The sequence below is a fragment of the Pinus tabuliformis genome, chromosome Q (assembly GCF_031772625.1).
Source record: "Pinus tabuliformis cultivar Carrire ecotype Pingquan chromosome Q, CPIR1, whole genome shotgun sequence".
Classification (NCBI taxonomy): Eukaryota; Viridiplantae; Streptophyta; class Pinopsida; order Pinales; family Pinaceae; genus Pinus; species Pinus tabuliformis.
Genome location: NC_142296.1, coordinates 1,096,774,447 through 1,096,846,535, shown reverse-complemented (window position 1 = coordinate 1,096,846,535; position 72,089 = coordinate 1,096,774,447).

Here is a 72,089-nt window from a genome sequence, read left to right as displayed (position 1 = left end):
AAAGTGTTACGAGCTAGATATTTTTGGCCCTCCTTGTTTAAGGATGCCAAACTTTTGAAAAGTGTGCAACAAGAAATGCTAAAAATAGAAACTCCTAAAAATATCACTGCTATAAATAGCCCAGCTATAAATAGCAGTTCAATCATTGGTGATCTTAGCAACAATGGGTGAAAAGTGAAAGTGCTAAAAATAGCTTTTCTAAAAATAACATTTCGGGATCCCTTCTTATTTTAGTCAGTCCCTGGACTAAACATAGGAAGCGAAATTCGAATTTGATATCAACAGCAGTTTGGAAATTAATTAATTAATTAATCTTGAGTTAATTAGTTAAGGAAAATCAAACTTGAAGTCTATGTGAGGACATGCAACAGTTTCTCCTTTGATTGAGGAATTTAACCTTCAGTTAAAGAGATAAGAGTGATTTGCAATATTTGGGTTGTAATTAATTAACTTAGTTTAACTTAGTCAAGTCCAGTTAGATTAATTTAACAGTTTGTTAAATTAATGAGAGTTCAGTTAGTTAATTCTTGCATGCATGTAACTACTGTAATTCAGATAACTGAAGATTCACTCATGGATAACTCATGCATGTCAGTTCAGTCAGAGACCTAGTTGAGATTAGATGGAGGGACAGTGTACTATCAGTTGCTAGGATATTCCTTGGTGAATATTCCTTACATGCAGAAGGAATATTATTCCTTAAGGATTGCGTAGTTGGACCTGAGGTTATAGTGAGTGTGATGAGGCCAATTCACACATACGATATCATTAGACCCCAATCAAAACTGCGCAAGGAAATAGGAGGCTTGGAGGGCTTGAGGAAGATATATTCTATGTTTATTGAGTCCGTGAGCTGTATTGTTTGATTACAGAGAGAGCAGGATAGCTTGAGAGCTGATTTTTTTTGTAACTTAAACAAGATTTCCACTTGTATGATAATACAGAGTTGGGGTTTTAGGCTGGTTCTTTCCCCAGTGATATATCTTCTGCGTTATGGTTGATTACTTTTCATTCTCAATTATATCTATTCATGCTTGACGTTGCTCATGTTCGATTAAGCTTCCGCTAAATTGTTGGTAGAAGTAGATCGAGTGTTTTGCTTTAGTACATTGCATTACCAGGTGATCTAAAGTGGGAATTTCTACACAAACATTATGTCAAGCAATGTGATAGTTGTTAGCGAATTGGCCAACCTAATCAAACCAATGAAATGCCTTTATGTCCTCAGGTTATGATTGAGCCCTTTGAAAAATGGGCCATTGATTTTGTAGGACCCATAAATCCAACATCATTAAATAAAAAGCATATTTTGGTTTGTACAGATTTCATTACAAAATGGGTAGAAGCTAAAGATATTTCTTTTTCTACCGAAAAAGTTGTTGATTTTCTCTTTACTGAAATCTTTACTAGATTTTGTGTGCCTAGAGCACCGTATCAACCGAAAGCAAATGGTTAGGTGGAGTCCACAAACAAGGTGATTGAGTCCATCCTTACAAAGACAATAAATATCCATAGAAAGGATTGGGTTGACAAATTACCAGAAGCCTTGTGGGCATACCGAACCACTTGGAGGAACAACAAGGGACACACACCATATGATTTGGTGTACAGGAAACAAGTCCTCTTGCTGATAGAGTTTGAGATCAAGACTTTCAGGACTGTAGGCCAATTAGGGCTAGATCTCTCTGAAGCACAACAACAACGTCTTCTAGAGTTGAATGAGTTATATGAATTTAGAAGGGATTTTGTTTATCAAAACATATTGGTTCAACAGTAGCGCAAGAAGTGGCATGATAAGTCTATCCGAAAGAAGCAATTCCAACCAGGTGATTGGGTACTCCTTTATGATTCTAGATTTAAATATTTTAAAGGTAAATTCCATACATGTTGGATGGGACCTTATGAGGTGGTCAAAATGTTTTAGAATGGAGCAGTAGAAATCAAAACTATTGATGAACGAATTCCGTGTATTTTCAGCCCCTTACTAAAGGGGATTTTATGCAACAAGTCCAACAACAAACTGAAAATGAGATGGTAGGTGGCAACACCAACCTGTAGAAGATATGACTCTTCCTTTTCCTAATATAATAAAAAGAAAAGAGGAAAAAAAATGACAAAAATAAAAAATATAATTTTTTCCCCTATAATTATGAAAATCAGTTGACTAACATGATTGTAGAAGGATCAACCTGAAAACCAGCATGCTAGAAGGAAGATCAAAATTTAAATAAAAAGGGAATGTTACTTGGTTTTTAGATAGGCTGACTGTCACCAAGAAGAATCAGGTTCAAGGAACCAATCCCTTACGTAAGTTTGGGGCAACTAGCATGGAATTTTTTATCCAAGTAAACACTTAATTCTCGTTGCATTTACTTTTTCCGGCACCAGTGCAGGGAAATATTGAAGATAAAAATTCTACCTTTCTTCTATTTTCCTGTTTCGTAATTCCCTCTATTTTTCCTTTTTTAATCCCATCATGAATCACCCTCATTTTTCTTCTAAGAAAATTATCCCTATCCGATTTCGTAAAATCCCTCTTTTCCCCCTTGAATTTTCCACATCCCATTTTCGTTTATCCCCCATTATTCTTAGAATCCCTATCATGATATTCCTTCCCATTCTAAAAATTACCCCTTCCCACTTCTTTGTTCCCTCATGGATCGATTGCAGGATATGATGCAATCAAATCAGAAGGCATGCTCATGAAAAACCAAAGAATGGAGAATAAAACTTCTCTTGTATATTTAGGAAAAAAATTTAGTCCAGCCAAAGAACTGTGTTCTATCAGAATTTTTTTATCCCATCTTTCTTCAATGCTACAAAAATCCCTGGTGCAGGAATGTGCATGATCGGTGCAGGTAGGTTCAGTTCAAGCACATTGCAGTACAAGTAGGTTTAGCTCAAGCACGATTAGTGTAGGCACACGCCCGACTATGAAAACACAGTGCAAAAAATGTTTAACGCAATACCAAAGCGCTTGATGCATAACGCTTATTGGGAAATTTACTATTTATTTCTACAGATGAATGACTACCACAATGATAGATCATATCATTATATTATTTAAATTTTGGTTAAGACTTTTCTTTGTCATTTACTAATTTAGGGAGAAATCATTTAAAGTGCAAGATATTTTAGGTTATGAGGTCTAATCTTTTTAATGAGTACCGAATTACACCTTATGTGAATTATGAGGCAAACATGGATAGTATAGATCTACCCGAAACCCCACACTTACCTCCTTTTGAAAATATCCTCCATCACTTGTTCATGATAACCTTACCTCATAATCTGATCATCCATGACCGTTACACTGCCACCGTAAAAACTTCTGCCTCCTCCAATTATCATGGCCTGCCTGTAGTGGATTGATACATGTGTGCATCTATCCCGAAGGGATGATTTTAATGATTGAACGTGATTGGATGGAAGGGATCAATAAGGCAGTGGACGGACGGATCTCCGTCATAAAATTCTCGACAGCCCCTTTGCACTCCACAGTGTGAAATCTTCCTAAGGTTGTGACAGAGAATTGAGGTGGATTCAAACAAGATGGCATGCATGAGACATGAACCATCATCTGTGAAGGAGATAGAGTAGGCGGATGAATATCGAAATAGTCTTGCACTATTGCAAGAATCGGGATTTCTCTCATTTTTGCAGAAATTCGATGGGTTCGATATGGCCATGGCTTTGGAATTTGCAAAGACATTTGAGGGAGGCCGAGCTAAGGTAGGCTCACTGGAATTTGAGGTCACGGAAGAATCTATAGTGCGTGCTACAGGCTTGTCAACCGCAGGGGAACAATGGTTCAAAAAGGAGAGTATCAGAAAGAAAAGATGGCGCAGATTTGTGGTTGATTGGGAGCTCAAAGTCGACTGGATGAAAGGGCTTCCATAGAGCGCCATGCTTGGAAAATGGCGAGACCTCTTGTAAATATTACATAAGTATTTGACCTACGAGGGAAGTTACACATTACCATTTGTGTACCATATCCAGTTTTTGTTTCATTTTGAATAAGGGAAACTCATCAATTTCCCTTATTACTAGCTCTGAAGTTTAGAGAAAATGGTGAAAGGAGTGCAGAGGGAGGGTACAAGCTGGGTTGCATATAAATTGTACCATCACGGGCTCATTGCAATCATGGTTAAGAAAGAGTTGGAGGCTAAGGAAATAACTTCAGAAGCGTCCTTGAAATAATTTTAGGAAAGAAGTGTAGGGTAGTTAGCTGGAAAGAGTGTAAGCAAGAAGAGAAAAACCGAGACCCCGCACCCTGCCAAGACGAAAAACAAGAACAAACGAGTGCAAGCATGTTGGGTTGCATTATATTATTTCCACAACTAGCCTCCCTAGTTAACTGGTGGGTGAGAGGGGGGGTGGAGCACCCCCTTTGTTGCGCCGATTGCATAGTGGGGGGCTCATAGGGGGTTTGAGGGGGGCGGGTAGCCCCCCTCTACGAGGTCTGGGGCAGTGCCCCGGGGAAATTTGTTTTGGACCCTATATTAGGTTGGGCAGACCTACCTATGGTTTTTTGCATGGTTTTCACACGTGGTTTTAGACGCGATGGTTTTCGTTCCATGGTATTGGATGCTTCGACATGTATAAATATGTATTGTAACATTGAAAGGAACATAATGAAAAATCAAGCTAGTAGTCCCGGTTTTGGGATCCAAGGTAAAATCTCCGTGTATATGTGCTTTATGCATTATGCTCTTGCATTGTTTATTTTTTTTGTTTTAGAATTCGTATGCAAGTAATTTTTGTATGGGCTTAAAACCTACATTTGGTATCAGAGCTGTTTTCGCTTCAAGGGGATACCTATGTTGCTGAGGGGTTTCACTCGGGGCTGTGGTAGACCCTGTTCAGTGGGAGATCTTCGGGATTAATTCTGGTGGTGAAAGAAGATGGCGAGCAGTGGAAAGATAAAGATCAAGAAATTTAATGGTCAGAGTTTTGAGTTATGGAAACTCAAGATGGAGGATCTGTTGGTAGATAAAGATCAGTGGATCACGGTAGATCTGGGTACTAAACCAACCTGAGTGTTCGATGAAGAATGGAAGAAGTTAGATCAGAAGGCAAAGAGCACAATACGATTGTGTGTCTCAGATCCAGTATCAGGGGAAGCTATGACTAAGGATTTGTGCATCAAGTTAGGGACTTTGTACCAATCTAAGTCTCTGGTAAATAAACTGTTCCTACGGAAAAAGTTGTATAACCTAAAGATGAAAGATGGAGACTTGGTGACATAGCATCTGAATGCATTTAATACTATGGTAAGTCAGTTATTATCTATTGATATTAAAATTTTAGATGAAGATAAGTGCCTCAGTTTGTTGTGTTCTCTACCAGATTCGTGGGATAGTTTGGTTATTGCAATAGGTAGCAATGCAACTACCTTGAAGTTTGATGAAATAGTCTCATCCTTTCTAACGGAGGACATTAGATGGAAAACTATGGAGAGCCAAAATGGTAATGCCTTGTTTTTACGAGGATGGTCCTAGAATAGAAACACAAATAAGTCATCGAGTGGGAGATCTAAATCTAGAGGGAGATCTAAATCTCCAGGAAAACCTGTAAAGGTGTGCTGAAAATGCAGAAAGGAAGCGCACTACAAAAGGGACTGTAAATCTAAAGCTCCTGACAAAGGAAAGGGATATGATGATGCTCCATCTGCAAAGGTGAAAACCACCTCAGATGAAGGTGGGGATGTATACTTGGCTTCTTCAGGTACACATGTAGATCATGAGGCATGGTTGATTGACTTAGGTGCATCCTTTCACTTCAATCCCCATAGAGAGTGGTTCTACGAGTATGAGAAATATGATGGTGGTGATGTCTTCTTAGGGGATGATAGGAAGGCTAGAATCATTGGTTGTGGAAAAGTAAAGTTGAATTTGCAAGGAGGAAGGCTTAGAACACTTCCGGGTGTTCTACATATTCCTGCATTGGCCAGAAATCTGATTTCTGTAAGAAAGATGGATGGTGTAGGTGTAAAGACAGTGTTCGAGAAAGATACCTGCAAGATGGTTCAAGGAGCAATGGTATTGATGTGGGGAGTTTGGATTGGAACTCTGTACAAGCTGCAAGTTAGCACTATTATTGATGGGTGCAATAGTTCTGTGGTTCCTGAAAGTGGAGCAGAAAATCTAGTGGTATCTGGAGAAAAGATCATGCTATGGCATCAAAGGCTTGGACATATTGGAGAGAAGGGCCTTCGAATACTTCATGGTAAAGGTATGGTAGAAACTATGACTAATAGCTCTCTAGATTTTGATTTTTGTGAAAATTGTGTATGTGGGAAGAAGAATCGGGTGAGTTTCCCCTCTGGTGGTAAGAGGGAGAAACATATATTAAAGCTTGTGCACAGTGATGTGTTTGGACCTGTGAAGGTTCCAGCACTAGGTAAGTATTTATACTATGTATCATTTATAGATGACTTCTCAAGGAATACATGGATATATTTCCTCAAGAAGAAATCTTAGGTCTTTGAAAAGTTTAAATAATTTAAGGCTCTGGTGGAAAGCCAGACAGAGAAGAAGATAAAGGCGTTGAGGATAGATAACAGTGGAGAGTTTTGCAGCAATGAATTTGAAGAATTCTGTAAGAAGTTTGGTATAGCACGACATAAGACTACTCAATACACACCTGAGCAAAATGGATTTGCAAAAAGAATGAACAAGATGTTTATGGAAAGGGCAAGAAGCATGCTCAGTGGTGTCGGGTTAGGACATGAATTATGGGAAGAGGCAGTGGAGACAACATGTTACCTGGTGAACATTATCACCTTCATCAGCGTTGTAGGATAAGACTCCACAAGAGGTATGGATATGTAAGAAACCCTCTCTTTCACATCTGAGGGTATTTGGATGTGATGCATATGTACATGTTCGAAAGGAGAATAGAACAAAGTTGGATAGTAAATCTAAAAAGTGCATCTTTATTGGGTATAAGGATGGTTTAAAGGGTTATAAACTTTGGAACCTAGTAACAAGGAACATTGTGTACAACTGAGATGTGGTGTTCAGAGATGTGAAAGATGTTATTAAATATGAAGTGCCATCAAAGGAACCTGAGAAGATAGCGTTTGAGCTAAGGGAGGAAGAATCAAACTCTATAGCAGAAGAGGAATCAGAAGATGAAGAGCCACAAACTCTGGTTGTGAGAAGATTAGTTCGAGAAATAAGGCAGCCAGAAAGGTATAGTCCATCTACTTTCTGTTCAAATTTTTCTTTATCTATTATTGATGATGATCCCATAACTGTGAAGGAAGCAGTAGATTCAGAGGATCGAAAACTCTGGAAAGAGGCCATGGCTGATGAAATGGCATCTTTGCACAAAAATGAGGCATGGGATCTAGTGGAGTTACCGGCTAGATGAAAACCCATTGGCAACAAATGGGTGTTCAAGAAGAAGACGAATGCAAAAGGAAAGGTGGAGAAATACAAAGCTCAGTTGGTAGCAAAAGGTTATTCCCAGGTGTTGAGAATTGATTTTTTTGATATTTTTTCTCCTATTGCCAAGGTAGCTTCTATTAGATTACTTTTATCTCTTGTGCTACTTTTGATTTTGAGGTAGAACAGATAGATGTGAAGACAACATTTCCTCACTGGGATCTGGAAGATGAGATCTACATGAAGAAACTTGAAGGATTTACAGTGAAGGGTAAGAAAGAACTGGTATGCAAGTTAAATAAGTCTCTTGATGGGCTAAAATAGTCACCAAGGATGTGGTATCAAAAATTTGATAAATTTATATGGGGACTTGGCTTCACCATAAGCAAAGCAGATCACTGTGTATTTTAAATTAATTGGTGACTGTGATATTTATCTGGTCTTGTATGTGGATGATATGTTGCTTGTTGGAAATGACAAAGAAATTATTCATGATTTGAAGACCCAATTGTCCTCAAAATTGGAGATGAAAGATCTTGGTGCTGCAAACTATATTTTGGGCATGGAAATTAAAAGAGTTAAACCAAAGGAAGTATGTCGAGACAATACTACAGAGGTTTAATATGTAGGATAGTAAACCAGTGAAGGTTCATATTCCTGTAGGTGTAAAGTTATCTACCAAACGATGTCCTAAGACACAAGAAGAGGAAGAGGAAATGTCCCATGTTCCATATGCAAGTGCAGTCGGTAGACTGATGTATACGATGGTCTGTACTAGATCAGACATTGCACACGCCAAAGTATCTAGACTGAGTCTCGTGGTACCCCTACCACATGGTGCTGCATCTCCTCAGGTAGATCCTCTATGGCTATCGTAGGTACTTGGTGAGTTAGTCTCACCAAGTTTCTCTGAACAACATAAAGGACTCTCTCTGTCTTAGCTGCCACCTCTTTGGCCCCTCTTCCATGACACCTATGCCTTGGAAATCCATCAAGTCTCACTAGACCCACATCTAGAACATGGTTATTGTATTTTGTCAGTATTTTGTCTCATCAAAAACAATTTTTCTAAGTTCATTTCATATTAAAAAAATCCAAAAAATATTAAAAATTTCACAAAAGCTTAAAAATTGTTACCTATGTCTCCCCATGCCACATTTGGTGGTAACATTAAGTCTCGATTTCCCCGGAAATCCATGTTGGCATATGGGTAGTCGTCGACCGTGATTATCTGTTGATCCCACCAGGTGAAAAACTCATCATCAAAAGTCATTCTAGGCACGTCACCGCCTCCAAGGTGTTTCATCAAGTCCGCCCATCTACCCATTCGTGGATCTCTAGGGATACTGATGGATGCTGATACTTTGGGATGTAGCACAAGTACCTTCTCGAAGAAAAATGAACACAAGATGGTTCCATATCCAAAATTATTCATTTGACCCTTCTGTATAGAGGTCAATTAACTCTTCATGTTAGTCAGAAGAGGCGTGCACCAGTAAAATACTGTGGTAAGACATTCCACTGCCAGGATCATAGATCCTCGTGATGCCTGATGCAAGGACGCTGACCCATTTACCCGTGCAATGGTAAATAGAAAAATCCTCAAGGATAAATTTCCACATGTTTGATTGGAATTTGGCTTCCAATCTTCTCTGGATGTCCAGGACAATATATATGGACACAGTCTTCCATCGAAAGATTACCTCTCATCCTGCATGTTGAATGCAAGACCTCCCCTCTTCAGGAGAGACTGGTAATAAAATAGATATTTTCGACCTCAATCTGTAGTGGCATCTGGTCTATCATGAAAATGTCATCCTCTACGCTCCAGTAGTGGATCAAAAGTTCTAGCAAGCACGTATTGGCTTTCATATTTGGCATTTTGAAGAACTTAAGTAAGCCACAGCCTCTCAAAGCATGCAACGCATTTTGGTCATTCATTACCTTATTGTCAATAGTGGTAAGCTCTCTTTCCCTCCAAGTGATAGTCATCTTGCAAAAAATTGAAGTTTCAACTGTTAGTTTATATGTTAAAACTTTAACTTGTGTACACGTGGGTTCCCTTTATACATATTCACGTGTAGGGTCATCGTATATGCGGGTTGCTCAAATCCAACCCGCGTGTACGCAGAGTTGAATTAGTGGGCATAGTTTCCCACTGTCAAAACTTTGAAAAAACTTCTAAAAGCTATCATAAAACATTACAAGTAGGATTTGAGGGTTACCTGGAAACTTTGGGGTGATTTGAACAGTCCAATTGTTCAGAGGAAATCTTTCTTCATTTTTCTCCACAGCTCTTTTCTCCAAACAGAAATGAAAAAACTGTGAGTCCAAAAGTCATTATATAACTTTGAAATTGCAAAATATTTTTCCAAAAATTGATTTTTGTCTCATAGATTTTTTGACCTGTGGGCTTGGATCATCGAGAGTGGGTTGTTTTTTCAGGAAATTTTGGAGACTTCTTTGAGATGTTATTTTAGTCCCATGACCACTAACCCGTCATGGCAGGTATCATTCTCTCACTAGCATTTAGGTTAGGGAAAACCATTTTTTGCTGCATCTTGCATACTAGCCTCCATTCAGCGATACATTAGTTGTATGGTCAATCCCATCGTATCTTGGTTAGAAAACCATGTGATGGTAGAGCCATCCTTTACATGGGCATCTTAGTTAGAACCTCGCTGACATTGGTTGCCCATGCTGCTATACTAAGTAGGCTCGGGAGTCCTCTTTAGTCCCGCCATGACTAATGCATTGAAGACACATTCTCCTTTCTTCCACGCTAATTTCTAGCCTTATACCCTAGAGGCTCCTTTGTGTTGAGTTGTATTGCTGCATTGCATTTTGACTATTTGCACCTTTTGGCCTTGAGCCGGCTTCACTTGGACTTGTGTTTAAGCCACTTATTTGACCATATCTTCTACAAAGTCAACCATGCAATCACTTAGCTTCTGCAACTTGACGCATCCTTTTACCCATGGAAAGAGCATCCCTTTAAGTGTCCTTGACCAGTTTCAACTCCCTGCATTGAGCATAGGAATGCCCCCCTCCCAGGAACTAGATCATCTGTTTCTCTGACACTCGTTCTTTCCACTATACTATAGCATTCTTTTATTCTTTTTCTGGCTTAAGGAAAAAGACAAAAAAATTATATATTCCAAAAAGAGCGGGAACGAGATGACATTTCCATATTTTTTTGGAAGCTAGCGTCAGTCGTGTCACCCTTGAACAAAGCACTCAAAAGAAAGTCTCTCCTCCATTTGGGTGGGATTTACTTTTGACTTAGGTGTGCCTTAAACCTTGTTATTGAGTTAGTACTCCTCTTATTGCTTACCTCTTCCAATCATATGGAGAGTTTTCTTATGCCTCTTGCATGACAAACTTATAAAGACTTATCATATGCTGCCATATAGTCATCATTGAGTCGTGCTTTTGTTCAATGGAAGTAAACCTGAGTCGGCTCATCACATTAGTTATATTGGTCCTTTGCTTGTGCCGGTTTGAGAAGGTCTCAATTGACTTCTTGCTACTAGGTCTTGTCCTTATCGACTACGAGAAATTTCTCCGAGGGTAGACCTAGAGTCGCACCTTGGCCCTATTTTCATTATTGATAGGTCACCTTGTGCTCAACGTTGATCAGTATCATGGTTCTTTGACTGAGTGGTTTCCCTTGTGTTCGACATTAGCTTACATTATCATACATTGGGATTTGTGCAGTTCCTTGGTTTCCATTTGACCCTATTGGTGGATTCCTCGCCTCTATGTCAGCTTTCATTATTGGTTGGTTCAGAGGGTTTCTATCGTTCGCTAGCTACATCTTGTGTACACCAGAAATGTGCTTTGGTTGGGTTACTACGTATTTTTCATCCTATTCCTTCCACATTATTGGCCTACGGGTTACACTCACGCTAGATTGATGAAGGATGCCTTAATGCCTTCCTTCTAGCGGATCTTTTCCTATCGACTACAGCTCATTTGCTCTGGGAAAAATATCTAGAGTCCATTTGGCAGTACCTTGGGGTTTGTAATCATTAGTGGAAGATTACTTCACTATCAACAATGGGAAACCATCATTGTCTCCTAATTGATAGATTCTTTCAAGTGTTCGACTTCAGCTCATTCATTCGCACCTGTTAGATTGTATTGGGTACCTTGACTCTCATTATCATTATCGGCGAGTAGTCTCACATTTTTTAATGGTATACATCAATGACTGGTAATCAAACAATTTCTCATGTGGTCAACGTCAGATCATTCATTCCCATTGTGTAGAAATGTACCGTGGCAGTCTGTGAAGACCTTGGGTTGCATCAACATGTTTTGGTTCACTTGTCAGTTGCTCCTGTTGCTACTAGTTGACACCATCCACCTTATATGTTGTAGTTCTTCACAGCAACATCTTACATGCTGGCATCTGAGTTGTGAGGTAGTATCATTTTATTCCATCATGTTCATTTGGTACTATTGGGATTAGTTTTTGACATCAGTGATCAGATTCATCCTTCAACATCATTGATCGTCTTCTTGTATGTGATATTCAGACATATACTTTTTCGATCACGATCAGATGATCCATTATGTACTTTTAGTTCCTTTATACTAATATACATATTGGATCCACTTGTACTTGATATGCATACATGCTTTACTTTCTCTGAGCATGGGTATGCCCGCCTCAGACAATAGTTTCTTTCTGATCTCTTTTGATGGCTTGGTAGGCTGAATTTTGGTGAAGTCCTTCTTAGTCTCGGCATGATTCTTTCCATACACTTAATAAATTTCGGCCATCATGTACCCCTTTTGACCTCATATATTAGGGGGCATCTGTTATAGCACCATTTACCACTCTTGGTATTTGTGATGCTTTGTTTATGGCCTAGGGCAACCCCTCCTTCCAGACTTGGTCCAAATATATAAAAAATAGTGTTTTATTCCCTGTACGCTACTTTTCCCTGAGCTAAAAGCATGTACACACAGGTCAGTCAATACCCAACCCACGTATATGTGTTAAAACACTTAAAAAAATAAATTTTCTTAATTATGGGTGGAGTTCATGGGTTTTACCTATTGATTACCTCCTATTGTCCATGGCCCAACTATTTCCGAACAAAAAAACTAATTGGGAGAAGTATAAATAGAATTCTATGGGAAGACCTTAAAGAGGAGAAGAGATAGAGTTATTATACTGAGATTATCCCTCACTGAGTCTGATGAATCCGTATGCCTAATGCACTTCCCCAAGCTTCAGGAAACCCTTGTTTCCTTGATTATAGATATCCTTCCTTTTACTTGAGATATCATGGTGTTGGTGATGGAAGAAGATTGTTGAAGGTTGGGATAGGAAAAATTTGGAGGACGGTTCAGCTTGGAGCCAGAAGAAGAAGACTCAGGTGAATTCTCTCCATGTTATTTATAGATTACCGCAATAAAAGAAATTCTGTATTGTTTCCAAAATTAACTATGTTTATGCATCAAATTATGTTTTAATTCATATATGAATGTCGTTTTGATGTATGATCAATCATTTGTTTATATGATATAAAGTCAACTTTGTGAATATGCTTTACTTCTATACTGCTATGTATGTTTTCATTGAATGATTTTCAGGTTTGAAGAACATCGGGAGTTTCAGTGGGTCTGAACCTTGCGGGACCTACTTGAACGAAGGAAATCCGGGTACAGTCACTCTTACGTAGTTTGATAATATAAGCATTTTGCTTGAGCTGCATGAGTATTTCTTGTTGTAGTTTTCTTCTTCTCTATTGGGGTTCTAACCCAAAGCCCTGGGGTGCTTCCACCCAAAACAAGTATTGAGCAGGTTTATGTCAAAACCAGGGAAGGAGTGTTGGACAACAGTGAAGCAGGTTTTCAGGTATTTGCATGGCACTAGTTATTATGGTTTGTGCTACCAAGGAAGACCGGGATTGGACAAAGTTTTGGATATTCGTGGGTTTATTGATGCAGATTGGGATGGGGATCTGGATTAGAGAAGATCTACAAGTGGGTATGTGTTTAACCTATTTGGAGGTGCAGTCAGTTGGATGAGTAAGAAACAATCTGTAGTGGCACTATGAACTATAGAGGCAGAATACATGGAAGCCACTCATGCAAGCAAGGAAGCAATTTGGTTGCAGAGATTGTGTTCAAGTATGGGGTTAGTATAGGGAGCTATAAGGATAGACAGCGACATCCAAAGTGCAATTTTCTTTGAAAAGAATCCTTCTTACCAGTCAAAGACAAAGCACATTGATGTTTAGTATCACTTTGTGAGAGATATGATAGAAGACAAAAAGGTTTTGTTTGTAAAGGTGGACACTTTGAAGAACACTGTAGATGCATTGAAAAAAATTGTGAGCTCTGAGAAGTTCTCTTGGTGTAGAGAAACAATGGGCATTGCATAGCTGGATAAATGATTAAGCTCTCCTATGGCCCCCCATGGAAGGAAAACAACAAGTGGGAGAATGTTGGGTTGTGTTATATTCTTTCCATGACTAGACTCCTTAGTTGACTAGGGGGTTAGAGGGGGGAAGATCACCCCCTTCGTTGCACTGATTGCACAGTGGGGGGGTCATAGAGGGGGCGGAAACCCCCCCTATCAAGGGGGTTTGACGGGGGTGGGTAGCCCCCTCTACGGGGTCTATGGCAGTGCCCCGGGGAAATTCTTTTTGGACGCTATATTAGGTTGGGCATACCTACCTATGGTTTTGTTCATGGCTTTCACACATGGTTTTGGACGTGGTGGTTTTTGGTCCACAGTATTGGATGCTTCGGCATGTATAAATATGTATTGTAACATTGAAAGGAACATAATGAAAAATCAAGCTGGTAGTCACGGTTTTGGGAGGCAAGGGAAAATCTTTGTGTATATGTTTTTTATGTGTTATGTTCTCGCATTGTTTATTTTATGTGTTTTAGAATTCGTATGCAGGTAATTTCCGTATGTGGTTAAAACCTACAAAGTAGAGGAGAAATATGTTGAAGAAACTCTGTCCTTGAAAAAGAGAAGAGCAACCATGACCTTGACTAAGATAAGTACTGTCTCTCCAGGGACAAGCCGCGCTCGGTCAAACTCCCCAATTTTGATTGACGAGTCATGCCAGGATTCACCTAGAGATCACAACCTCTTAGTTCTTGTGGATGCAGTAGCTCATACTGTGGTGAATGAAGAAAATGCAGAGAAGGAGGATGACATACCCTTTTCGGCCTTCCTTCATAAGTTGAAGAAGAAAATAATGACACCAAGTGCAAGTAGAAACCTAGGAGTGGGTCAGGTAGATGACAAGGCACAACATATAGAAACCCTCGATAATTTTGATGAACTGTGGTGTAGTTAAATTCTTAGTGCAGACACAAACAATTTATCTATCCCGAGATAGCATGTCTAGCCACAAACAAACAATCTATGGAAAACTTCCTTAAGATAGAATCAAATAAGAGGGCCTACCTCTTAGAATGCTATTTCGCTTGGTGATTATCATGCTTCCTCATGCTAGCTACCTCCCGTTTCCTTCCTTCAAATACCTGAAACAAGAAAACAAACAATAAAAACAAATGTGATAGCATACAAATTGTATCAACCTACATAATAGGTCAAGGAACATTAAGCCATCAAATGTAAGATAACAATTCAATGTATGAAATCAATCAATAATTGTATTCATATAAGTTCAGACAGAGATTACAATCAATGCCTTGTGTTGCCTTATTGGGGCCTGACCCAGGATCAGAGTTAAGTTAGCCAAACAAATCCCGGTACTACTGGCCCTTTCGACAACAATCTGCGGAGCACGGACTGAGGTCTCACCTGAAGTAGTATGGGAGGGTGCTAGAACTAGATTTCCACACCCTGGATATGTCTGATGAGTTCAAGTGGTACACGGTTTGACCCTACATGCAGGTTTCTTTGCGCACTTTCCTGTACCCCGCAGCCTGATATACTACCTACGTGCAGCCCTACCCAGGGTTGAACGATGCGCTTCTGTGTTATTACCCAAGGCTTTACTAATATTCCAATGTTAGTTTATTATCTTAGCCTACTTTCTTGCTTTAGGTTATACGTAACAACATAAACCATTCATACAGGTGCGCGCAATAAATAAACAGTATATTCGCAAATTATATCAAACATGCAGTAACCCAAGAACATATACACAAAATTATGATAAAACTTCTCTTTATTAATTCCTTCCTCGGTTACAGACTCGACTCCACCCTACGCACTCAGTTGTAAGGGTCACCACACTCAATTGCGGACTACTAGGTCTCTGCGCAATCAACTGTAGAGGCTTCTCCTACTCTCCAAAGACACACTTCACTTAGTTTCTTAGACTCTTTTCTCTCTACCATTATCTCTATTTTACACTTAGAGCTTTGATCTATTTATACAATCCCATGGTCTGCAGACCATGGGTAGGTCGACATTACATTACAAAACTAGGGTGGACAACCCTGTGACTCTATCATACTTTTGCACCCCGCCCACAATTCGGAGAGCTTTACAACAAAATTCAGTCAAAACTTGGGCTTTGAGCCCCAAAACATGCCTTGGGGGGATCCATGCCCAACAGGCCCCCAAAACAAACATCATGACTCATCCTCGAGTCACTCTATCGGTGCAATGATCTTTGCACGGAGTCCCTCCAACTATTCTCAAACTGCGTGGAGGTCAGCAACGCACTGAGCTGTTGCTTGCTGGATCTGCTGCATACATTTTTCTAAGACCTCTATGTCCGAACTACTTCTCTACATCTATGCCGATATCCATTGCATTTTTTTATAGTCCCATGATTTTGTCTCGATCCTTGGAGTGCGAAGATTGTGCTTCTGTCAGTTAGTCAGATAGTCATGCCACCCGTGTAGGCCTTCAAGTAGCTGCCATTCACTTTTCCTGGGAAAGGTTCTCCATTTAGTTTAATTAGCTGTACTGCGCCTCCTTCTGTGACCTCCTTAACCATGTATGGTCCCAACCAATGCATTCTAAACTTTCCCAGGAATTTTTCAAACTTACTGTCATACAGCAGCACTAAGTCATTTACCTTGAAGGTGTGCAACTTAATCTGGCGATCATGCCAAGACTTTTCACGCTACTTTTGTACCTGCTCATGACACCTAGCCAAGAACTGTTCCTCCTCAAGTTCTTCCAATTATGCGAGCCTTTCTTCCAGAGCTTCGCGGTCCGTCATACCTGTGAGCGCTGGTATGCGCAGACTAGGTACCATGTACTCCATCGGCATGATAGCTTCCACACCATAAACTAACTGGGAAGGTGTTTGTCCTATTAATTTCTTGCGCGTTGTCTTATAAGCCCATGGTACTGTAGGTACGAACAAGCCCCAGTCAGTTCGCTTCACATGGTGGACCGCGTTCAGTGCCTCGTGTACTTTGTCAAAAGCTTCTACGTGAATATGCTTCTGCATGCTTGGTCTAATCATACTTCTTGTTCATCGTTCACACCATTGTCTTGCCTTCTCCTGCTTGGTGGTCCCGTTTCCTATTGCGAGGATGGTGTGCCTTCATGCATGTTGCACACCATACGCCTGTACCCATATGGAAAGGTGAGTGCATAGGCTGTTTCGTCCACCATACCTGGCTTTCATCTGCATCTGAGGCTTTCCAAAGCACATGAGCATCATCCTTCTGCATTTGCACCAGTCCTCAAAAGTCTTCTGGTGCGTACCCCACCACCTTGTGGGCATAGTGTGCAATACCCATTTCAGAGCATCGAACCACTATTGTTCCGACACTCCTCTTTCAAATTTGTTTAGAAAATCATCCACCTTTGTTAACCCATCATACATAGGCAGATCTCTTACCTTTTTTGCCACGCAGTGCAGTGACTTTATCATCATGTTGCAGTTGAGTGTGGTTACCTCGTGTAATCAGTTCTACCATCGTTCTTTTTCCTCATCTGAATCTGAGGTGCAGGAGCTTTCGTTCTCCCACAAGAGTCCATTGTCCGCTATTGGATTCACCCAGTCCTACTCCCGTGTAGTTATTTTGTAAATATAGTCCAGATCGTCATCGCTATCATTGTCATGCACTGGTTCTGTGTAGCATGATCCTCTGTAGGGTCTAACGGTACCACTACGCGCAATGAATTTTTCTCAAAAATAATCTTGCTCTTCTTTAGATTTATCACTCCATTCATGTCAGTGGCCCAATCTATTCCCAATAGCACGGGATAAGGATTGTTGTCATAAAAAATCTCTATCACTTCGAAATCTTCAAGCGCACTCGCACCTTCGATATCTATCGTTATTTTCTGCAATCTCCCCATAGGTAGGATCTTTTGTTGGTTCGCCATTCGCAATTGAATAGGGGACCATTGCAACGTGGGCCTGCCCATGCACTCCCATGTCTACTTTGGTAGGACTCTCGCGTCTGATCCTAGATCCAAAATCACTTGATCCATTTCATATTCCCCAATTTGCGCGGTCAATCTCATCTCTCTTCCTGTTCGCATTGTGTGCTTCCCAAGATTCCACACTATGAACGGTTCTCCTGGTGTGGTCCCAGCACATCTAGTGATGAGTTCTTGTAGCCCCTTCACAGCCTTGCTATCATGCAGCAGCTTCATGCATGTCTCCAAAAAGGTAGTGAGCATTGAGGGGTCCATTTCCGATTCCAGTTTGTCTTTACTACCTAAAGTGGAGGCCTTCGTGAAGCTCTTCTTAGCTTCCATGAATGTATCCTTAGAGCGCTCCAAATCAAATTCTGGTTCTTCTGTTGGAGCCTTTCGAACCCAGGAACTTTCTTTGGGCTGCTTGCCTTTGTCATCTCCTGTCGTGATACCACTTTGGAGCACGATATTTACATTCGGGTCTTCCTTGCACTACTCATACCTCATCATTTGCAGGTTCTGAGGTGGGGAAGGTTGGATTGTTCCTTTATCGCACAACCTCACTATCAGTGTGGGATAGTCCTCTGTCTCATGATCAAATTGGGTGCAATATAAGCATGATGATCTCATCAGATTTGTACAATCGTGGGTGTTATCACTCAGTATTTTCTCAAGGTTAAGGAAAGAAATCACCGAGGTAACCACAAACCAACTTTGGAGCATAGGCTCTAGCCATCATATACTCAAAGAGGGCTCTCTCTATATGATTTAGCTTTGTTTGCTGGGATTTTAGGCTAGTTATGATTGTTCTTGAGGTTTTTGATTTGTATTTGAGATTGGGTGGTGGGGTTCTTTAAATAGATGGATAGAATGATGTCTCTAGACCATTGGGCTATGGAGTCAATAGAAGGGCAGAAAAACTAGATCAACTCACTAAAGGGAATGTTCAAAGGGAAAGATAGCATAGTAGAGTGTAGGTCTTTGGGCGAGAGGGGTAAAAAGGTTTTAACTAGGGTGAGAGAGCAATTAAGAATTATCAGACTGGGATTGAAACGACGAACAAAGGGTAATTGGAAACAAAGGGCAATTAAGAATCCTTTGCTATAGATTATAAAGAAACAACCTAAACTAAGGAGCAATTAAGAATTCCTTAACTTAGATATCAGTAGAAAACATGTATTTGCCTAACTATTAAAATAGTGTAACTAAACAAATTTTGAGATATTGTTCCAGTTATAGCATTCAGATTCAGAAATACATTAAATATTGTGGAAAAACTTTAAGAAAGATAACAACAACATGATAAAATACTTATCTGCACTTCGCTTCACACATGAATCTTGTGAAATATCTTGTCTTTATTCATCAATCCAGCTTGCTGGCCTAGTCAGTGATACAATAGCTTTACAGTCTTTTGATCAAGAAGTCTATAGAAATGTCTAAGAATCCACCCTAAATACTGCAAATGAAAAGGTATTTATACAAATTATAAACTGAAATATCTTGAAAAAATATCAAGATTGGTTTTACAAATATCTCAAACTGTTTTACATTAACAGAAATTAAATAAAGGACACTAAAAACTAATGAATCTATTTGGCACTATATTTATGGATTGATGGTGAAAAAGAAGAGAAATTCAAATTTGATAGCAACTCTTAATTGATGATGAGGCTTCCAAGTCACCAACTATCTCCTTCCTTTGTGCATTTTGCCCTAGAAATTCTGCAAAGTTAGGGTCCAGTGATACCTTTGTATATCTCAGTCCCAGATAGATATGTAAAACATGAAAGAGATTATTGTATATAAGTAGTTTATTGAGATAAACCTCTCTCAGTTTCCCAAAATTCATCTCCATCTGTTCACAATATTCTCTGAAAAAAGATGTCAAAACAAGACTTTGCACAGTCTGAAAAATAGGCTCTGAAGATATGAATTTATCTCCTTTTTTGTAATACTTGTCTAAAACATGAGATAGGCTTTTGTATATTGGAATTTTAGGAACACAAACCTCCTCCCGTTTCTCAAAATGAATCTTGGATTGGCCACAATAGTTTCTAAAAAATTATGACTTAAACAGGAAATTTCTGGAAGATGTACCATTTCTGCTCTGTTTTTTCATCTATCTTCACTTTGATTTTTCAATCTGATACACTTTTACTGATACTCTTTCATCTGATACACTTTTACTTTGATGACCTGTCAATATCCTTTACTGTGTTTTACTTTTACTGTACATTTTAACTTTTTACTGTGTATTTCAATAGTAAATCATTTAGTTTTTTTATATGTATCAACATATGGTAATGGATATTGATCAACTTTTTGTATGTTTTGTTCATCTGCATCTCTAGTCTGGTTACTCTGTTCTGAACTGTCACTGCTTTGTATAACTGTCCTCTTCTCAGCTCTGTGTGTATTAGTCTTCATCTTCGTTCCTTGTGTAACTGGTCTTCCTCTTCAGAATTTGGTCTTTTAACAAGTTTCTGGTCCGAGTCTTGGAGTAAATAGGTTCTTTTGAATAGTATCAGAATTGTTTATCCAAGCTCTTATCTTAGTTGGATAACCTGAAAAAATCAATAATATTTAAGAAAACACGGTCTGCATGAAGGGCGCTTGATGGCTCTATTTGCAATGGGATGCCTGAGAAAGGTCTCGGGGTAGTGCTTTAGGCATGAACGGAGGTAAAAATAGCATCACAGAAGAGTAGGGTGGCATAGGAGGGTTTCAAGGGTTTACACTATAATACTGGTGAAAAGCAAGAAAACATGGGCTTTTGGCATTTAAAACTTTAACGAGCAGTCTTTTGAAAATGACGAGAAGTTTCATATTAACGGAGGATGGGCAATTTATCGGAATGGCGGGGAGGTGGTTTTCGAGGGCCATCGCACCGCTTTTGTGGTGCGGGCGGTTTTCGGGAGGGGTTACCTGATGCCATACATCATATGACACATAGCATTGGGGGCCGGTAGGAAAACCACTTTATCAGGTGCTTATTGTTCAGCCATCGTGCGTGGCTTATATGGTTGTGCGCCGTTCGATGTGGGGGAGGTATGATCAATGGTAGTCGGGAGGTGAAGCTACACGGGGGAAAATGATGGGGGTTGATGGGGGGCCCAGGGATTTAATTATGGTGGTTTGGATTTAGTTTAGGGACTAATCCAGGGTTAGTTGATCAAGCCGAGCTTTAATGAGGGATTAGGGAGTCGGGTGAGGCCGACGTAGGATTAACTTAAATTTTACTAGGGTTAGGTAAATTAAGTGAAATTATATCGGGATAAGGGGTAGTTTATATTAGTTTTTATTAAAACTAAGGGGTTGGGATATTCTATATAGGGTTTTAATTATTTATGGGAAAAGGGTTATAATGGATTTATATAATAGAGTTAGTTAATTAATATGAAATGAGTGGAGATGGGTTTTTCTTAAGTAAAAAAGGGTAAAGTGTATGTGATTGCGCATTTTGATTTATACTTAGGACAAAGGCCTTTGGCGGGTTTTTTGGTGAAATAGGATTTACATGGGGGGTGAGTCAATTCTCCTAGGTAAATGGTGTTTAAACCTTAGGAAAAAGGGATTTTCTTAGGTTAATGAGGGAAAATGGAATTTTATGAAGGGGGAATGTGTTTTTATGAAGGGGGTTCTAGTACTTGTTCCCCTAAGTCATTAAGCCGAGGGTCTGGTCCCTCCAAAAGTCAGAGAAATGCTCTGAGCCCTTTTGACTTATAGGATTTAAGTACTAGAACTTATTTATGGGAAATTAGTGAAGTGAAGGGGTGAAATGAATGAGGAGATGTTAAATGAACCATATTGTGAACCATTGTCTTTGATTTGTTTACTACTTATGCATATTGGAAAGATTAATTTAAAACAATGACATAAGTGCTTTTATGTAATCACATGATATTTCTGCGGCCTTTCTACTACTTACCCACTTACTCATCCTACCATTTTTTCTTCACTTTATTAGGGTGCATTTAGGCTAGCAATCCGTCATCAATATTTTTCTTTTCTTTACAAAGTAAACTATCTAATTCTAACCTTATATCATCTAAGGGCTCAGATTAAACTGATGAGCTCCTTTTATTCACTCTACCTATCTAATGATCAGCAAAGATTACACTGTTTGGTCAGATTTTATTCTCTAACTATAAACATAAAAGTTAAAACATGAAATATCCAAGTTTAAACATTTTGACTATCATGGATTGCGACATGAATAAGAAATTGCACACAATCATTATTATGCAAAAATGTAAATAGTAGTGGCATTTGGACTTGCACACTTTCATGGTCTCTTTGTTTTTGGGGTTCATATATTTTCATCTTTTTTTGACCTTCTCTTATTCTTTTGTCCTTTGATTTTTCTTTTAGGGCATACCCTCTTTAGACTTTTTAATTTTTTATAATATGGAAAACATTTGTAGAAAGAAAAGGTATGTAAAATATTACAAGGCTTAACCTTAGTCATTCAAAATTATGACTCCTATTGGTATAGGAACCTAACAGTGGCTTCACTTGGGGATGACATTTCCTTGTGAAATTTCAAGAACACCGTCAACTAGTAGCCTGATCCATTGGGCCAATACCACACATGTATACACTCTATTGTATAATATTTGTGACTAAAAATTTTGAACTGAAAATACACCCTTTTTTGCAAACTGAAATTTGATATAACATAAACTTGTTGCTGAAAACTGAATTTATTCAAACTGAAATTCTACCTACTTACTCTAATCACCTTTTTGACTGATGGTTAGCTAAAATGAAACAACCAATGCAAACACTCAAGCATTATATATATTGATGGATTTTGCTGCTTGGGCTTGTTTGTGATTAAAAATAAGGTTCTAAAGCCAAATATAACCTTGTCAACCAATGAGAAGATAAGGAAATACTTGCTTTCCTTTGTAGACTCTAAAAACTATACAAAAGGATCTTCCAAAATATATACACTATTTTAGAACTGATTTAAGCAACTGCACACTTGTTCTGGATGGCTTCCATGCCATGAAAATGAAATGTCACTTTTATCTTTAACACCCTGCAGACTTTCAGATGAGCTTTGTGATGATACTTCTATTGATTGAAATGTCTGTCTAGTGAAACCATTATCATATTGATTATGAATCTGATTTTTAGTTAATGAAGAACAATTCTAGTTGCATTCATTATCCAACCCATTAGTTATGGGATCATGAAAAACTTGAAAGGATTTTTGCAACTTATTGCATATAGGTTTGAATGGAACTTCACAAATTTCTACAAGCTGCTCATCCTTTTCTTTAGAGTTTTCATACCACATTTCCTTTAAAAATTGAAATGATTCAAAACATAGTGGTATAGAACTTTCCTATATTATTTGATCAGGTGTTTCAATGGAATTTGACAATTGTAATTGTGAAACTGAAGGATCTTGATCAAGAATTTTATTGTCTTCTTTGTTGTTAATGTCAATACCTAAAGACTATTGATTTTTTATTGCTTTAAATTTTTCTCTGATGAACTGAAATGAAGCAAAATAAAGAGGAAAAGAAGCTTCACTTATTTCCAAATTTTCTGCACTTTCTTCCTCACTTTCATAGCTGATATGAATAAGATGATCATTGTTTTCAAGCTGCTGAAACTGAATTTCTTTATTTCCCAAACTAGTTTCTGATTGCTTTGTAAAGTTAGTTTGGATTTGAAGAACATAATTATCATCATATTAATCATATCTAGGTAAATTATTAAAAGAAGTAATGTCATCAAACATACACATTAGATCAACAGATTGCTTCTCCACATATTGCTCTATAAATCTATCTTCTGATCTATGATAGTTGGAATTAGCAGGAATTTGTTCATGGCTATCAACCTCTTCTTTTTTTGAAATAAATGTTTCATGGTGATCTTCTATATCCTTTCCTCTATTTTTCTTACGAAAATGTTGAGTTTTACCTCTACAATGTTGTTTTGCTCTGCTTCTGCTTTCAACTTTTCTCTTCTAATTTGCAGATTAACTTATACATCTACTGAAATGTTTTGCATCTGTTCCAGTGTTGAGGGGTTTCTTTCTCTTAGCTGAAATTCTATCTCTAGATCAAATGCTTTTGGATAATGCAAGAGAGATGAATTAGGAGGAGGTCTTATATTTGATGGTAATGAATAATAGACTTTATTAAATATGTCTGAAAATTGTTGTATTGTTTCATTTGGATGTCTTTTTAACTGATTATATTCTTTTATGATCACAAAAAAATTGAATTTGATTATCCATCTATCGAGAAAAAATTTGACAAACTGTTGGAAATTTGAGATGCTTGCAATACGTTGATTCATGAACCAACTCTTTATTCTACTCTGCAAAGAGAGAAAAAAGTCTGATTCTAACATCATCTTCCTCAATCTCAAATAAGTCCAGATAATTCTCAAAACCTTGAATATGTTTTTGGGCAGTGATTTTACCATCTTCTCCATCAAACCTAAGGAGATACTTGTAATAATTGTTAGGGAAAGCATGGAGTGTAGGAGGTAAGATGAGGGGCTTTATCTATCAGGAACTTTACAAGGTATAGGAATATGTACAGGGATTGTAAGATCATTCTTGATTATTTGAGATTTCTTGATTGGATAATGATCATCATAAGATTTAGAAGAATGCTGCTCAAATGGATAAGGAGGATATATATTTACAATTTTCGAAGGAAAATAATAAAAAATTAATCTAAGATCTTCTCTAAAATACAATATACATTGAAAAACTTTATTGATGAGAAAAAACATAATGTCTTGGATAGCAATACAAGTTAAAAGCTTGATAGCTTCACACCCAATGGCCAAAAAGGGGAGACGACTGGGCGAGGAGATGGATAGGGTTCCTGGAATGACCTGCGACGCTGCCGATGCACTGCATCAACCAGACCGGCCAGAGATATACCCTGGCAATAGATCTGTTGCCCACAAGATGGTACGAGAGTGGATAGGGGCCAAGGGGCCTACTGCGTCTCGGTTTTCAACTGGACAGGGGAGGTCCTGCGCAAATGTATGGAGGCTGACTACAGCAGATCCAATAAAACTTGATGCAGTGGCTGGGTACTTGAAAAATGACCCATACAAAACCAGATCCGGAGGAACCATGGCATGGAAAAAATACAAAAATTAGTGTTGCATTTGGGTTTACAGAGAAAACGCCCAATCCAACAAATCGTGGCTCCAAAAAGGTTGTTTCAAAATTCTTGGGCGAAGATCTGATAAAAATCTTCATCAAATTGATAGGGGGTAGACATCACTGCATGCAGCTCAGAAAGGGGTTGAATATTCAAGAGTTAAAGAAGGAAATCCAGATTCAACTTGGAACCCCCACAAAATACCAAAATCTGATATATACAGGACGTAGTCTATAGGATATCCATACACTTCAGGAATATGGTATCATCAAAGATTCAACTATCATTCTTAATTTGAGACTGCGTGGTGGATGCAATGGAGCCAGTTCAAAAAATACAGGTTCCTTTCGTGACACAGTCAAAGGAAAAGAAAAGATGCAACACAAACCATCACCAGCACCAGAGCTACCAGGTCCCTATATTGTGGAACAAAAACTAGAATCTCCAATGCTCCAAGTAACTCTGCCAGAGGTAACTAATCTACACACTGATCTATCCAAAAATGTTGTTATCTATAGATTTAATGGGTTCTGCCAAAAATACGATGATTTTCATCAATGGATCTTCTCCACATGGTCACCAAACTGTGAAATTCACTTATGATCAAAAGGTTTTTTCATAGTTATATTCAACACAGAACAAGAATGAGATAGTATTATCAATTAGGGGCCTTGGTTTTACGGCAATGTTGGCCTCTTCACCACCCCCCTAGTTTTCTGATTTTGATGCAAATACTATGAAAGTCTCAACAATGCCTGTTTGGGTGAGGCTACATAACCTCCCTCTACACTCATGGCATCACAAAGTTTTAATAGCCATTGGGAATTCCTTGGGGAAATTCCTAAAAATAAATGAAGACAGAGTTATCAGGGGAATTTTCACATTTGCCAGAATATCTATAGAAGTGGACCTGAGTCAGGGGCTACCTGATCACATTACATTGAACTACAATAATACACTAAGGACTCAACCGCTTGACTATGAGAATACAACATTTATATGCTGCATCTGCATGCAAATAGGGCATCTCCAATACACCTGCCCACTAGCTAGGAAGGACCCCAAAGGGAATAAGGAACAACAAAAAAATCCCAAAGGGTGGCAGCATACTGACCTGCTGGAAGAAGAGGACATGCAGAAAAAACCTACAGGGAACCGATCAGAACCTGACATACAAATGGGATAGAAATATACATAGGAAGAAAATACCCCAGATACTCATTTGGGGCCAGAAAATATGAAACAGCAACAAGAACCTCAGCTAGAAGTAAGCAACATCAAACGAAATCATGGATATGAAGGATCGGAATCTGACAAAGAAAATCCAATGAACATAATGGAAAACCAGCTAGCTATAATTGCACCCACTCCCAACTCTGGAGGTTGGCGAAGGGTGGAGAAGAAGAAGGGCAGAAAAGTATAAGCTAGCTGGAATTTATTTTTTCTTTTATATTGTAATTCTTTGTTTCCTGTCATTACAGGTACAACCATCTGCATATGCTTTAAGCATCTACAAAATGTAATTTTTTCATATGAATAAAATTACGACTTTTTCCACGGGGAAAAAAATACAAGTTAAAAGGCTGATCTTTTCATATTTTTCTTTCAGGTTCATTCCTCTAGTGGAGTCTTGACTGTGAAATTTATTTGGAGTCGCCAGGTGGATGATTTTAACATTTGTGTGTCTGATCACTATCCACCATCATAAATCAGATCTGAGCCTGTAAAATATTTCTGAAGAAATTGTTATTCTTCCTCAGTATGGTCGCCACTATATTATCACTCAGTATTTTCTCAAGATTAAAGAAAGAAATCACCGAGGTAGCCACAAACCAAATTTGGAGCATAGGCTCTAGCCAACCTATATTCAGAGAGGGCTCTCTCTATATGATTTAGCTTTGCTTACTGGGATTATAGGCTAGTTATGATTTTTCTTGAGGTTTTTGATTTGTATTTGAGATTGGGTGGTGGGGTTCTTTAAACGAATGGATAGAATGATGTCTCTAGACCATTGGGATATGGAGTCAACAGAAGCGTAGCAGAACTAGATCAACTCACTAAAGGGAATGTTTAAAGCACAGGATAGCAGAGTAGAGTGCAGGTCTTTGGGCCAGAGGGGTGAAAAGGTTTTAACTAGGGTGAGAGAGAAATTAAGAATTCTTAGACTGAGATTGAAATGAGGAACAGTGGGTAATCGAAAACAAAGGGCAATTAAGAATCCTTTGCTATATATTATAAAGAAACAACCTAAACTAAGGAGCAATTAAGAATTCCTTAACTTAGATATCAGTAGAAAACATGTATTTTCCTAACTGTTAAAACATAATGTAATTAAACAAATTTTGAGATATTGTTCTGGTTAAAACCTTTAGATTCAGAAATACATTAAAGATTGTGGAAAAACTTTAAGAAAGATAACAACAACATGATAAAATACTTATCTGCACTTCGCTTCACACATGAATCTTGTGAAATATCTTGTCTTTATTCATCAATCCAGCTTGTTGGCCCTGTCAGTGATACAATAGCTTTATAGACTTTTGATCAAGAAGCCTATAGAAATGTCTACGAATCCACCCTAAATACTTCAAATGAAGAAGTATTTATACAATTCTAAATTGAAATATCTTGAAAAGATATCAAGATTGGTTTTACAAATATCTCAAACTGTTTTACATTAATAGAACTTAAATAAAGGACACTTAAAACTAATGAATCTATTTGGCACTATATTTATGGATTGATGGTGACAAAGAAGAGAAATTCGATTTTTATAGCAACTCTTAATTGGTGATGAGGCTTCCAAATCACCAACTATATCCCTCCTTTGTGCATTCTACCCCAGAAAATCTACAAAATTAGGGTCCAGTGATACCTTTGTATATCTCAGTCCAAGATAGATAAGTAAAAAGTGAAAGAGGTTATTGTAGATAAGTATGTTATTACGATAAACCTCTCTCTGTTTCCTAAAATGCATCTCCATCTGTTCAAAATATTCTCTGAAACAATATGTCAAAATAGGACTTTGCACAGTCCGAAAAATAGGCTCTGAAGAAATGAATTTATCTCCTTTTTTGTAATACCTGTGTAAAAAGTGAGATAGTATTTTGTATATTGGCCTTTTAGGAACACAAACCTTCTCCAATTTCTAAAAATTCATCTTGTATTGGCCACAATAGTCTCTACAAAATTATGACTTAAACAGGAAATTTCTGGAAGATGTACCATTTCTGCTCTATTTTGTCATCTATCTTCACTTTGATTTTTCAATATGATATAATTTTACTGATACTCTTTCATCTGATACACTTTTACTTTGATGACCTGTCAATATTCTTTACCGTGTTTTACTTTTACTATACATTTTAACTTTTTATTGTGTATTTCAATAGTAAATCATTTAGTTTTTTTATATGTATCAGCATATGGTAATGGATATTGATCAACTTTCTAAATGTTTTGTTCATCTGCATCTCTAGTCTGTTTACTCTATTCTAAACTGTCACTACTCTATATAACTGTCCTCTTCTCGGCTCTGTGTGTATTAGTCTTCATCTTTGTTCCTTGTGTAACTGGTCTTCCTCTTCTGAATTTGGTCTTTTAACAAGTTTCTGGTCCGAGTCTTGGAGTAAACAGGTTCTTTTGACTAGTATCAGAACTGTTTATCCAATATCTGATCTTAGTTGGATAACCTGAAAAAATCAATAAATTTTAAGAAAACACGGTCTGCATGAAGGGCACTTGATGGCTCTATTTTCAATGGGATGCCTAAGAAAGGTCTCAGAGTAGTGCTTTAGGCATGAACGGAGGTAAAAATAGAATCGTAGAAGAGTAGGTGGGCATAGGAGGGTTTCAAGGGTTTACATTGTAATATTGGCGAAAGGCGAGAAAACATGGGCTTTGGATGTTTAAAACTTTAAGGGGCGGTCTTTTGAAAATGGCACGAAGTTTCATATTAATGAAGGATGGGCAGTTTATTGGAATGGTAGGGAGGTGGTTTTGGAGGGCCATTGCATTGCTTTTGTGGTGTGGGCAGTTTTTGGGACGGGTCACATGATGCCATACATCATCTGACACATAGCATCAGGGGCCAAGAGGAAAACCACTTTATCAGGCGGTTATTGTTCAACCATCGGGTGCAGCTGATATGATTGTGTGCGGTTGGACGTGGGGGAGGGATGATCAATGGTAGTCAGGAGGTGAAGCTGTGCGGGGAAAAATGACGGGGTTGATGGGGGGCCCAGGGATTTAATTATGGTGGTTCGAGATTAGTTTAGGGACTAATCCAGGGTTAGTTGATCGGGCCGGGCTTTAATGAGGGATTAGTGAGTCAGGTGAGGCCGACGCGGGGTTAACTTAAATTTTACCAGGGTTAAGTAAATTAAGTGAAATTATATTGGGATAAGGGATAGTTTATATTAGTTTTTATTAAAACTAAAGGGTTGGGATATTCTATATAGGGTTTAATTATTTACGGGAAAAGGTTTATAATGGACTTATATAATAGAGTTAGTTAATTAATATGAAATGAGCAGAGATGGGTTTTTCTTAAGTAAAAAAGGGTAAAGTGTATGCGATTGCATGTTTTGATTTATACTTAGGACAAAGGCCTTTGGCGGGTTTTTTGGTGAAATAGGATTTACATGGGGGGTGAGTCAATTCTCCTAGGTAAATGCTGTTTAAACCTTAGGAAAAAGGGATTTTCTTAGGTAAATGAGGGAAAATGGAATTTTATGAAGGGGGAATGTGTTTTTATGAAGGGGGTTTTAGTACTTTTCCCCTAAGTCATTAAGCCGAGGGTACGGTCCCTCCAAAAGTCATAGAAATGCTTTGAGCGCCTTTGACTTATAGGATTTAAGTACTAGAACTTATTTATGGGAAATCAGTGAAGTGAAGGGGTGAAATGAATGAGGAGATGTTAAATGAACCATATTGTGAACCATTGTCTTTGCTTTGTTTACTGCTTATGCATATTGGAAAGATTCATTTAAAACAATGACATAAGTGCTTTTATGTAATCACATGATATTTCTGCAACCTTTCTACTACTTACCCACTTACTCATCCTACCATTTTTTCTTCATTTTATTAGGGTGCATTTAGGCTAGAAAACCGTCATCAATATTTTTCTTTTCTTTACAAAGTAAACTATCTAATTCTAACCTTATATCATCTAAGGGCTTAGATTAAACGAATGAGCTCCTTTTATTCACTCTACCTATCTAATGGTCTGCCAGTGTTTGGTCAGATTTTATTCTCTAACTATAAACATAAAATTTAAAACATGAAATAACCAAGTTTAAACATTTTGACTATCATGGATTGTGGCATGAATAACAAGTTGCACACAATCATTATTATGCAGAAAAGTAAATAGTAGTGGCATTTGGACTTGCACACTTTCATGGTCTCTTTGTTTTTGGGGTTCATATATTTTCATGTTTTTTTAACCTTCTCTTATTCTTTTGTCCTTTGATTTTTCTTTTAGGGCATACCCTCTTTAGATTTTTTAATTTTATATAATATGGAAAACATTTGTAGAAAGTAAAGGTATGTACAATATTACAAGGCTTAACCTTATTCATTCAAAATTATGACTCTTATTGGTATAGGAACCTAACAGCGAGCATAATGCCCTGGTCCTCCGCAATTGTAACATATCAGTTGGCCGTGACCTCTTCCTGGTCCCATTGCATCTCGACCTCGTCCGCGCCCCTGAAATCTAGTGTGTGCCATCCCTGCATTTTGATCAAGGGCCCAGGTTTCAGTCTGAACTCTGTAGGTAGGAGTCTGATCCATCATCATTTCATAACTTCTACAGGTACGCTCATCATGGCGTACTAACCTGCAGAAATTGCAGAACAACTATTGGGAACTCTACGTATACTTCTATAATAGATGGCAGTTATCTGTAGCATGCTTCCCTCCTATCTGAAAAATCACACACCATAATGCAGGCACCGCGCTCGGTCCTGCTTGTGCCTCTGGTCTCAATGGCATTGATCCTCCTCCCACCAGGTAGTTTGTGAAGACTGGACAATGGTCCTTGTCATGTCCCTGACCCTTGCACTTTATGCACCATATGTCCTCGCGTGCTTCTAGACAAGCTGTCCTATCTTGTTTCAAACTCTGCATCTCAAGACACAAGTTTTTTAACTGTGCGTGGATCTGTTGAACTCCCAGGTTAGGATCTTGTATCAGGGTCTTGTGTAGTCTCATTACGAACTCCAAGGCCTCGACCTGAGTGGATAGCTTCTGCTATGATAGCGTGTTCCTTATATGTGGCGTTAGTGATGCTACAAACCATGCGGGGTGTTGCCCATCCGTTAAGGTCATGTTGGCTTCACGAATCATACCCTTCAATCTCTGATCTAGCTCTCAGGGGGTCTCTCCTGGAAGCATCGTGATTTCCTTAAATCCAATAATCGACTGTGTTTTCGATTTCAACCTGCTAAATTTCCTATTTAGTGTAGCTTGGATATCCATGAACCCTATGTTTGGGTTGTCATTGGAATGCTTAATGTACCACGTCAGTGTGTGATCTTGCAAAGCGATGACTAGCATTGCTTTTTTTATATTGTCATCTGTGACTCCCTGCACTTCCCATACAACCTTTACCATGAACCAAAACTGGTCCGGATCTTCATTCCCTACTCCTTTGAACACCAGAAATTTTATTGCACTTTCCATATTGAACTGTGATGATGGCAGAGGTGGTGTGGGCGAAGATGGGGGTGAATCATGGAAAATTTTAGGGGCTAATGTTCGCCCAGTGGGCTAATTTTCCATGATTTTTCCACAAAAAAGATTCGCCAATTTCCAATTTTATAAAAGACGATTCGCCCAAATTTTAGAATATAAAATTATTTTACCTTAAAAATCGCCAACATTATATAGAGAATATATATAAAATAATTATAAATTTGATTAATTTTACAAATATATCAATAAACATTTATAATTTGCATATTAGGGATTAGTGAGATTCGCCAAAGTTTTAAACTTCAAGAAAATTTTCCATCCTTAAAATTTTCCTTGGGGTGAATATGGTGATACTGGTGGTGGTGTAGGTGGAAGTGGTATGCGTGGAATTCACTGCCTTATCAAATTGATCACACTTCTTGGTGAAACCTTCGCGAGATCTTCCTCACTTTCTCATGGAGGTGAAATCAAGGGGCTAGTTTCTAGTTCTGTGATACCTTCATTTCTGTAGATCCTCCCACTTCGTGTAGCCCCAAACATCAATTTATTTGCATGACCCGCTTTTCACACAGTATCATTTTAATCCAAGTGTTCAAATATTTAACGTACTTACCTCGCGGTCCTTTGGGGAAACATCATTCTTCCTCGCTATAGTTGACTAAAGTATCTACTGCGAACTCGGTGATAAATCCCCCTATAATTCAATCGAGCCAGTGTTCCACAGTGTGCGCGATCTTATCTTCCGATGCTTCTAGTTTACGCACCAACTGTGGAGTCCACACAATAGGTTTGTCGAGCCTACACCTTTCTTGACTGTCTACTAGCTTCGTGATCCACTCGTACAACTCAGAGGGGAAGGATGCAAAGAAAATTTCGTAGATTTCCATATATAAGTAGCAATCTAACCACTCTTCCTTTAATAATTGTGGATACTTTTTTTCCTACACTGTGAACTCGTGAATCTTCCTGTCCAACCACTCTTCAATTCCACTCTTTGTCGGATTCCAGTGATACAACATTAGACATCTCTTATGCAGATCCTGGTCCCGACAACAGAACCATTTGTTGGCTTATTGAGGCCTGACCCAAGTTCAGAGTTAAGTTGGGCAAACAAATCCCAGTACTACTGGCCCTTTCGGCAATAGTCCGCGGTGCGCTGGTTGAGGTCTCACCTGAAGTAGTATGGGATGGTGTTAGAACTAGGTTTCCACACCCTAGAAATGTCTGATGAGTTCAAGTGGTCCATGTTTGACACTGTGCACAGGTTGCTTCGTGCACTTTCCCATACCTCGCGACCCGATATACTACCTACGCGTAGCGCTACCCAAGGCTGAACGCTACGCTTCTACATTATTACCTAAGACCTTACTGATATTCCAATGTTAGTTGATTATCTTAGCCTGCTTGCATGCTTTAAGTTATACTTAACAACTTAAACCATTCATACAGGTGAGCGCAGTAAATAAACAATATATTCACAAATTATATCAAACATGCATTAACCCAAGAACAGATACATAGAATTATGATAAAACTTCTCTTTATTAATTCCTTCCTCAGTTATAGACTCGACTCTGCCCTGCGCACTCAGCTATAGGGGTCCATGCACTCAGCTACGGACTACTAGGCCTCTGCGCACTTAGCTGCAGAGCCTTCTCTTACTCTACGACCCAAAGACACATTTCACTTAGTTACTTAGACTCTTTTCTCTCTACCATTATCTATATTTTACACTTAGAGCCTCACTCTATTTATACAATCCCATGGTCTGTGGACCATGGGTAGGCCGACATTAGATTACAAAACTAGGGCGGACAACCCTGTGACTCTATCATACTTTTGCACCTCGCACATGCAATTTGCAGAGCTTTACAATAGAATTTGGTCAAAACTTGGACTTTGAGCCCAAAAACATGCCTTGGGGAGATTCCATGCCCAACACCTTGACGTTACTGGTCTCCTCTGACGTATCCGGGTTCCCACACTTCTGCTAGCATCTCATGGATAGCCCCAACAATGGAAGTTTTAAGGCCTCTTCCCTTTAGTCTCAAACCAAACCAAACATACTATTCTCCCTCAAACATACACTAGAAAGCTACAAGTTATAGATGTCTTCTTGATTATTTAAGCTCCAAAAATACTAATACTGAAACTAGTGAAGCTTGTAAAAGGAGGGGTTTATATAGCTTGGATAGAGGGGAGATGGTTCCTCTTATCATGGGAGAAGGCTTTACCTCTTGGATTGGTTCCATCCTAATAGGGGAAAGGAGCCCAAACTGACTTGCTCGGCTCCACCCAGCACAACCATTTACCAGACTTCCATTATGAAGCTTCTAGACCTAGAAGATTCGGCTCCATATTTAAAAAACTTTTCAAAAGAGGATCAACGCAACTGAGAAAAGGCTTAGTAGCGCCATACGATGCTAGTCTTGGTTTTAATCTCTACAAATTGGTGCAAGGAGGAAACTGGTTAGTAGTGTTCATTTTGTAAGCTCAGGTAAAAGGAAGATTCTTAGGAAATGATGCAAAAGGGAATCATTTTGCTCATGAAGAGGGACATAGTGGGAGTTTCTTCATGATGGGAAAGCATGTAGGGTTCACTGTAGAGGTCCTCTGGGATTGTGGATGGGGATTATAGGGACAGTGATAAAATGATGTGTAACAGATGCCACCTAAAGCGTGAAGGCCGAACTAGAGTGAGGGGTGAAATTCTTTACAAGTGGATTAGGGGAACCAGAGTCCTTCGTCGAAAATCCTCCAAGCAAGCATAGATACATATACATCACTGAAATAATATGAAAAATGATACATGAATCATGGTATGAACGCAGCCATCTAGAGAATGATCATGTAAATGGATCCAAGGCATGGGCGCAACCATCCAATAGAAAGGATCATAACAAAACCAAGGCATGGTCGCAACCATCCAATAATGAGAAGGATCACATATAACAACTCATGGTATGGTCATAGCCATCCATCTGAAAGAGACATGTATATCAACATGATCATGTCACATCGGCTTGCAACCTAGACTTATGTAATCTAAGCCCAGGGTCTTGTGCTCCAACACGACTCGATCAAAGTACAAATTCCAACATGTGAATGAATGCGTTGAAGGTGAACATGCTATAAAGTCACTCGATTACTGGTCAATGATGTGAACCATTAACAAGCATCAGAGAAACCACCAATAATGACAATGGATTTGAAGGTACTAGCAGTACAGTCCACAAAATGTGAATAAAGGAACTGAAGTCAAACACCTGTGAAATCACCTGATCGAAAGCCAATGATGTGAACTTATCGTCAAGTGCAAAGAACTCGCCATTAGGGCATGAAATCTCTAAGGTACTGGAAGGGAGTCTCTCAGCCAGCTTCTTGGATAATGAGCTGAAGTCGATAGAAAGCGACAGTGTCAAAGGAGGGCCATGATGTATCCCACATCATCAACATGAGACAAAGGGATGAAAATGATTTCAGATGATACAAAGAACCAGGAGTAAGTGTAACTGCAGAGGGAATAACTCTTGAACATATCAGTGACATGACTCTGGAGTTTGGCAGCTTTCGGATCCATAGGATTGGTGGTCATGATGACGTGGCAAAGATCAAATGGAAGGAAAAAATGGATGGCCCAACCCAGGAAGGTCAATGATGAAGAGGAGGATATCCCAACCCAACACGAAACATAAAGTGTCATGTTCAAGAGTGAGCTGTCGACACAACTGATAGAATTTCCCATTTTCTCCCACCATTTCTGGCAGGTACCCCAATTATTTTTTGATTGCAAGATTGAAGGGGATAGCATATGCTTGCACTGTAAGTTCATACTTCGGATGAATCTGACCTAGTAAGTTTAATGAACCATAAGAAGGAGAAGCTCATGTTCATCATGGCGACGAATCCAATGTCGTTTAATGTTTTAACGAATCTGACAAAGGTGTAACTCAGTATCATTTCCACATTTAGAGATTTTGAAAAAGACACGAAAAATAAAACTCCACACAATCCCTTTTTGTACATTTGTGTCTCTCGAGCCCGAAAAGGTAGAAAATTATACTTGAGAGAACCGCTTGACCATTTCAGTCAAGGAGTACCTTTTTCGTAAATAGTTTATCTCAGCTCGAAAAAGGGGTAAATGTATACTGGGTAAATGACGTTTCACAACCTTTAACGAGTTCAAAACAACAAGAGCTCGGAAATCTTTTCATGTTTAAAGAGCCAGAAAAGAGCTTAAAAGAGGACCTGCCATTTTTATTCTCTTTTACGAGTCACAAAGGGAAAAATACTTGATGATATTTTCATTTGAGTTTTACGAGTCGAGAAAAGAGATTAAACGTGACTCCAGTACCATCATCAACAATCCATCACCTATCGCTGCACAAAAGGTAAATGCATTATCCAATTTTTGAGGGAAAAATAGGTCAAAAAATACATTTAAAACCCTAATATTTCATGAAAAATGAATAAAAGGAGGAAAAAGTAATTATTTTTTACCATTTTACCATTTTACCTTGTGTGAAGAACTTTTCACCCATTTGTGCCCTAGTTTTTAAAGAGAAAATGGCGGTAGATCCGGGAGGCCATTCGAGGATCCGTCAGTTGCAGGTAAGAGCCAAGACCTTTAGCTTCATTTTAATGCTCATTTTTCCTGTTTTTAATAGACTTTTGGATTTCTGAAGAGGCTTTAGAAAAAAAAAAGCCTCCCTCAGTCAACGCGATTTCCACACACGGAATCGCGCCGATTGGGGGTTATTAAGACTGTTAAGCACGCCATCGGCACTTCTATTTTTAAAACAGTCACGCCAACACTGTGAGCCTAGAAGTTTCATGTTTTGGCCAAATTTCTCTGATTTAATCCAAATTTCTCTAGCCAAGAATGATTATTAACTTGATTTTATGGTTTTTGCAGGGAAAACATCGCAAAAAATGGTCAATTGGAAGGAACGTGAGAATGAGGACATTGAAACACAAGCAATGGTAGACCATTATTGCTTGAATGCCCTGAGGAAATGTGGGCTCCTCAAATTCTTCCTCACACCAGGTTTACGGGCTCAACCCGAATTGCTACAGTAACTGATTAGTCTCTGGGACGTCAATTGCGAATTGTTTATGATCCAGGACCAACAACTGGAGTTGGAAACTTTCGATATTTATTTCATCATAGGACTATCCTGAAGAGGGGAACCAGTCAATCTGTATGGGTCCAGGCCTATTGGGGCAAGCGTGAACATGTTGCTCGCAGAACACTACCCAGAAGCACTAAAATAAAAAAGTGACAAGATAGAGATCATGAGTGTTCAAGATCTTGTGTTGAAAGTGTTGTTGTTGACCATCCAAAAAGTGGCTGGGGCTCAAGCGTAGCATGAGTCCAACAAGTCGAAGTTTCAATACGTTATCGACTGCATGGTGCCGACTATCTTCAACTGGGCGGAAGCCATGAAGGTAAACATGAAGCGCCAGCTATCAAAAGCCAAGGTAGGAAACCTGAAGTAGTTCTGCTATGGCTCCATTCTAGTGACCTTCTTTTTGGAGTGGGTCCCACTATTTCACTACCAGCTTCCTGAGGTGGAACTGCCATTACCATGAGACCGATGAATGGTCTGTTGGAGTGCATTGATGCCTAGGATTACCAGGGGCCAACTGGTGTCCTATAAGCCCACATTTGTCTCGTGGCTATGACGCCAACTGATCGTAGTAGAGGATTGGCATTATAGCGGTACCGAATTTCATTGTGATCTAGATATGTTGCTCCCAGAGGGAGAGGATTACGATGATGGAGGTAAAAACAAACAATTTTAATTTTTGATTTTTTATTGTTTTTGAAATACATGAATTCATGAAATTTCGATTTTGTAAATGCAGATGTGGGAGTAGAGCGTCTTTTCGGGATGTCCCCGATTGCTAGGCACGTTGCTCGGCAGTTCAGTGTCACTCCTTATCTCGAAGGAAGTGATAATGAGGAGGATATTGTGTGGAACCTCGAGGGATTGATCCACAGTATCCTAGAGTATGCCCAGCTGGGTGACATCCCACGCCAGTATCAGAGGCACACAATGGGGATATCAGACTGGATCCACTGACTACTGACTCGCGTAGTACGAGAAGTTACATGCTACCATGAGCATCATGTCGATTAGTTCATAGGTCTAGCATTCCACATTTTTTAGGCCTCCAAGCCACGAATGTATTTGAACACACATATTATTTTTTGGGGTTTTGATCTATGACAAACATTATTGACATACACACACACACACACACACACACACACACACATATATATATATGTATGTATGTATATGCTATATTTCCTTGCTTACTATGGTACAAATGTTTTGTTTTTTATTTTTACATGTTTCACAAATGTTTATCCAGCACATAATTAGCTAATGCATCTCTCAATGTAGTCATGTTTCTAAGAATATGATGATATGTAATGTAATCAAAATTTCTCTCCAATAGATGAATACATAGATACATTTCGAATATCTGAGGGTTTCTGATAGAATATTTCCCGTTGAGTTGAAGAACAAGAATTTGTGAATCAAGGTTGACAACCAATTCCTGGATGTCAAGAGCGATAGCTTCTGACAACAATTCGATAACTGCGCTATACTCAGTAATGTTATTAGAAGTTTGACCTAGACAAATACCTTGAAGATCAATCAACTCACCATGGGGGTGATAAATGGCCCATGCCACGGATGATAGATTCTGGGTACTACATCAAGAACCATCAACGAAACCGATGTGAGGAGACACAGACATCTGCAAAGCAGGTAAAACCATAATAAGCAGGAAATTTGCTTGCAAAACAACACACCAAACCAGACTGTACAAAAATCAATAACACACTATTATACAAAAGTAGCCATGCAAGATGACCTAAGCATAGTACTTTTTGAGATAAATCCCATTACGAGGCTTGTCTAAGGGAATTCCCTCATAGTCAATAAGCTCATAGGCCCCTTACTGTTACACGCATTTAACAATGTAGGGCCCATGCCACATAGATTTGAACTTGCCTGGCCCCATATTATCATTAGCCTGATCATACAGAAGAACCAAATCACCCTCGAAAAAAGATCGAGGAGAGTAAGATGTTGGAGCAATCAGTGCGTAACTAATTAAAAAAGATAAGCAACAGCATATAAAACACATCACAACAGAGACATAGGAGTTTTACGTGGTTCACCCAACCATTCTGGGCTACGTCCACCAAACATAGGCATTGGCAAAATTTTATTATCAAACAGGAGATTACAAGATAATCCAGTTCCTCACAAACTCTCACGCTCACATCCCAATCTGTATGGACACCTGTTTTATAGCTAAGAGGATCTAACTGCCTCATAAATCCTCTTACAGCAAATATAGGATGCATTAACTCTCTCCCAACAAAATAGAGCTAATATAGCAACTCAATCAGATTGTTGTCACCTACTGAGATTTTTGCCAATTTTATTAAAACCAAAAATCTCAACAATCTCCACCTTGACAACAATTAGCCTGATGCCCTGTTTCTTTATTATTTATTTTTTCTACAAGCCAAGAGAAGCCAAACACCAATGCAACTTCTCCAACAAAACTAGTTTCGTGAACATGTCTGCACAGTTTTCCTTTGTATGCACCTTTTCAAGAGAGACTCCCCTTTCAGCAATAACCTATCTTACAAAATGGTACTTTATTGGAATATGCTTTGATTTACTATGATAGGCTGGATTCTTAGCCAAATGTATTGCACTTTGACTATCACAAAGTAACTTGATGTTGTCCTGTAACCTACCAAACTCACCAAGTAAACCTTTCAGCCAAACCGCCTCTTTGCAAGCATGCGAAGCAGCAATGTATTCTTCTTCAGTAGTGGATAAAGCAACAATGTTTTGTAGCTTTGACATCCAGCTAATAGCTCCACCTGCAAGAGTAAAGACATACCCTGAAGTTGATCTTCTCTTATCCAAATCACCTACAAAATCAGAATCAACATACCCGCAAAAAGATTCACTACTCTTATTGTAAGTAATACAATAACTACTTGTGCCTCTCAAATATCGAAGCACCCATTTCACTGCTGACCAGTGTTCTTTACCCAGATTTGCCATATACCTGCTGACAACCCCAACTGCATGTGAAATATCTGGTCGCGTACAAACCATCTCATACATCAAACATCCTACTACATTGGCATATGGAATTCAAGACATATAATCCTTTTCTTCATCTGTATTAGGACATAAACTGGAAGAAAGCTTAAAATGGGAAGCTAGAGGGACTGACACAGGCTTCACATTGTTCATACCAAACCTCAAAAGTATTTTCTCAACATACTTCCATTGTGATATCCATAGCTTACCATTGCTCCTGTCTCTGAAAATCTTCATGCCCAAAATCTGTCTTGCTGCTCCTAGATCTTTCATATCAAATGTCCTTGCCATCTAAGTCTTCAACCTATTGATTTCTTCAATGCTTTTGCTTGCTAAAAGCATATCGTCAACATATAACACTAAGATAATGAACATGCCATTACTTAACTGCTTAAAGTAAACACAATGATCATATTCACTTCTTATATATTTTTGACTCAACATGAAAGAATCAAATTTTTTGTACCACTGTTGAGGCGACTGCTTCAAACCATACAACGACTTCTTGAGCCTGCAGAAAAATTTCTTATTGCGATGCTGAACAAACCCTTTCGGTTGTTCCATATAAATTTCCTCATCTAAATCACCATGTAAAAACGCAGTCTTAACATCTAGTTGTTGTAATTCTAAATCAAGCAAAGCAACTAAAGCTAACACAATTCTAATTGAAACAATTTTAATAACTAGTGAAAATATCTCATGAAAGTCTATGCCTGCTTTCTGAGAAAGCCCTTTTGCAACCAGCCTCACTTTGTATCTGTCCTCTGTATCATTCACACCCCGTTTCACCTTGAAAACCCATTTACATCCCACAGTTTTCCTGCCTTTGGGAAGTTCAACCAGATCCCATGTGCCATTCTTACCTAAGGCCATCATTTCTTCCTTCATGGCTTCTTTCCATTTGTCACTTTTTAAACCTTCTACAACTTCCTAATAACACAAAGGTTCATCATCGTTAGCGGTCAAAGCAACTGAAGTAACATAATCATCATACCTTCTAGGAGGGCATTTGATTCTTGTAGACCTCCTTAAGGATGTTTCTGGTGCTTCCGCAATTGGCTGACTACCATCTGTAGGAACTTCTTCATGATCACCATCTGAGACCTGTTCATGACCTACATCTGAACCCTGTTCATAATCTGATTCTGAAACCTGTTCATGACTAGAATCTGAACTATGGTCATCATGACTATCATTAGAAGCGCTGTCAAACTGAATGTGTTGAAAATCAGATACATCATCCTGTTTCAATTTATTATCTACATCTAACTGTACAAGAGAGGATTCATCAAACTTTACATCTCTGTTGATGATGATTTTGCGGGTAGTAGGATCCCACAATCTAAATCCCTTTGTTCCATCACCATACCCAACAAAGATATACCTTTTCGATTTCGGATCTAATTTAGTTTGCTGATGTTTAGGCACTAGAGCATATGCATCACAACCAAACACTCTGAGTTTAGAATAATCACAAGGGTGACCTTTCCATACCTCTTGAGGAATCTTGCAACCTATCGCTGTCGATGGCAACCGATTTATCACATAACAAGCTGTAGCCACCGCTTTTGTCCACAACTCCTTCTGCAAACCAGCGTTACTCAGCATACTCCTTGCTCTTTCCAAAAGAGTCCTGTTCATGCATTCAGCAACTCCATTTTGCTGAGGAGTATAAACAGTAGTCTTATGTCTCTCAATCCCTGCATCCTTGCAATAGTTGTCAAACTCCTTGGAAGTAAACTCACCACCATTGTCAGTTCTTAAACATTTTATAGTTCTACTAGTGATGTTTTCTACCAATGCTCTGAACTGCTTGAAAACTGTAAAAACATCAGACTTCCTTTTCAACATGTAGACCCACACTTTCCTAGAAAAGTCATCAATAAATGATACAAAATACGATGAGCCACTTAATCAAGTATTCCTTTACTAGTATGTTTGCCTGTTTTAAAATTTTGTTTACTTTTTTTGCCAAACAGACAATGTTTACAGAAATCTAGCTTTCCAGACCTTAGATTAGGAAGTAACTTGCAATCAGCCAAAATCTTTAACCCTCTTTTGCTCATATGGCCCAACCTTTGATGCCATAGGCGAATGTAACTAATGTCATGTTCAGACACCATAGACACATGAACTGACCCTGTTCTTCCTTCTAACTGAAACAGATTTCCTACTTTCTTAGCTCTCATTACTAGTAAAATACCTTTGTAAATTTTCATTACTCCACCTTGAATGACAGTTTTATATCCATTTGTGTCAAGTGCCCCCAGTGAAATTAGATTTTTTCTTAAATCTGGTACATGTCTTACATCAGTTAACATTTTGGTTGTCCCATCAAACATTTGCAGCTGTATACTCCCTATTCCCACAATATTAGATGTGACATCATTACCCATGTACACGACTCCATCATTCACTGATCTATATGTCTTAAACCAGTCTCTATGAATACACATGTGGTTTGATGCACCGGAATCTAGCAACCAATGTTGATCATGATTTGACAAATTAATTGATAAGACTTCGTCGCTCATACCTAAACCATATGCTGAACCTATATCGGTCGTATTTGCATCCTTCTTCTCTGACGATGAAGCTTCTTTAGAAGTTTGTTGTCGCTTCCAGCAATCCTTCTTCAAGTGCCCTGATTTACCACAGAACCAGCACTTTACTTTACTCTTCTTTCCTTTTGACTTTGAACACGAATTGTTGCGCTTACCAGAGCGTCTTTCTCTAGAATGACCTCTAGCCATCATTTCCTATGATGTATAGGTGTCAGCATTCGACCGCTTCCTCGTCTCCTTGGACAACAAAGCTCCGACGAAATCATCAAATTCAATGGTTTCGGATGAGCTAAGACTTATAGAAGTAACAAAATGATCCCACGACTCAGGCAACGAGCACAATAAAGTTATGGCTTTATCCTCGGATTCAAATTTTACTTCTATGCTTTATAATTGCACCATTAGAGTATTAAACACATTCAAATGATCAGTAATGGAAGTACCTTCCTTCATTCGCAAACTGTATAGCTACCGCTTCAGGAGAATCCGATTTGTCAAGGATTTTGTCATATACAGCTAGCTTGAGGGATGGAATTTTGCACTCAATCAATAAAGTTGCTTCCATAACATAGACTATATGGAGCGATGTGAATCCAGTTGCGTCCTTGGTTGAGGTTTGATAAGCCCACAGAGCTGAAAAGAACATGAGATTCCAATTTGACTTGTGCATCCCAATGGTACGCTAAAGCATCGTAACTAAGACTTTGTTCACAGCTTCAACTTGGCCATTGGCCTGAGGGTAATATGGGGTTGAGCCATCGTGGCGCAAACCCAACGTAGAAGTAAGCTCAGCCACCATGTAATCTCGAAAATGGGAGCCATGGTCAGTGACAATGGCCTGAGGCACTTCAAACCTGGAAATAATGTGATTGAATAGAAATTGAGCCGCCTTTTTACCATCTGTAGAGTATGTAGGCATCGCTTTGGCCCATTTGGTGAAATAATCCACAACAACAATAATATGACCATGGCCCCCGGTCAAACGAGGGTTAAATGTCATATAGTCAATGCCCCATTTGGAAAAAGGACCAACGGTAATAATAGGGTGTAGGTGAGCGGGTTGGGCACGCATTTTTCGTTGATAAATTTGGCACTCATGGGATTTGCGAACAGAAAGGATGTAATCCTTGAAGATGAAGGGCCAAAACTAATGAGCGCGAAGTATTTTTTGAGTAGTAGCATATCTAGATAGGTGACCATCACATGTGCCAGAATGGTAGTCATTCAAGACTCTCTCAGCCTCCTCGAGAGTGAGATAACGACGAAGAATTGAATCGACACCGATGTGGTATAAAGTATCTCCAATGATGCGGTAATGTTGACATTGATGATGAATGCGTCAGTGATCATCCTTGGTCAACGCAAACCAAAAGGTGGATATCTAGAGGTACACGATGATATCACCATATCAGGGGTCGAGAGTGCTAATCATGGAAATAGTCTCGTCTGGGAGCTACTCATTGGCACCAACAGGAAGAGAAGTAGAGGGAAGGGAGAAAATCAACTCATAGAAGACCAGTGATTTCTTAGATTTGGTAGTAGTGAACACCAAATTGAATACTTGGAGAATGAAAATCCTCTTTGAATACTTGCCCCCCAGCAACTGACAAGTCAGGATGCAGGTCATGGGGTTGCATTCGGAAATCACAATGGTAGTGCGAAGGAGAATGTAATGTCGAAAGAGTTGAATAGTCTGCATGACAGCCAAAGCCAACTTCTCTACAGGAGCATAACATGTCTCATTGTTGAGGAGGTTGTGACTGAGGTAGTAAATAACATGTTCATTGCCTTCGTCATCATCCTATACCAGAACCATAGAGATGGTACTAGAGGCTATATCTAGATAAAGGAAGTAATCACGATGGTAGTTCGGAGGGTGCAACAAAGGATCATTGATGAGGACAACTTTTAAGGCATCAAAATACTTTTGAGCAGCCTCATCCCAAACAAATGGGATTCCTTGCTTGATCAACCAGGTTAACCCCAAAGCTAGCTCAGCATAGTTCGATACAAAACAATAGAGGAAATTTTCTTTTCCGTGCAGACTCTACAGTTGATGCAACAAATATGGAGGGGGTAAATTAACAATGGCCTCGACTTTAATAGGATCAAGGAAAATGCCTTCTTTCGAAATGATAAAGCCAAGGAGTCATCTGGATTCGATGCAAAAGACACATTTATGTGGATTCAGCTGAATGTTGTAGTGTCTACAACGAAGAAAAATTTGCCGGAGATGATCAGGGTGATCATGGCGTTTACGAGAATGAGCAGGGAGATCATCCAAGTAAGGCTGAACAATGTTTCGAATTTCATGGAATGCATAAGACATCACTCTCTGAAATGTAGCCCCAACATTCTTAAGGCCAAAAGGGAGCTTTTTATATGTGAAGGTCCCCCACAAATAGATAAAGGTCATCTTATCTTGACCAACTGGTGCAATGTTTATCTGGCTGTAACTAGAAAAACCATCCATAAAGGAAAATAATTCACTCCCGGCACATTCATCAATGATCTAGTCAATCAAGGGAGTGGGGTAATTATCCTTTGGACAGACACGATTGAGATCACGGTAATTGACACAAATGTGAATAGTGACTTGTTTCTTTGTCACTGGTATAATATTCAACACCCAATCTGTAAGAGGGATTGGATAAATAAATCTAGCTTCCAGAAGTTTTTCAACTTTACCCTTAATGGCGGCTACTTTTCTAGGGTGCACTAGACAAATCCATTGGCAAATGGGCTTCGCATGAGGGTAAGTTGGAATCTCGTGCATGACTATACTTGGGTCAATTATGGACATCTCTTCATATGACCACGCAAAAACATCCCAGAACTATTGGAACATATGAGTATAGAGCTTGATCTCATCTGGAGAACAAGTTGCCTTGATATGGACATTTTCAATGACACCAGGCTTGACAGAAATATCAATTAGCATCGTTTGGGTAATGTTACCCATGTTCCCTTCTGACCAAAATTCATGAGTCATGATTGGCGTCTGAAGTTGTAGGGTCGGGAACTGAGAAGAGAACTTCTCAAGACAAGTAGACATGACGGTTGAGCCAGGCAAGAACAAGAAACAATGGTGAGTGTCATTCCAAGGTACTTCTTCCAGAGACATTACTTCCATGATACTCTCTTCAGAAAGAAAAGTCTCAGCTAAGGGATCAAGGAATTCTGAAGAACCAAGCCACAGGGATTGAGAACATGCATTGAGAGATGTTCTTGAAACAGAGAAATCAGAGGATACCGAAGGTGAAGCCAAAACAATTTCCACATAGTTAATTTTGACATGGCTTAACGGCATAACCTTGCCCCATGTATCAACAAGATTTGGTGAGGGAATGACTCAAGGATCAGACTTGACCAAAATCATATTGACAAAGGCAACATGAGGAGGTGGGAGTGGAAAAATACCCATCAAGGCAGGATCTTTAAAGATTCTCGCCCCCACACTCTCATAAGGAGCACCAGTGTGCTTTACATAAGGAACATTTCCATCCAAGGAGGAAGAGGCAAAGAAGGACAATTGGTTGACTGTGACTATCTTCGCTTGATGGGGAAAACAAATCACACAAAAAAGGGAGGAGGCTACAACATGCATAGCATGGGTCCAACTCTGTCCAAGTAGAAGATTGTAGTTAAGATTAGCATTAATGATCTCTACTTCGATGTGTACTGTCTTGCCCTCCAAGGTAATGGAAAGGTTGGGAAGGAAACCGAATGGTCGAGAATCGCATCAGTCAAAAGCTTCCAAAGTGTTAGGGGATTGGTTTAGAGTAGGAGAACCATTTTCCTTCCAACAAGCGACAGACATGATGCAGATAGAAGCACATTCATTGATGACGGTCCTATGAATGGTTTTCTCACTTATGATTACTTGAATGAGAAAGGCAATATGATGAGGTAAATGCGGAATGTAGTTTTCCAGGTCAAAACAAATGAGATTAGAGTTAGTTGGATCAATACCCCCAATAACTGACAGTAATGATTCCCGCTGAGAAGGACAAATTTGAAGGACCTCGAGAGTAGACATAGTTGATGGTACTTGAGCCAAATCCTCAACAATGTTATAATGTTGAGTGGCTCAAGCATTTGGATTGTATGAGGACTTTCGTACCACACCTCGAGAAGGTGGTCGAATGGTAGAATCAGGATTAGATCGCTCTATATGGAGAGGACCATAACTTGACGGGGTAGAAGAAGAAGGGGTACCTTCTTTCTCTTTCCCTGTTGTCGGGGCAGGAGTTTGATAATATTTTGACCTGGTAGCCACGTTAATTAGTGTATTCATCATGAACACTTGTGAACCTGAGGAAGCAGATGGGACAGAAAGGGCTCTTTCAGAACAACTGGGGTCCCTTTGATAAAATGACTAACTTTGAATCATCTGGGACAATCCTTAGTATAGTGATCTTCCTCACAGATGAGGCATGGATATTTGGGCTTTAGTTGGGAAGCATCACCAATAGATGACCTAGGAGGGCCCTATTTTGGGGCATCGAATTTACCCTTTCCTTTTCCTTTCTTCTTACCTTTAGAGGATTTGTCCACTGCAGTAGACTAGACAACGTGAACCTCTGAGGTTTTACCAAGGCCTGATGAATTACGAGAGGAGTCATTGGGAGCAGTGTTGGAGACCAACTTCTATTTGGAAGAAGATTTTGCAGGGGTCTGAGTCACTGAACCAATTACTCCATTAATAAGAGGTGTAGCTAGAGACTTAGATTTCATCATATCTGATGATGGTCTAGGCACATCGGGTAACACATCATATAACATGCCAAATTGTGAATAAAAAAGGTCTACATACTGGGTATGTGCAATGGCTTGTTCCTCAGTGATGCATCCACGCATAGCAAAGTTCTCAGCAATTTTGTTGACAAATGATTTGGTGAACCACTCGATCAACAACTGATCAACAATCTCAAACTTAATTAGGAAACACCTATGTTTCCATTCATGGATGTGATCAGAGATGTGGGTCGCAGTGTCTTGCTTGAGTGATGTTAGCAGATGGGTGCTAGTTTCATAGCGAACTAGAAACTGGAAATGTGTGAGAAAGGCCATGGTGAGAGTGTTAAATTCATGATAGGTATTTCAAGGTAGATCAATATACCGCTTGGCTGCAACACCTGTAAGAGTTCGTTGGAAAAGCTGAAGATGAATGGAATCATCAATGTATGAATTCGAGGAGCACCATAGGTGATATGTCATCACGTGGGCTTATGGATCCTCTTTCGCTTTTCCTTCAAACTTCAGACAATCGCTCGGGATCTTGGATGGAACTGGAGGCCAGTATGGCGAATGAAGAATCAGGTCATTCGTGAGTCTAGACACATCTAGAAATTCTAATGTAGCCAAGAATGACAATTGGGTATTGAAAGGAATTTGAGATCGATAAGGGGACCCAACTACCTGGACCCATCTCTACTAGTAAGGATTTTGTCCCTATAGTGTAGGGTTTTTTCCATATAGCATTTGTTTTTTCCTCCATTGTATGTTACCTTGCCCGTAGGGAGGATTCTGACCTTGAAAGCCTTGAAACTATCTATCCATAGGCTGTTGATAAGCAACATATGGGTTAAAAGGATGTTGAGCCTGCTGGCCTTGGACATATGGATTTTGGGCCTGATGTCCCTAAGCATAAGGGTTTTGAACCTATTGCCCCTAGAAAAAAGGGTTTTGGACCTACTGCCTTTGGACATAAGGATTTTCACTTACTTCCCTTAGACATAAGGATTCTAGACCTGGTGCCCTTGGAGAAAAGGATGTTGAACCTGTTGCCCTTTGACATAAGGATTTTGCGCTTACTGCTGCAGGACTTGACCCTGACCTTGCCCTTGCAAAGGTTGACTGAGTTAATATGAGTATAAGGGTTACTGCTGCCCGAGTTGACCTTGTTGCTGCAAGGGCTAACCTTGCAGCTGTAAAGAATGTCGCTATGGCTGTAGAGGTTGACCTTGCAGAGGCATAGGCTTGGAGGATTGCCACTCATACTGCACTTGCGGCTGCATGGTTTGTTGCAATGGTTGTGAGGGTTGCCCTTGTAGTTGTTGTAGTTGTCCTTGCTGTGGCATCATCTGGCCTTGTTGCTGCATGGATGGCCCTTACTGCAACAAAGGTTACCCTTGCTGCTACAGAAGCTGTCCTTGCTATTGCAAGGGTACTTGAACAGTTCCTGGAATGACACCTTGAAAGTTCCAGAATTGTATCTGGCCATACCCACCAGGCACGGCAGATGGGCTAGGCTAGACATAAGGTCTAGACTTAGGGATGTAGGATTGATTAACCATCATTGGTGAACCATATGGAACATAAGGAGGTTGGTACTAAACTTGAGCCATATTAGGCTACTGGTATTGGATGTGACTTGACCCAAACGGACCAACAGGGTTCAGCTGTTGGTACTAGACATTACTCAATCCAGCAGGACCAACAAGTTTTAGAATGGCACCCGAAGAGGGCTGGTTCATCCCAACCATGTGAGCTTGTGAGCCACTGACATTAGTTGTACTAGACATCATAGAAACATTCATACTTTTCCCCCTAGGTGGTGGTACATCCCGTCCACTTACTGGAGGGATCGAAGAACTGATAGAGACATGACTCGAGATCATCGATTGAATTGGACGGGTTACTTGGACCGATGAAACAAGCAGATTCAGAATGGTGGGTTGCACTGGGATTCAAGTAACTACAGAATGCACCATTGGTTGGGAGGTCGGGTTTTGAATGAACAAACATGAGGTAGGCATTGTGCCAGATGCCCAGATAGGGTTGTGATATAGCGATGATGTTAATTTTAGGTATGTTCTATGTTAGAGAAATTTATTTCAATTTCTTTTCCACATTAGCAATCACATCAGAATAAAGTAAACTACAGTTAGAACATAAATATAAATTGCAGAAGACAAGCCAAGACAAGAGGACACAAGATGTGGTGCTAGCCAGGGACAAACCCCAATGTGGGGAAACCCTTGATCAATTCTTCTTTTATGTTCTTCAAAGTTTAGCAGAGAAAGTGAGAGAGATAGTACATTTACAATAGAAGTCAATCACTTTGACTTTTGATATCGGCATGAGATCAGTTGAAGACATATTTCTTCAACTGATTCTCTAAGGTGACTCGTTCACCTATCATAGTGATGCATCTTGTCTATTTGCTACACATTACCATGTGACACCTTGTTGTACTGTCACATGTGTTGAACCTTGATGACTGAGCTGCTCTCATCTTCATGCTGCTCATCATGTTGCATCTTCCATGGTCTTATTCATCATCAAGCTGCCCATGCTCATGATCTCATTCATCATTATGCTGCCCATGCTCATATCATCATGCATCATTATGCTACCCATGATCATATCATCATGCTACTTATTATGTTGTCCATGGTCTCATACATCATGCTGCCTTCCTTCGGAGATAGATGCTCTGACTGTTTCGGCAGTTCCCGATAGTTCCAGCTTTTCTGGCAATTCCGATAGTTTCAGCATTTTTGGCTTTTCCAGCTTTTCTAGATTTTCTGGCTTTTCGAATATTTCCGGATTTTCTGACATTTCCAGATTTTCTGGTAGTTCCGACTTTTCCGGCAGTTTTGGCTTTTCCGGCAGTTCCGGCTTTTCCGGTAGTTCTGGCAGTTCCAGCTTTTCCGTCTTTTCTAGCTTTTCTGTCTTTTCCGGTATTTCTGGCTTTTCCGGATTTTCCGGCTTTTCTGGCTTTTCTGGCTTTTTTGTCTTTTTCGGTATTTCTGGCTTTTCCACCATTTTCGGCTTTTTCGACAGTTTCGGTAGTTCTGGCTTTTCCGGCAGTTCCGACAATTTCGGCTTTTCTGGCTTTTCCGACTTTTCAGGATTTTCTGGCTTTTTTGGTATTTCCAGCTTTTCTGGTGTTTCCGGCTTTTCCAGCAGTTCTGAATTTTCTGGCAGTTTCGACTTTTCCGGCTTTTCCAGCAGTTCTGGATTTTCTGTCTTTTCTAGCTTTTCCAGCAGTTCCAGCTTTTCCGGCTTTTTTGGCTATTCTGGCTTTTCCGGCAGTTCCGGGTTTTCTAGCAGTTCCAGCTTTTCGAGCTTTTCTAGCTTTTCCTTACGATCTATCCTCCTACTAAAACCCAAAGACAGGTAGAGAGAGGAAGAGATCCAAGTGTGTGTAGAAATGACTGGAAGTCCTCTTCTATTTATACTAAAACGTAAAGGTCGAATAAACATGACTGTTGGGCTTCTAAGCCTACATAAGTTGTTGGCTGACTTAACAATTTGTCCATAACATAGATAAATTCATAACTTCATAAATACTTATCAGAATCGGATGATATTTAGATCAATCCTACACCTCTCAATGAGAGGGATCCAATAAAAATATCAGCTGCCATAAATAATATGACCCACATGGAGTTTGGCCCTAGTTTCCAATTTTAACACTCCCTCTCAACTAGGGAGAACTCCATCTGCTGATCCATATGTCCAACTATGCTATCTCTACTATCAGTGCCCTGCCCTACTCTGCTCAGCTCTGCTGGCTCTACTTAGCTTTGCTCAACTCTGCTGGCTCTGCTCTGTTGGCTCTGCTCAGCTTTGCTGGCTCTGCTGGCTCTACTCTGCTCTGCTCAGCTCTGCTGGCTCTGCTATGCTCTGCTCAGATCTGCTCAGTTCTGCTGGCTCTGCTCTGCTCAAATTAGCTCTGCTGAACCATGAAGAAGAAGAATTAATCAAGAATGTGTCATAGCATTCTCCACTGACCCGAATTCAGTCTCAGAGTGTGTACCACTGATCCCAGACCAGTCCTCAACTGACCTGAAGTTAGTGTCATAGTAGATACAACTCCTACCACTGGTCCCAGACCAATACTCTACTGACTCGAAGTCAATCTCAGAGTATGTACCACTGGTCCTAGACCAGTCCTTAATCGACCCGAAGTCAATGTCATAGTGGGTACAACTCCTACCACTGGTCCCAGACCAGTATCATTGATCCCAGATCAATGAAGGTCATCCTAGCATAGGGAGTACGGTAGATACAGTGATGCATCCATCGGTACTACTATGGTCCCTATCCTCATTTCCTTGCTCATTGATCATATGAGAGGTACTTCCCATGAGTCCCAGACTACATGGGTAGGATGCCTCGATAAGAGAACTTAATCAATCTTGTCCTCACAGGAGAACTAATAATCCTGCTACACAATCACCATGGAGAACACATCATCTAGGCCTCACAAGAGAACTAATCATCTTGCTACACAATTGTCATGGAGAACACATCATCCAGACCTCACAGGAGAACTAATCATCCTGCTACACAATCGTCATGGAGAACACATCATCCAAACCTCATAGGAGAATTAATCATCCTACTACACAATTGTAATGAAGAACACATCATCCAGACCTCACAGGAGAATTAATCATCCTGCTACACAATTGTCATGGAGAACACATCACTAGACCTCACAGGAGAATTAATCATCTTGCTACACAGGAGAGCAAATCATCTTGTCCCACAAGAGAGCGATCATCTTGTCACACAAGAGAGCGAATCATCTTGTTCACAGGAGAGTGAATCATCCTGTCCACAGGAGAGTGAATCATCCTGTCCCACAAGAGAGTGAATCATATTGTCCCACAAGAGAGCAAATCATCTTGTCCATAGGAGAGCGAATCATTCTGTCCATAGGAGAGTGAATCATCTTGTCCTAGTGCGCACCACCATGGGAGAGTGAGTCTGCTTCGGTAAGAACCACAAACCCCTAGAGCTCCCAGAGCTCAATGCATACAACATGCAGGACCCTTGTACAAGGGTCTCTTGATGACTCCAAGTCGTTTGGGAAAATCATAGATTTGATCTTCCCCCAGGGCTTAGACAAAGTGTAGCGACCTGTACATCATCTCATAGCGATGGAGCTTCCTTGCTCATAGACTTACCATATCCCAGATAAGGTAGTATCTGATGTCTATCTGCTGGAGCAATCGTCAAATACGGGATTCCTCAATAATCGAATCCCACCTCTGGTTGTCACAGAGAATCACAGTGGTACAAACAACTCACTTGAAGAGCTTCCCCAACCAGGCAGCTTCATACGAGATCATACTCGTAGATATGTATCCAGTCTCAGCAGTGCTTATAACAACTGACTTCTGCTTCCTACTCATCCATGATATCAAAGCAGAATCCAAAGAGAAACATCACTAAGAAGTGCTCTAGTGATCCTCTACACTGCTTACCCAATCAACATTCGAATAATCATGCAATTTCATATTTCCGACAGTGTATCTCAATCCATGAGAGATTGTGCCTTGAAGACATCTTAGAAGATTCTTAGCACCAATCCAATGAGATTCAACCAAATATGAGCTCACCATGCTAACTGCAAAACATATGTCTGGACAGAAGTTCACCAAGAAAATCAATGTGAATGAGTTTATGAGATTCAGAGGCATTTCCCAAATCTGGTCCGACATCACTACCATATAACTTCTGAAAGTTAAGATCCTCAAGGTAGTCACAGGCTTGCAGTTCACCATTCCACATCTGGAATCCAACTCCCTCTTACTTCTGCAAATGAGAGGGTTTTCACCTATTAGAAGTAGGTCATCCTCATAGGGTGCTGGTATGAGAGGTCTATCATCCACATCCTTATGATGGTTTGGATCCGTTTCACTCCTAGTGAATCTCAGCTTTATCAGACAGCAATCGATCCTCTCATACTATGCCCGGGGTGTTTTGCTTCAAGCCATAGAGGGCTTTCTTCCACCTGAATATGCGAGATTCTTGATTATCAATCTCAGACCCCTTGGGTTGTTCCAGACCTGTCGACCTGCTACATGAGGGGAATGGTACCCTTGTAATATTTTCCTTCGGTACATCTCAGACATGTAATTTCATGCTCCTTTTTAATTTAGGCATCTCTGTCACCATCTAACTCATAGACCTTCGGTTTTACATGACAATGGACATGGTCCCCAGTGGACTTCCTGCAATTTGATACAACCCTGAACTCAAAAACATCTTTGAAAATTCTATTTCCAAACACGTAATTTTCCATCGATGAGTGCCACCTTGAAACCTTTGGCTTCCATTTCTGAGATGGACACTAGGTTCTTCTTGCGATCAAGTACATAAAAGTGATTCGGGGTTCCTTGATTTCATTGAAGAGTCAACCATTTCCTTGATGACCTGCATTACCTTTGGACACGCCTTCGCATAATGGCTGAACTTATTGCAACCAAGGCATCTTCCTTTCCTTCCACCCTTAGATCCGAACTTCCAAATGAAGTGATCTTTAGATGGGCCATCAAAAATATCCGCTATGCCATTTTGTTAATATGTTTTGCTTTGACTTCACCCTTTGTGAACTTAGAAGAGAGATGTGGAACCCATTGATCCTTTTGTCTTGTCCCTATTGTCTTTGGTGATTGCTCTTTTACTCTTGCTTGGGCATTGTCTTCACCTCAGCTGTGATACCATGTTAATTTTAGGTATGTTCTATGCTAGAGAAATTTATTTCAATTTCTTTTCCACATTAGCAATCACATTAGCATAAAGTAAACTACAGATAGAACATAAATATAAATCGTAGAAGACAAGCCAAGACAAGAGGACACAAGATGTGGCGCTAGCCAGGGACAAACCCCAATGTTGGGAAACCCTTGATCAATTCTTCTTTTATGTTCTTCAAAGTTCAGCAGAGAAAGTGAGAGTGATAGTACATTTACAATAGAAGTCAATCACTTTGAATTTTGATATCGGCATGAGATCAGTTGAAGACATATTGCTTCAACTAATTCTCTAAGGTGACTCGTTCACCTATCATAGTGTTGCATCTCACCTATTTGTTGCACATTACCATGTGACACCTTGTTGTACTGTCACATGTGTTGAACCTTGATCATTGAGCTACTCTCATCTTCATGGTTCTCATCATGCTGCATCTTCCATGGTCTTATTCATCATCAAGCTGCCCATGCTCATGATCTCGTTCATTATTATGATGCCCATGCTCATATCATCATGCATCATTATGCTACCCATGCTCATATCATCATGCTGCTTATTATGCTACCCATGAGCTCATACATCATGCTACCTTCCTTCAGAGGCAGATGCTCCGGCTATTTCGGCAGTTCTCGATAGTTTTGGCTTTTCCGACAATTCTAGCTTTTCCAGCAGTTCTGACAGTTCCAGCATTTCTAGCTTTTCTAGATTTTCCGGTACTTCCAGCTTTTCAGTCGTTTCCATCTTTTCTGGAAATTCCAGCTTTTCCAACAATTCCGACTTTTCTGGCTTTTTCGGTAGTTCCAGCTTTTCCAGCCTTTTTGGCTTTTCCGACGTTTCTGGATTTTCCGACTTTTCCGACGTTTCCGGATTTTCCGACAGTTCTAGCTTTTCTGGCAGTTCCAGTTTTTCTGGCAATTCCAGTAGTTCTGGCTTTTCCGACTTTTCCAGTTTTTCCGGATTTTTTGGATTTTCCGGTATTTCTGACTTTTTCGGTAGTTTCGGCTTTTCCAGCAGTTCCAAATTTTCTGGCTTTTCCAGCAGTTTCGGTTTTTCTGACTTTTCTGGCTTTTCTAGATTTTTTGGAAGTTCCAGCTTTTCTAGCTTTTCTGGTTATTCCAGCTTTTCCGGCAGTTCCGACTTTTCCAGCTTTTCCAGCTTTTCCTTAGTATCTCTCGTCCTACTAAAACCCAAAGACAAGTAGAGAGAGGAAGAGATCCAAATGTGTGTAGAAATGACTTGAAGTCCTCTTCTATTTATACTAAAACGTAGAGGTTGAATAGACATGATTGTTGGGCTTTTGAGCCTACATAAGTTGCTGGCTGACTTAACAATTTGTCCATAACATAAATAAATTCATAACTTCCTAAATACTTATCGAAATCGAATGATCTTTAGATCAATCCTACACCTATCAATTAGAGGGATCCAATAAAAATATCAGCTGCCATAAATAATATGACCCACATGGATTTTGGTCCTAGTTGCCAATTTTAACAGATAAGGCAGTAGGCATACCTGAAACCAACTGAGCAAAGTTACGTAATTACGCGGTAACCCAAGATGAACACTAGTCAAAATGCTTCCCGTGTAAGGGAAACCTTCAGGAGGAAAATGAGATTCCTCCTCCTTGACTGTGCGTGGAGTGGAAACCTTTGAGTGACCCGTAGAGGAGACTGGAATTTCGCCTTTTGATTCCATGGGTGAAAACCGGCGACGATGGAATACCGAAGATGTTTGAGGGGATAATTACAAAGGAATACCAAACTGATCATACGGACTGTACGAATGCTGTGGTGATATCATAGTAGGACCGAACAAAGGATTCAGAGGATAAACAACTAGTCCAAGATAACCTTCAGAAGTTGGCGGACTCTTGGGAGTCTGGATAGGATTATCCGGAGATTCCGGGCCAATGTCAGAAAGTGACCCAGTATCTGAGGGAGGGGGAGGACGAGATGAAAAAGGTTGAATGCTCAAAACAATTCCAAGTTCAACACCTTGGTCCTCAAGTGACTACGGCAATTCAGGAAAAGGCTCCTCAGACGATATTTCAGGTAGAGGAGAGGAAGAGGAACTAGGCAAACATGATGGTTCAGCCACGATGGTCTTGTCTCAATTAACTAGAAGAGATAGATTGATTCCAAGGCTTTAAAATGTATTTAAAGATATACTCACAATGTGGTCTAGAAAAATACTAACAGGAATGTTATGTGATCGTGGGAAACAATGTTTTTAAGATGCGAAAACAAACTGGTGCTCTTTTATGTTTTAAGAGTCGAGAAGAAGCAAAGGTGACTTTATCACTTTCGATTTGAAAAGAGCTCAAAAGGACAAGTGCTTGGGTGATCTTTTCTATTTAGTAAGTCAAAAAGATAAAAATGACTACTCAGGATGATCTAGGCAAAAGGATTACCAGGTAACCCTGAACTGCAGAATACCTCTCGATGAACCGAGAAGTACGGGTAGGAAATATCCTAGAATGTTGTGTTCAGTGTATCACGTTTACAAGACGGCAGACTCGGCTTCCTCTGGATAAAGGATTGCAACCTAGTGGGGTCTCCCTTTATATATGCAACAGTATGGGGAGCACAAGTATGTACTAGCGCTACCTAGTGCCAAAGCGAATGACAACTTCTAGGTTTAAAGACGTTGGAACACGTTTCTAGCCTAGACCTTCTAAATGTGATCATTAGGTTTCAAATGTGCCTTAGGTTAATTGAATACATTTTAGAGTTTATCTTGAAATTATGTCTCGATTTTTAGGCCTTATCGATGCGACTCAAAAAATTCCTATATGCAGCTAAATGAGACAAGACCCCTTCAATTCAATGAATTGTTTACACTAATGAGAGTAGAAAACACACTTAATGCAACAAACAAGCAATTGAAAGCAACATGACCTTTTCACTATTTCGCTTTTTGAAAACAAAATCATAAAAAACTCTTTCCAATTCCTATCTTTCCTATCAAACGTACTTCAAGTAGTCCTTTCACTACTAAAGAGAATCCATTTCTCATCCAATGCAAATGATGAGGCAACTCTAGTCTTCAAGAATGCTAACTAATGCAACATATTGATTCATCAAACTAGAATTATGTATTTTTCAATGAAATGAGAAAACAAATCTTTCACAAACACTTCAATGAAATTTTTTCAAAACAATCAACCTCAAGCAAATTCAAAGAACAAAATAGAATTCCTTCCAAACTAATGATGCAAAGAATCAACCAAAAACAAGATGAACAATGTTATCTATGCTCGAAAAGAGACGCTCAATGAACAAACGAAACATTTCAATCTTTTTAAATGGAAATCAGAGCAACAAAAGGACTAACAAATGAAATGCAAGGAGCAACTTGATTATCAACTTGACTTTCTGAGCACACAAACTGGTGAATGGATGACAACCTAAATGCCCTAGGGCTACAAACCATCCAAGAACTCAAGAAACCAAGTGAATAAAAGGCAAACCAAACAAGCATATAAACCAAGCTAATAGAGCTTTCCAGTCAGGGAGAACATAGTCAAAACAAGCTAAGAGACAGAAATAAGAAGAGCAAGACATATTGGTTATGATATAGGGGAAACCCTGATCTTCACCTATAGGAATCGGCGCGACTTCCTAACTGACAACAAGCACTAGAAGGGGGTCGGCATGACCCTTTTTGAGAAACTCGCGCTGATCGGCGCGACTGTCAGAAAAATAAACACGTTGACTGAGGATTCAAGGAAGAAAATAAAAAATTTCAAAGGCTAAAACTAGACTTGCCACTATAAATTTTAGGCTCAGAGCAGTAAACCAGGCAAAGCAGAGAACACTAAAGAGAAATGGTGATACTAGAAAATTTCACAAAAAACCATAAAATGACAATCAACCAAATAGAAGGATTGGCTCCCCAATGGAGTCGCCAATTTGTGGTGCAGGTAAATTCTCAGTGTGGACACAAACAATTCCTCTAGCCCAAGAGAGCGATTCTAGCCACAAACAAACAATCTATGGAAAACTTCCTTAAGCTAGAATTAAATAAGAAGGCTGACCTCCTAGAACACTATTCCACTTGGTGATGATCCTGCTTCCTCACTTCAACTACCTCCCGTTTCCTTCCTTCAAATACCTGAAACAAGCAAACAACCAACAACAACAAATGTGATACCATACAAATTGTATTCAACCTACTTAACAGGTCAAGGAACATTAAGCCATCAAATGTAAGATAACACTTCAATGTAGGAAATCAATCAATAGTTGTATTCATATAAGTTCAGAAAGAGATTACAACTAATGCCTTGACGTTGTTGGTCTCCTCTGATGTATCCGGGTTCCCACGCTTCTACTAGCATCTTATGGATAGCCCCAACAATGGAATTTTTAAGGCCTCTTCCCTTTAGTCTCAAACCAAACCAAACACTCTATTCTCCCTGAAACATACACTAGAAAGCTACAAGCTATAGATGTCTTGCTGAATATTCAAGCTCCAAAAATACCAATACTGAAACTAGTGGAGCTTGTAAAAGGAGGGGTTTATATAGCTTGGATAGAGGGGAAATGGTTCCTCTTATCATGGGAGAAGGCTTTATCTCTTAAGTTGGTTCCATCTTAATAGGGGAAAGGATCCCAAACTAAATTCCTCGGCTCCATCCATCCCAACCATTTACCAGACTTCCGTTACGAAGCTTCTAGACTTGGAAGCTTTGACTCCATATTTAAAAAACTTGCCAAAAGAGGATCGACGCGACTGAGAGAAGGCTCAGTAGGATCGTATGGTGCTAGTTGTCATTTTAATCTCCATAAATTGGTGCGAGGAGGAAACTGGTCAGTAGCATTGGTCTTTTAAACTAGGGTAAAAGGAAGATTCTTGGGAAATGATGCAAAAGGGAATCATTATGCTCATGAAGAGGGACATAATGGGAGTTTCTTCATGATGGGAAAGCATGTAGGTTTCATTGTAGAGGTCCTTCAGCATCGTTGATGGGAGAGTATAGGAATAGTGAAAAAATATTGTGTAACATGAACCGGGTATTAAAGCCCCTGATGAGGTGAATGAATAGGGTATTGGAGCCCCTGATGAGCTGAAAGAACAGGGTAATGAAACCCCTGATGAGTTGGATGTACATGGTACTAAAACCTTGATGAGTTAGATGTGCAGGGGACTGAAACCCTCAATGAAATGGAACATCTTGGCACATAAACCCTTGGTGATATTATGATGCAGATGCTAGATGGATAAGATAACTTTGATATTGGCAATGACGGTACATGTTTTGAATAACTTGCAGAAAAAGTGCTTGCACCAGATGAGCTGGAAATGGATACCTCTACCCTCTATCTGAATAACCGGATAGTAGAGCTCGAACAACAAGTTGATGACTTGGAGGCATTAAACCAGTTCATGAAGGAGAAGACCTGGCAGAAGCAAGGCAAGGTAGAGTTAGCAGAAGAGGTCAAAGAGCGGAAACCTCAAGTGAAGGTATGAAAGTTTCATGCTTCTAAATGCTACAAGTGCCTCAAGAGGGTGACCAGACAACTTAAGAATGCCCTAGGTAAGAAGATGAAGGTAGTGAAGGAATGGATCAATATCCAAGTGCAGGATTCAAAGATGGCTCCCTATGTTTAAGAATTTTGTAGCAGGTAAAGGTTGTGTGATGACACACAACAACTTAGGGATGTGAGGATTTTGCTAGGATGAAATGATCTATTTTTACCCCCTTCGTATTACAAAACCACAATCATTAACCTCTGTTTATCTCCATAAACCTCCTCATTCCTCCGCTAGTCCAAGAATATTGTCTATTCCTACATAAACTTCATATTTCATGTTTAAGGTTTATTAGGTGCTTAATTAATCATTTTGAATAGATTTTGTGCCTTTAATATTTCTTGTAACTTATGTTTACTTTCATAAAGTATTTGATAAGCTAAAGTATTAATCATTATACTATCTTGATCTAGTGCAGGTAGATTCCTGCACCGCCGACAACTGTCTATTCCGTGATCTCCGCAGTAGCTCGATCACTTCACGTGGGATATGGCAGAGGATAAGGTCTACAACCAATGATTAGTTCGCAGCTTATTATACCTGCTGGCTTATTTTTCTATTTTTTTTTTGTTATTTTGTTTCAGCCGAAAGGCTCGATTTGGAACAACTGTGTAATTTTTTATTATGGCCATAGGCCGAAGGGCTGTATAAAATATAGCCTTTAGATAGAACTAGGTTAGTGAGCGGTAGTGATAACAATGCAATTGTAATTTCTGGTTAATTTGTAATCTCGTTGTCGCCCTCGTTCTGGGCTGGACTTGAACTCATAATGTATATTTGTTGATTGGAATTAATACAAGGAGTTGTGCCATGATTTTCTCATTCTACGTTTTAATTCTTCACTGATGTGTTATTAATGTGCTGAAGGTTTTCATTTCCTAAAGCAGGAAACGAGTTGGTTGGCTAGGGCCCAGCCAACTGAGCTCGTTTACCCTCTTTCTTTCATTATCTTAAAGGTGTGTGTTAACTTTGTTTATTTTCAGAAGCGTGGTTTAAATCTTAATTTCATTCTTGCTTACGAATTCTAATTTATTTTGTTAAGAAATAAAAGTGTGAACGAATTCATTGTGTGAAAGTCAAATTGAATTACTTTACTTCCTGTAATTTCTTTCTGGTTTTATTTTGCTTGGATCATTCAAAGAAGTTTATTCCTGCACCAGTGCATGTAGGATTTTTCACTTCGGTTTGCTAGTTTATTCACAGCAAGCATTTTATTATTTTTCCTTAATATGATTTAATCTAATTTTGCAAAATAAGCATTCATTATCAGAAGGAAGCATTTCTAATATTAAAATTTAAACTTATAAAGATTAAAGATGACTTCATGAAATATAAAAGACCGTTTTTGCAATATCTTAATTCATGACTGCACCTCACAATTTAAGGAAAAGAATTAAAAACAATCTGAAATATTATAGTGAACCCGTTTTGAGTTAGATTTGATTACATGAAAAACCCTTTGACTCAAGAGAGTATTCTTTAACTTTTGAAGATTGTTTTAATCTTAAAAGTTTATTTCTATTTGCGAGATTTAGTTGATTAAAGCATTCTTTTTCGTGTGCAAGTTATTTCAGATTCTGCTCACATTTGCAATACATTTTTTATAGTTAACACGCATTTTATTTTCCCAAAAGTAAATTGGAATACTTGGTGTAGGAAGCTTTATTCTGGTACAAGAACCAGTGTCTTGTTACAGGAACAGAGCGCTCCAAGCCATCAAGCTTAGAGCCCCTACATGAAGACATAAATCTTTAGTATAAGTATAAAATATACTTCTCACATAAGTTATGTACCTGTACTAGAGCAAGCAGATTACAAGAGTACAAGAATGACCGCTTAGTGTGATAAGGAAAATCATTTAGAAGGCAGATATTTTCAAGGGCCCACTTGTTAAACTGCCACCACCCATACTGAGGATAAACATAGAGTTTTACTTCAACAGTTAAGATTGTTTACAGCAGTGTGAAAGTTCCTTTATTTGATTTCTTCATAAGTTCATTCTTTTACATTCCAGCACTAGAATTACTTTCGTGTCAGTTGCCTATGTGATTTTTTTCTATTTGATTCTGCAAGATTTCAATTGAGAAGTAGGAGTAGAAATAGGAAAAGTTCATACCACTTTTGTCATTACCTCTGCTTCGTCTCTAAGTTTAGGAAACCCTCGGGTTGACAATTAATTGTTGAAGGAGCTTTCTTAAGTGCAATTCCTACACCCAATAGGAGGCATTGTAGGCCAAAGAGAAAATTTAGGCATAAAGCGCCCAGCTCACAGCTGCAGTGTCAGGAACTTGTAGAACGGTGCCAAAACTGCATATCCCGGAGGATGCACCGTTGGAGGCAATGATAAGAAAAATTGCTACTGGTGTGCACAACACTAAGATAGAGGTGGCTAGAGTCTAGTTTGAGTTGAACCTAAAGATAACAAAACTGGAGCTCAAGTCGCAGCCTTCAACCCCGCAAGAGGTAATGGAATAGCAGGAAGCCGCTGTGAAATATGGAGTCGTGAAGGTGGATGCCACGGTGGTGGACTGTGCCACAATGTTTGAGCAAGCTATGGAGGTAGTCACCGACCTCTAGGAGGATCCCACCCTACAGGTCTTGAATACATAAGTCCACGAGCTCCAAAAGCAATATGATGAAGTGTGGGTGACGATGTGCATCGTTGCTACAACAAAATGCCTTGCCAAGCTGCTGGAGGCGAAGCAGTTTCTTACACAGGTGGAAGAAGCAGGCCATCCTGAAGGACACATTGGGGCCCTGGTTGGATGAGGCCTACATCGTCTCCACCAATATTTAGGAGAAATTGGCAAACTTGTAGAGTATGCAACAGAAAATCAAGCAGGACAATGCAGGACCAACTATAGAGTAGCTAGTGGAACAGATCAAGCAAGCAGCCATGCAAAGCACGACTAAGGTAGCAGTTTCACAAGTGGAGTTGGGGGATCTTCGCAGTAAGATCTCTGCGCCAACTGAGTGACTCGAAGGTGAGTCATGATCTTTGTGTTGGGGGCCTATTGGGATGGGGTCCCCTGGGTCAATTGTGGGGCAAAAAGCCCAAGTTTTGATGTATGCAATATAAAGTCTCCATAAATTGTGGCCGCGGAGCACATAGAAAGTTAAAAAGTCATAAAGGGTTTTACCCTTCTTTATGTAAGTTGAGTCAGATTTTTGAGGATCTAACCATGGTCCACGGACCATGGGATTGTATAAATAAGTGTGTCTTAGAGAGTTTAAGGCAAGAATAGAAGATGAAGAGGAATGTAATGAGTCAGTAGAAAGAAGATTGTATAAGTCTTACAGTAGAAGGAAGGCTCTGAAACTATGTGCGTAGAGGCCTAGTGTATATTTCGCAGCTGAGTGCGTGGATCCCTGCAACAGAGTGCACAAGGAAGTCTTGAGTCTGTAAGCTAAACTGATTATCAATAAAGAAGATTATTGCATAAATTCCTGTGTTTCGTCTATTTACTTCTGTACGAATGAATGTGCTTTATGTTGTGATGGATGATGGGTTTCTGAAATAATATTGTATTGATGCACGAATTTGCTTGATTTATCTTGTTATATGAACATAATTAATGTTAATTGTTTATGCGAATATTATCTTATTGTATGTTGAATTTATCGAACACTTAAGCCGTAATGAGTAATTATCGGGTTAAGAGTAATATTTGACGTGCGTAAGTAGTCAAATCAACTATTCAGGGTCCGCGAAAGATAGTCATAGACCTTCATGGAGGTCTAGAGGTTGATTAAAGGGAGTTCCATCGATAAGCCATAAGGGCTTATCGATCCATGTGAAGGTGGATTTAGGGCATAAAATGACATCACACTGATCTCTAGGTGTGGAAACTTGGTTCTAGCATCCCCCCATACTGCTTCGGGTGAGATTTCAGTCTGCACTCTGCAGATTGATGCCAAAAGGGCCAGTAGTGTAGGGATTTTTTTGGTGCAACTAACTCTGAACCTGGGTCAGGACCCATTAAGCCAACACTTGATGTATGGTGTATAATTAAAATGAAAAATTGCACATGATATCTCAAGACATAAGATGGAAAACATATTCTTTTATTAAACAACAATCCTCAAAGGCATTAACATGTAGCTGGTAAAAATAAAAAAAATGTAGCTAATACAAATATAAAAAGTTTTCAAGATTTGTCCTTTTCAATCATTACTATTGGCCTATATTATTTCAACTCTATTTTATATTACAAAATTATGATTATTATATTTGAAGATGAAGAGGTATGTTATGAATAGCCTTAGAAGACCAAGAGAAAACTCCTCATATCGTATTAATGAGAAAGTAAATTTTTTGATGTTAAGAAGTTTATGTGAGAGTGTTCATTGACAACATTCTAGTTAGGAGAAAAGGATAAAAATAGCATAAGAGGAAAAATATTGAAGCAGAGAAGCAGAGAAGATGAGAAACAAGCTTGGGAGAAAAAATTAATACCAAGTAACCAAAAAACTTTATTTTGTATTGTGATTGGGAGATTTCATTCTCCTTTCAATTTGTAGCTTGATAAATAACAAGTTTTAGCCTATTGAGGTAGGAGCCTCCCATGGGTTGTAGCCTATAGAAAAGTTTGTGGGAGTTGGAGCTTCCTTGAGGTAGTAGCCTCATGTAGGTTGGAGCCTACAAAATAATTGATGTAATAGGGAAGTAGGAGTTTCCTTCACATCACTTTCAACAAAAAATTCATCGGTTTCTCCCTTATGGGTTTCCACTTATATCTAATGGCTTCATGTATTTCTTTTGAAAGTTGTGTGAATGCTCTTCAATTATAAATAAGTATATATGAAAATTCACTTCTCTAGTAACTGCAGAAGAAACCATTAATAATTGAACATATACATAAGTCATTAGTTTCATAGGAAGATAATAGAAAAAAGAAATTAATATTGGAAAGATACAATTACTGATTCATGCCCCCTCTCAGTGATTTCCAAGCAAATATCAATTGGTATAAAAGTAGGTTCCTTCAGTATGAATCCAACAACTAGAAGGAGATCTTGAATCATTCAAATGGCTAGTTAGGAAGGATGCTCAATGGATAAATCTCCTTTCTTCACTAGCACAAATTATGCACTCAGGTAAGTGAAAATGAAGACATATTTAATGTCTCTTAGAGTAGAAGTTTGGGCTACTGAGTTGGTGTGACATGAAGAACCCAAGACAATGAGTAGTGACAAGGATGAAAAAATTGAATTCACGGCCAGCACAAATACTATGAATGCAATTATTACTGTTTTAAGTGAATTAGAATTTATTAAGGTAATGCATTGTAAAAAAACTAAAGGTATCTTGGATAAAGTCCAAAATATCCATGAAGGAGATTATAAAATAAAGATGGCCAAATTACAAGTATATAGAATGTAGTTAGAGACATTAAAAATAAATCAAGGTGAATATATTGTGATGTTTTTTTCTAAGAGTAGGTGAAGTTGTTAATGTCATGATTGGTGTTGGGCATGGAATTCCCCCAAGGCATGTTTTGGGGCTCAAAGCCCACGTTTTGACCCAATCTTTTTGTAAAGCTCCCCGAATCGCCGGCGCAGAGCGTGAAAGTATAATAGAGTCACAGGGTTATCCACCCTAGTTTTGTAATGTAATGTCGGCTAGATAGACCTACCCATGATCTGCGGACCATGGGATTGTATAAATAGAGCGAGGCTCTAATTGTAAAGGAGAGATAATAGTAGAGAGAAGAATAACAAGACTAAGTGATTGAGTCACAAGTGCGAAGTGTGTCTTTGGGTTGTAGAGTAGGAGAAGGCTTTGCAACTAAGTGTGCAGAGGCCTAGTAGTCTGCAGCTGAGTGCACGAACCCCTACAGCTGAGTGCGCAGGGTGGAATTGAGTCTATAACCAAGGAAGAAATTAATAAAGGGAAGTTTTATCATAATTCTATGTATCTGTTCTTGGGTTAATGCATGTTTGATATGATTTGAAAATATACTATTTATTTACTGCACGCACCTGTATGAATGATTTATCTTGTTAAGTATACTTAAGGCACTCAAGTAGTCAAAGTTAATTAACTAATGTTGGAATACAATTGAGGTCTTGGGTAATAACATAGAGTGTGATGTTCAGCCCCTTGGTAGGGTTGTGCGAAGGCAGTATATCAGGCTACGAGGTAAGGGAAAGTGCGCATAGTGACTTCTGGGCAGGATCAAACCGTGGACCACTTGAACTCATTAGACATCTCCAAGGTGCAGAAACCTAGTTCTAGCACCCTCCCATACTATTTTGGGTGAGACCTCAGTCTGTGCTCCGCGGACTATTGCCGAAAGGGCTAGTAGTACCGGTATTTGTTTGGCTAAATCAACTATGAACCTGGGTCAAGCCCAAATAAGCCAACAAATGGTTCCGTTGCCGAGACCAGGATCTGCATAAGAGATGTCTGATGTCGTATCATTGGAATCCGACAAAGAAAGGAATTGAAGAGTGATTGGATAGGAAGATTCACGACTTCGCTGTGTAGGAAAATAGGAATCCACGATTATCGAAGGAAGAGTGGTTAGATTGCTACTTATATACAGAAATCCATGAATTTTTTTTTGCATCCTTCCCCTATGAGTTGTACAAGTGGATCGCGAAGCTAGCAAATAGTCAAGGAAGGTTCAGGCTTGACAAACCTATTTTGTGGACTCCAGAGTTGGCGTGTACACTGGAAGCATCAGAATATAAGATCGCACGTGCTGTGGATCACTAGCTTGATTGAATTATAGGAGGATTTATCACCGAGTTCACGGTAGATACTTCGGTTAGCTATAGCGAGGTGGAACAACATTTCTTCAAAGGACTGTGAGGTAAGTACATTAAATCTTTGAACACATGGATTAAAATGCTACTGTGTGGAAAGCGGGTTATGTGAATAAATTGATGTTCGGGGCTACGTGAAGTGGGAGGATCTACAGAAATGAAGGTAGCGCAAATCTAGAAACTAGCCCCTTGATTTCACCTTTGCGGGAAAGTGAGGAAGAGCTCGTGAAGGTCTCATCGAGAAGTGCGATCAGTTTGATAAAGCAACGAATTCTGCACATACCACTTCCACCTACACCACTGCCAGTTTCACCATCTTCTCCCCCCTCTTCACCCACACCACCTTCACCACCACCATAGTTCAATATGGTAAGCGCGATAAAATTTCCGGTGTTCAAAGGAGTAGGGAGTGAAGATCCGAATTAGTTTTGGTTCATGGTAAGGGCTGTATGGGAAGCGCACGGAGTCACGAATGACAATATAAAGAAAGAAACGGTGGTTGGTTCTTTGCAGGATAGCACACCGACTTGGTACATTAAGCACTCCAATGAAATTCCAAATGCAGGGATCACGGATATCCAACCTGTGCTAAACAGGGAATTTAGCAGGCCAAAATCAGAGACACATTCAATTATTGGATTTAAGGAAATCTTGATGCTTCTAGGCAAGACTCCCTAGGAGTTAGATCAGAGACTGAAGGGTATGATTCGTGAAGCCAACATGACCTTGACAGATAGGCAACACCGCGCATGGCTTGTAGCATCACTAACACTACATCTAAGGAACGCGCTATCATAGTAGAAGCTATCCACTCAGGCTGAGGCCTTGGAGATCGCAATGAGACTACACGAGACCCCGATACAAAATCCTAACCTGGGAATTCAACAAATCCACGTGCAGTTGAAAAACTTATGCCTTGAGATGCAGAGTTTGAAACAAGACAAGACAACTCACCCAGAAGCGCGCGAGGAGATATGATGTGTAAAATGCAAAGGCTAGGGACATGACAAGGACCATTGTCCAGTCTTCGCGAACTACCTGGTGGGAGGAAGACCAATGCCATTGAGACCAGAGGCACAAGCAGGACTGAGCGTGGTTCCTGCATTATGGTGCGCGATTTGTCAGATAGGAGCGAAGCATGCTACAGATAACTACCATCTATTATAGAAGTATACACATGCTTCCCAGCAGTTGTTCTGTAATTTCTATCGGTCAGTAGGCCACGATGAGCATAACAGTAGAAGTTATGAACTAATGGTGGATTAGACTCCTACCTAAAGAGTTCAAATTGAAACGCGAGCCCTCGATCAAAATGCAGGGATGGCGCACACTATATTTTAGGGGCATGGACGAGGTTGAGGTGGAATGGGACCAGGAAGAGGTCGCAGACAATTGATATGTTACAATTGCAGAGGATCGGGGCATTATGCCTACGATTGTACAAATTTGAAGAGACCATCATGCTTATATTGTACCCAGTTTGATCATGAGACAAAGGATTGTCCTACGGTAATAGCGAGGCCATGTGATAAAGGAACACTCCAACCTCCCTTGACTTAGAACCTGCAAATGATGAGGTCTGAGCTACGCGAGGAACACCCGAATGTAAATATTGTGCTCCGAAGTGGTATCATGACAGAAGATGACAAAGGCAAGCAGCCTGAAGAAAGTTCCTGGGTTCACAAGGCTCCAACAAAGGTACCAGAATTTGATTTGGAGCACATTAAGGAGACATTCATGGAAGCTAAAAAGAGCTTTGCGAAGGCCTCCACTTTAGGTAGTAAAGCAAACTGGAACCAGAAATGGACCCTTCAATGCTCACTACCTTTTTGGAGACATGCATGAAGCTACTGCATGACATCAAGGCTATGAAGGGGCTGCAAGAACTCATAACTAGATGTGCTGGGATCGCGCCAGGAGAACCGCGCATAGTTCAGAAGCTCAGGAAGCACACAATGCAAACAAGAAGAGAGATGAGATTGACTGCGCAGATTGGGGAATATGAAATGGATCAAGTGATTTTGGATCTAGGCTCGGATGAAAATATCCTGCCAAAGCAGACATGGGAACGCATGGGCAGGCCTATGCCGCAATGGTCTTCTATTCAATTGCAAATGGAAAAACAACAAAAGATCCTACCTATGGGAAGAATGCAGGGAATAATGGTAGATATCGAAGGTGCAAGCGTGCTTGCAGATTTCGAAGTGATAGAGATTCTTGATGACAACAATCCCTATCCCGCGCTACTGGGAATATATTAGGCCACTGACATGAATGGAGTGATAAATATAAAGAAGCACAAGATGATTTTTGAGAAAAGTCACTACATGTAGTGGTACCTTTAGACCCTGTAGAAGGATCGCGCTACACAGAGCTGGTGCGCGATTACGATAGTGATGACGATCAAGACTGTATTTACAAGATAACCACATGGGAGCAAGACTGGTTGAATCCAACAGTGGATGGCAAACTCTTGTGGGAGCGCAAAATCTCCTGCACTTCAGATTTAGATGAGGAAATAGAATGATGGCAGAATCAGTTACACGAGGTAACCACACTCAGCTGCAACATGATGATAAGGTCACTGCACTGTGTGGCAACAGAGGTAAGAGATTTGCCTATGTATGATGGGTTGATAGAGGTGGATGATTTCTTAAATGAATTTGAAAGAGAAGTGCTCGAACAACAACAGTTTGATGCTTTGAAATGGGTGCTGCACGCTATGGTCGCAAGGTGGTGTGGTACGCACTAGCAAAATTTTGAGGGCTAGAGTGAATGCAGAAGAATGATGCGCCTATGATTTGGGAAGCCTCAGATGTGGATGAAAGCCCAGTTTGATGGATGAAACAGCCTGTGTGCCCACCTGTCTAGATGGGTACAGGCGTATGGTGCGCAACCTGCACGAAGGCACACTATTCTCAAGGTAGGAAACACGATCGTTGAGTAGGAACGGGCAAGGCAATGGTGCGAACTGTGACCAGGAAGTATGGTAAGACCAAGCATGCAGAAACATATTCACACAGAAGCTTTTGACAAAGTACACAAAGCACTCAACACGGTCCATCATGTGAAGCGAACTAACTAGGACCTGCGCATACCAGTGATTCTATGGGCTTATAGGACCATGTGCAAAACCCTAACCACATGGGCACTTCCGAAGCTGAAGTATGAAGTAGAAGTTGTGATCCCTATGGAGCATGCAGAGCCTAGTCTGTGCATAGTAGCACCCATTGATATGATGGTTCGCGAAGCCCGGAAAGAAGAAATCACATAGCCCCAAGAAACAGAACGCATGGGACTTGAGGAATAAATCCAATAGGGAAACCTTAGACTCCACAAAATTGAAGAGGAAAGGGTACAGTTAAGGAAGAAAATCACTTTGATGGACACAGAAGTCAAGAAGATGGAGGACGAAATAAAGAAATATTTTTTCGGCAGAAAGACCATAGTAGTAAGGCAGGAGGTGTGCAATCAGGATGACAGGGTTAAGGCCTATTTCCACAAATTGATCAGTCTGATGCCTCGGCTTGGACCGCATATTGCTAAGCATAGTGACCAGGGTAGCATGTTGCAAATGGTGAAGTGCGCGAGGCTGACCGTAACAATAAAAGGAGGGGATTCTCCAGGAACCATGATAGAGGATAGGATGGAACTCCACACGAGTGGTGTGGCCACCTGGCTAGCCAAGGGAAGGATAGTCTTAGTCCTCCAAGCAGTTGGAAGGGAGCGCGGGACTATAACTATTATGCCCGGGAGATGCGCGTAGAAGCAGAGAGTCACAAGGTCCACGACCGCACATGGGGGGCTGCGCTACCATGTGGGTTGGACACAAAGTGACCGTTGAAGTCACTATTCACAATGGGATGCTCAACTTGAGGCAAAATGGAGCGGGTGGTAGGCATTTGAGATGCGATTTATGGTCAATATTTGGGAAAATATGCCACTAAGAAAGCATTAATGAACCGAAATTGGGGGGAACGATCAAATTCGAATTCAAAAGGCACTATAAAATACAACGGGCTGCCCAACAAACAACACTTGGTCATTTGTGAATTGAGCGATTGAGCAGAACCCTGAGTCTTGTGAGTCGAGCGTTGATTGAGCCCCTAAATTCACGAGTGACAGACTGTAGCACAGATACAATGACAGCAACTAAGAGTGGTATGGGGATAACAAAAGTGACTGCCAAGGAGGCTGCGCATGCCCTAACTGTGGGGGATGTTCCAGAAGGTGTCGGGATTGTGGCAGAAATCCTGAAATCATCGCGCAAGCCAAGACCCAAGAAGGACAAACAAGAAATGGCTCCCGTATGCATGTCCCCACAGAAACCGTTGTGTAGCAAACTGTCGATGGAGGAGAAAAGGAAGGCTGTCACTATAGAGACAGAAAAAGAAGAAGAAGATTTGCAGGATCTTACCATCATAGAAGAAGATGATGAAGACATGGAGGTGGATACTCAGCTTAGGCACTTTGCAACAAAATTACTCGCCTATTTTTCCCCGCGAAAAGGGAAGGCCAAAGTGCCCAAGGACCTGGATGATACCAAGAGCTCACTTCAGACCCCGCTCATCCCAAATGGCATTATGTTTGAAGTCACGCACCTGGGCCATGTGCCGACCATGAAATTCAAAGATTGGGACCTCGCTGACCACAAGAAGTTCCCTCACCTTGAGACTGGAAACCTCATGAAGCAGAACACCGCAGGGGTGGTGATAGCATTAGAGCCACGGAAGTGGTTGCGTAGAGTGGAGAAGGCCGGGCTACTGAACCTACTTTGGGTGTCGCATTTCCACTGTGCCCCAATAACCATTTTTGTCATTAGGCAGCTGCTCTTCCTGGTGCATGATGGGTGCTTATGGCTGGAGGAGCCCATCCCCATCATGACCGACTTGATTCATCATGTCTCCCAGCTTCCATACAAAGGAGAGGACCCTGCAACCATATCGGAAGGAAAGGGTAGTCATGTGGCCATCGCGGAGGCCATGAAAAACAAGTACAAGATAGAAAAGAAGAAGAGGGGTTACGCCATCTCCAGCATCAAGGACAAAGCAGTACGCGTGGCAACCCAAATCCTCGCAGGAAAGGTTATGCGTAAGTGCCACGCAGATGAGGTACCTGTGCCGGTGGTCGCATTGGCCGAGCAATGCGTGGAGGGGGTCCAGTTTAACTGGTTCAAATTCCTTTATACGAAATTTGTAGATAATTTCTGCGAAGTCCAAGAGCAGGGCAAAACCTTCCACTATGCATGGTTGTTGCTGTCCATAGTGCTCTTACCTAGGGAATTGTCGGAGGATATTCAATTCCCCATAATTGACAGAGATTTACCGGAGGCTGTGAAGGATGCTACAAGAATACGCGATAGCAAGATCTTCTGGGTGCTCATGGAGATGAACATCCAAATGTGGGTCAACCATAAGCTACGGTTGTCGCCCACGGTTTACAACAGTCTACAAAGTTTTGCAGAATTTAAGGCAGACATGCACAACATCTATATCAAGGTGTGCAAGGATCCGACGAAGCAGTGGACAAAGCTACCTTTTGTAGTCACTGTCGACACCATTTTCAATGTCTCAGAGGCATGGCCTCCGGAATGGTGTGCCCCAGACATTGCAGAACTCGAGAGGTCAGCAACATAAAACAAGAAAGACGATGCCAAGTTGCACATCGCATAGTTGACCGAAAAATGACGGAAGGAAATAGCAGCAGTAGAAGTGTGGGCAGCATGGGAAGTGGCACAGAAAGCAGCCGAGCAGGAAAAGGCCACAGCAGCAGCAACACAGGAAGCAGCCATAAAGGCGAGTGAGGGCCAAGTAATGCCTTCGTAAGGGCAGGCAACAGAGGAAGTAGAAACAAAAGAAGGAGGCACAGACCCATGGACGGTGTCCACACAGTTGAAGCGCCAACACCCTACAGAGCGAGCAGGATCGAGGAAGAAGTTCAAAGCCTTGAAATTTTCCATTGACCTGATCACCCTAACTGGGCGT